Below are 72,089 nucleotides of genomic sequence, written 5' to 3' on the forward strand. Positions count from 1 at the left end.
TTATATTTTGTTGAGGTATGGGTTCTTGGGTATTTGATCTAACCTATGGGTTTATGGTAATTCATTTCAATTTATCTGTTTCTATTATCTCTTGAGGTACTCGTGTTATCCTTTACTCTAATCAAATTTTATTTGCACCACATGTGTAGATAGGAGGATGATAGGATATATTATGCTATTATTTACATATGGTATGTTCTTAAAATTTTCTTATGGGCTAGATGATGCGGTGTGTATCCCATGAGGTATGGTTAGCAGGTAATTTGCAGTTTTTGTCGAATATGCATGTTATTATAAAGATAAATTGAAATACTATTGAGGTAAGGGATATTCCTCAAGGCTATGTGTAAGGCAATAGGATGCCTTGTATAGGCCCTCTATTTTATATAGAAATCACATTTTTACTTTGTGTATCAGTCATTTATAGGGTGGTTGTGTTTTGAGCAGTTTTTTGTTTTCAGTCCTTCATAGGTTGTGGCATGCTTGTAACTTTTTAATGTGCAGTATGTTCCTAGGCTTTTATTACTTGTTAAAGTATTTGTACTATATTTTTGGCCGCCTTGTGTGTGTTCTCGGCCTCGACAGAATTGGTTTTATGTGATAATCATTGTTGAGGGTGGTGTCCTCTCTTGCTTGATATTCATTTATGGATGTCAGTTGACGGGTTGTTAATCCATGTGAAATGTTCAAATCAAGTAAGGTTGCAATGGATATTTTGCATTGCCATTATGGGAAGTTAAGGGCGGTTTTCTCATTTATATTATCTTGTCAAGCAGCTTTTTATGTTTATGTTTATGTGGCTTTTTTGGAGCTCTTCCTCCTACAAATGTCTTCTTCTCTATCTATTGGGGCATACAGAGTGGTTTTAGAAGCCTGAATAGTGGAAGAAGAAAATGAGGACAATTTTGTCAAGCTTGGTAAGGTCTTTAATTTGTTTACTCCTGCGGTGGATTTTGGATTCTATAGGCTTATGGGGTGTCAATGGCTCGAAGTTTGCCCTCAGGTTTCTTATGTTGAGCTTTTCTCTCGCTTTGTTACTATTTGTTATGATGTTTTACTTGATGAGGATTTGGTCCGCCTCTTGGTTTCTACGTTTAATTTTTCGACGGTATGTAATTGGGCCTCGGTTTCTCCTGCATTGGCTGACTGTCATTTTTATATGGGGTCTTTTTACTACGATGGCTCTCTTCCTCGTCACGAGCTTATGGTTAATGGTTGGTCTGGCCAATTATTGCATGAATTATGAATGGGATTGATATGTGATTCCATGGAAGACACTCGAGCCTCCATGGACTTTCTGTTGTATCTGGCTCCTCATCAGTGTGTGGATAAAGCTTGGGTTGTCTTTGAGACATTGCATTTGTTGATCACTCTAGGCTTTTTATTCTCTGCTCCTACTTGTTTGGCTTTTCCTCTAAGGGTTATTCCTCCTTCGGTCTCAGCTCATGAACCTCCGGAGGAGAGCACTAGCTCTTGGTTTTTGGATATCTGACTGCTTTTTGGAGTTGGTGGAATGGTTTTTGTTGTTGCAGATTGGGAGGTTCTTTGGCTTCTATAAGGCTCAGATGGCTATCTATGGCTTTGGCAGGAACTTATACATCTGTAGTATCTCCCTGGTGGTCCTTCATGGCATTTTTGTTCAGCCCTTCATTTGGTGGCAGTCTGGTTTTTTGTAATTGTCCTATGGGACCCTTGTAAAAAATTTAAAGGTAGGGGGTTGGGGGATCTGTCTGGACAGCAACAAATGATGTAAGGGTAGTGCCTAGTTTTATTTTTTTGAAGGCTACAAACGGAGGTTTTCTTGCGGGTTCTTTCCTGCCAGTATGCCTTTTTTGAACCCGATGTAAACATTTTATTAATAATATATAAGTTTAGTGGATTTTCCACTTTTACCAAATAAAAAATAAAAAATTGATTAACTATTTTATAGGGATTTGATTCACACCGTTTGAATTAAATAAAGTAAAAATTTAAATATTTCTATTAAAAAATAAACCGTATCTTTTATAATTATAATTTTGTATCATGTTTTTGAAATTGTTCTATTTTTTATTAAAAAAATCTAATCATTTTAATAAATATAATATAATTTTATAATATTTAATCATAAATTTAGATTATTTTCATTCAATCATTAAAAATATCTATTTTCACTTTATTGTTTATATTATATAATTTTATGATTATTAATAAAAAAAAAAAAAATTATTTTGATAAAAGTGGATTTACCACTAAATTATATTAATATTTTAATCTTTCACATGGTGTCTGGTTCAACAAGCAATGGAGGGAGTGAGCCAGTAAGAAAACCCTCCAGTATTGCTCCAAAAAACTTAAGGCCTACCTACCCATTACAAAGAGGCCTCGTGGGCATAATCCAAAATACCCCTCCCCATATTACATAGCATTTCCATTAGATACAAAAGAAGTTGCCATAAAAGGCATACAAAAAGATATCAGATGCATAATCATCATTTCAGCACACTGTGAAGAACACCGCAATAATGGCATAGAAGAACAACTGCCAATTACAACATCAGAACAACAAAAAATGAAGATCCTCGAACCACCCTTGGCTACACAGAACAATTCTCCAATCTATTTATTAGCATAAAACTCAAAAAAGGAAATGAAACCACTGTAAGAGAGCATGCCATAATGAAAACCGATATCAGATAGAGAATAACCCAAATAAGAAGGAGAGCAGGATGCTGAAATCCTGATGGAATCAACAAGAGGCCGAACCAAAAGAACCAAGCAAATGAAAGAAAAACAAGAAACCACTGCATATACCACAACACCTGCAGATTCCAAGATTCAAAACTCAACCACCACCTTCCAAGCTTCAAGAAAATCATTTGAATAAAGCAGCTTACACTCCCACCCAAAATCCTCATCTTAGAACGTATGAGAATGACAACCCCTGGAAGGATAGAAGCACCAAGAGGAAAGAATGTTAAGATCAAAGATATAACAAACTCATATATATCGCAAACCAAATGAAGGAAGACATCATAACAAATATAACGTGAAGCGATGCTAGAAATCTCACAAAAGTTGAGATAAACAACTCGCACAATCATGATTACCAAAAAAAATAATATAATCTTAAACTAATAATTAATAATTAAATTTAAGATTAATTTTATTATTATAATTATAATTATATAAATTTCTATATCAACAACTATGAACCAAAATACTAAATACTATTATCAATTGATCAATTTCTATATCACTGTGTATTTAAAAAATATTAAATAATATCATTAATTCATCAATATCTATTAAACAGTTATTAAATATTACCATCATTTATCAATTTGTATATCAATATTAATTAAAAAAATACTAAATACTACCATCAAGTTATCAATACCTATTAAAAAATGTAGACACCTAAAATTAACATTTGATTAATTTAAGCCTATCAACATAATTAATTAACTTTATTGTGTTATCCTTATTCCTCTCAGAATCAATTAAATCTAATTTGATTAATCTTGTCACTATAGTCCAATAATTAATTTATCAAGTAAATTAATTTCTCCTATTCTTCTAAAGTCCTCTCAATAATTATTTCTTCTAAAACCCACTCAGTTAATTAATTCTAATTAATTAACCTAGTCATGTGATTCCTACAAATCACTTTTCTTAATCCCACTTGACCTAATTAATCCTCCTTGAATCTCTCATAATCATGATTATCATTATTCTCCAATTTTTTAATTCCCACTCATGTCACATTAAACTTTTAATCTCTCGAAGAAATTCAAATTTCTTTGAATCCCTCAATGCATCCTTATTTTGAAATTTTTAATTCCTCAAGTTTGAAATTCAAATTTCTCCATCCTTTATTCCTCTATTTCCTATCCATATCCATCCACTTAATCCATCTATACTAATAATAACCCCCTCCTATCCAAACAAATCCCTCATCCATCTATCCACTTACCAATCCTTGGTTCTCCCTTGTCATTGGTTCCATTCAATCAAATCCTATCCACCGATCCACCCCATCCAATCCAATTTATAATCCAATCCTACATTATCCAATCATCTCTTCCAATTCAATCATTAATCCCATCCTCAATCCAATCATATTCATTCATCCATCCCCCTTTTCATCCTATCTAATCATTTATCCTCCTTCCAATCCTATCCAATCCATCAAACTGAGCTTTCCCCATCTACCTGAGCTCGCACTAACTTGTGCCAAATCCAAGCACTCATCCATACTACGTTAATCAAATCCAAGCAACAATCCTCTCATCTATAGATCTTGCACATCCAACTTGTCTTTTGTCATTCATCAATCAATCCATCACCTGCCCATCGGGATATATCCTTCCCTAGTCCGGCAGTTTATCCAAATCCATATCCTACTCTTGGCAAGAGAAATCAGTTGGTCATGTGCATGTTGTTTGCATGCTTGAGCTTTTCGCTTTGTTTTCATCTTGTGTCCCAGGACTATACTTGTTCAGGACTGCCTTGATCATCCTATATCTTGGTATGTCTTGGATGGTGTATAATGGGGCATAGTTTTCATGGCATGGTGTGTTCGAAGGTCTTCCTTGTATGAACCGACAACCCTGCATTAGTGTTTATCAACACTTGCATGATTGTGTGCAAGGAATTCCTGTTTGACTGAGCATCAGTCCATGCCTCGGATCTTCATATCATCCTAGTTCTTATAATCAGTGGTGTAGACTATCCATGGCAATATCAAATCTAGGTTTGCTCTCTATACTTGCTCAACAAGAAATCCAATCCATCTATCATTTCTTTGTCTCATTTCATTCACAACACTCCAACTCATCCTACTTCCCTCTTTCATTATCTTCATCCTTTCATCACTTATTCTTCTAATTCCTTTTCGAGAGCACACCTGTGTTCTTCGAACCCGCATGTCCTCTCGAGGGGGCATACCACTGCTTCCTCGTCATCCTTCCCCCTCCTCATTCTTCCTCATCTTATGACTGGGGCATCGTGCTACTAGTCCTTATCCTTTTCTTCCACTATGTTTTATTCTTCTTTGATATCACGTCATTTCACGATGCTATATCAAAGAGGGGCAAAATGTAGACACCTAAAATTAACATTTGATTAATTTAAGCCTATCAACATAATTAATTAACTTAATTGTGTTATCCTTATTCCTCTCAGAATCAATTAAATCTAATTTGATTAATCCTGTCACTATAGTCCAATAGTTAATTTATCAAATAAATTAATTTCTCATATTCTTCTAAAGTCCTCTCAATAATTATTTCCTCTAAAACCCACTCAGTTAATTAATTCTAATTAATTGACCTAGTCATGTGATTCCTACAAATCACTTTTCCTAATCCCACTCAGCCTAATTAATCCTCCTTGAATCTCTCATAATCATGATTATCATCATTCTCCAATTTTTTAATTCCCACTCATGTCACATCAAACTTTGAATCTCTCAAATAAATTCAAATTTCTTTGAATCCCTCAATGCATCCTTATTTTGGAATTTTTAATTCCTCAAGTTTGAAATTCAAATTTCTCTCCCCTTTTTCCAAAGGAATTTTATATTCCTATTTATTTTTCCAAGGAACCCTTGATCCATGCCTTCTATCCAAAATCAATCTCAACCCTTCATAATAAAATCAATCTTGGCCCTCCATTGGCCTTCTCCAATCTATAAATTGGAGCCAATTATCCTCACAAAATCCACTTCTCATGCATTGTTATGATGCCCTTTTCTCCTCTTCTCTCTCTAATCTTCTAATCCAAATCCTCTTATCCATCACTCAAATCCAATCCAATAATCCATTAGTCTTGTTAAGCAAAGGAGAGCATTTCACATCACAAGCAATCAAAGGAGCGCATCAAGTGGAGCATCATCAAAGGGCGCCTTCACTTCATCAAGCTCAATCTGAGGGAGAGGTAAAGATAGCAAGGTAAAAACCATTATTTTCAAATTTTTATGTGGTTTTGTGTATGCTTCATGTTCTTATGCTTTTAGTGTTTGATTTGTATGCTAACCACCACTAATCCACCTTGCTCATTTTTCCCCTCTTCAAAAAATACTAAATATTGTCATTAATTTATCAATTTCTTATCAATACCTATTGAGAAAAATAATTACGCCGAAGGCGTCTCTTTATTTGAGATGCACTAATTGATATGGGAAATCAACTGTTCACATTTATTTCGAGGCCTGCAAGACGATTGAAACGTTTGTAGCCATCGATTCTTTTCATTGATTTTTCACATTTTTTGATTGTTTTTCTCACTTTGTATTTTTTCATGGTTTTTGTCCACCTCTCACAATTATCTAAACATCTATTTGTTTAAATACCTTCACCGGCCACCAGTACATCGTATTACTTTATGCCAAATTTTTAATTTTTTTATACACGCGTTTTCCCTTGACGTGTTGTCATTTTAACCTTGTGAATTGATTGAAATTTCTGCCATAAAGAGATTGGTTTCGGTCCCTTTTTTTTCAAAGAATAGCACAATTAAACTAAATTTTTTTTAAAAAATTACTATGTTGTGTATAAACTATTTTTGAAATTTGTGAATTAAAAAATCAAAGCCAGCACTATAAGAAAAATGAATTTGTATTTGTATGTTTTGCAAGGTAAGCATATATTGTCAATGTTGTTTTCTATAGAAGGACAAAGTCAAAAAAATCATCGAAATTATTGCTAATGTCTTTTTCAGCAGTTTTGTTGCTGATTTGTTTTTTAATACAATTTATATTTGATATAAGATAAAATAATAGTAATATAATATCAAATCATTAATAATTATTATAATATTTAATCTTTTTATCTTATTGTAATAAATTTATATAATAATAGTCTTCAGACATGTAGTGTCACAGTTTAAACACTTTGTTGGTAAAGCGGTCACCAAGGTTAAAAACCCTGCTAGGCCATTGTGCTTGCAGGCCTTGTGTCTTCGTTGGGCCATTGTGCTCATGGGTTTGAACAAGTGAAGTGTGGGGATGAGGTCCCCCTTTTGTGGCCTCACTGGTTCATAGCTCCAAGTCAAAAGTGTTTCAGGTGGAGTCAGAGGGCATGTCATGCCAATGTCACTGGTCACGTTAAAAAATTTACCAAGCATTAAATTAAAAAAAAATCATATAATAATAACAATCATACTAATTATAATATTGTTGTAGTTTATATAAATTACATTTTAAGGATATATAAAAAATTAGAAATATAATAATATAATAATAATGAAATAATATTATAATAAAAATTATAATAGAAGATAATAAAAATAATTAATGTAATATTAGTTACAATATCATAATGATAATATAATAAAAATAACATATTTTTTATTTTTTATTTTTTATTTTGATAAGTTCTACCATTATGGAGGGTAGAGCCCTCTATTAGCTTAAAAAGATTTACATAACAGATAAACCTGGCTGGATTACATAATCTGGATCGGTATACCCCCATCCTCCAAAATCTCCAATGGTCTCTATGTCGAGTCTCCCTGGTCCACCATCTCCTTATCAAAGAACCAAGACAGTGGAGGATCTAAACTTCCCAAGTTGATCTCATAGACTTGGTTGGCTACCATTAGCCAATATGGTTCTGCTGAAAACCCATCTCCAACTTTGAAACCCGCCTCATGCGATCTCCATACTTGCACTATTGGGACAAATAAATTCTTGAAAATGATCCTATCATGTGTGTGATCCCCCCCCGGGGGCTAGCTTCCAATATCCTCACCATCACCTGCATCGTCTACCCATCCTGTATTTTGAAAAGCCTTGGACATTGCTCCTCACAGGTCTCTTCATTATAGGAGCGGCCTATAGTTTCAAACGCCCTTTTAATTACCTCTCAGGGATGCTACTTCCATCTTCTGAATGGGAATCTGCTTGCTTCCTCTAAATACAGGCCCTACCCTATCCCTGAGTGAGGCTCGGCATCCAAAATCACACAACCTGAATTGAGATGTAGGATTTGAATGCTCTCAACCACAATTTAGCTATCATTGGGATCGTCCCCCGACTCCAATCAAATTCATTACAAATCGGTCAAAAAGCCTCGCTCAAAAACCTACCCTCTATCTACATGGCCAGCCCAGAAAGCAACAAAACAGAGGGCACAAATTCTGTGAAACCGACCTCCTAACCTATCCCACTCCTTGATAAATTTGTCTCCCCTTCCTTTATGAAGCAGTCACCAACAGATTTTTTTATTTCATGAAACTTGATTACATCCAACCAGTAACAATCGGGTTACAGCATATCGGCTCAAAGGCTTGGTAGAACATACAGAATGGGTCACAACCGGGACCTTGAATCTTGAGATCTATCTTCTACGCACAATCTAGCTACTTGATTCTATGATTTATTACATCCTAATGTACAATTACAATTATATATACTGATCCAAAGGATCCAGTCCCCAAAAGGGATCAAAACCCGAAGAAAAGGACCTAACGTGTAAAATAAACAAGGTCGGCCTCTGCCAAGAAATTCTTTCGAAAAATCCAAAGGATGAAATGTAGATCGCAGGAAAAGGTCGGCCACATGCCAAAGAACATTGAATCAACGCCTAAAGCTCTGCAAGCTTCAGAAGGGGTTCCAATAGATCACCAAAATAGGTCCAGGCAACCGATAACAAGAACTGTCAACCAGTAATAGGAAACTGTCAAGGAAACCGATAGCGATATCTTGCCGGAAAATGATCCAAATGCGATGCAGTATGGAAGCAAGAAAGATGATCAAGTCTTCAAGTAGAATCCAACTCCACATGATCCAGTGAGCCAAAACCGGGACACACAGAAAGAAAAGTTGAAACTGCAAATAGAAAGGAAAATATTTTTGGTTGATGCAAGATTGCTATGAATCGAGGATGCTCTTGCATCACTTTATGAGAATCTCGCTAAGACCCTGTGGTACATTCTCTAGATCCAACTCTATATCCTTGATATGGCCCTGTACTCCTTCATTGGCCAACCAGTCGGCAGCCCTATTGTTATCCCTATAGGTATGAGTGATCTCGTAATCTGTAAGCATATTGAGCAACTCATATATCCTCGGGATCCACTGTTTGACTCTCCAATTTACAACTTGTCCCTTGGATATTGCATTAATCACAAAAGATGAATCACCTTCTACATCGACAAAGGAGAAACCATTATCCCTACAGAATCAACCCCCTTTTTAATCCCATCAACTCTGCCTCATTGTCGGTTGCAGATCCCATGAATCCATGAGCAACCGCAACACATTTACCAAGCCAATTTTTAATAATGGCCCCAAAACCTACCTCCCCCAAGTTGCCTTTAGCAGCCCCATCAAAGTTCAATTTGAGTCTTCTCGAAGTCGGTTTCTTCCAACACACCACCCTGTGATTTCCTCTTTTGGACTTCACAATATTTGTGTTCGTTGTAAGCCCATCCCATTTCTCCTCCATGGTCTTGTCCCCAATATGTATATTTCAAAACCTTCCTCCTTAGAATTCTACATCGCACCACTTCCACAATGGCCTCTCTCATTTTCCCAATTACCACTTCTAGTTGAGTTGACTCCTCACGAAACACTTTGCCATTTCTTTAATAAGAATAATATTATAATAATAAATTCTAATATTTACGCCAAAGGTGTCTCTCTATTTGAGATGCACTACCTGATATGGGAAATCAACAGTTCACATTTATTTAGAGGCCTGCAAGATGATTGAAATGTCTGTAGCCATCGATTTTTATTCATTTATTTTTCACATTTATCGATTCTTTTTCACTTCATATTTTTTGTCCACCTCTCACAATTATCGAAACATTCGTTTGTTTAAATACCTTCACACCACCAATACATGGTATTACTTTATGCCAAAAAAAAAATTATCTGATCCCGAGATATTGCAGCGCGCATTTTCCCTTGACATATTCTCGCTTTAACTGTGTGAATTGATTGAAACTGCAGCCATAAAGAGATTGGTTTCAGTCCTTTTTTTATTATTATTTTCAATGAATGGCACATTTGAAGCTATTTTTTTTAAAAAAATTACTATGTTGTGTTTAAACTATTTTTGCAATTTGTGAATTAAAAAATCAAAGTCAGTAAGAAAAATGAATTTATATTCGTGTGTTTTGCAAGGTAAGCATATATTATCTATGTCATTTTCTATAGATGGACAAAGTCAAAAAAATCATTGAAATTATTGTTGTTGTCATATTCAACACTTCTGTTGTTGGTTTGTTTTTTAATACAATTTATATTTAATATAATATAAGATAAAATAATAGTAATATAATATCAATTCATTAATAATTATTATAATATTTATCTTGTTATCTTATTGTAATAAATTGATATAATTATAATATTGTTGTAATTTATATAGATTACATTTTAAAGATATATAAAAAATTAGAAATATAATAATATAATAATAATGAAATAATATTATAATAAAAATAATATTAGAAGATAATAAAATAAAAATGTAATATTAGTTACAATATCATAATATCGTAATGATAATATAATAAGAATAATATTATAATAATAAATAATAATATTTATAATATAATACAAATTTATTATAATATCATCATTAATTTTTTAATACGTACAATGTTTGATTTTATTTTAAATTATTTTATTATATTATTCAAATTTTTAGTTTATTATTAACATAATTATTAATTCTATTAAATTTTGAAATTCTCTCATTTTAACCCGATTTCTATCTCTATTATTTCCTCTCCACCCTCTCTCCATCCACATCTTTATTTCTATCTTTCTCTCTATCTGTCACCTATCTCGATCGCCTTATCACTCCCTACATCTCTATCTTCCCCCCTCCATTTTGCCCACATCTCTCTATCTCCTCCTCTTTCTATCCCTATCTCTATCACTCCCTCTTTTTGTATTTCTTGATTTCTCCTCTATCATCTTTAATTCTTTCCTTTACTACCCTTCCCTCCCTCTCTATCTATTTCTATATATATCTCTCTCCCTCTCCCTCTCTAGCTCCATATCTGTATCACTCTCTCACACGCACATACTCTCTCTCTCTCTCTCTCTCTCTCTAGACTTCTAAATCTATATCTCTTTTCCTCTCTATACATGTCCACATTTACTCTTCCATTTCTCACTCTATCTCTATTTCATTATCTCTCCATCTTTCTCCCTCTCTTTCCCTCTATATATCACTTCCTATCTTTGTCTTTATCTTCATATCTCTCACTCTTTTTATATTTATCTCTTACACCTCTATCTATCCCTCTCTTCTTTCGATCTTTGTCTCTCCATCATTATATGATTCTCTCTTCCATCTCTAACTATCCCTCTCCTTTCTCTCTCTTGATCTCTCCCTCTCCTTCTCTCCATATCTCTCTCCTCCATCTCTCTCTCTCTCTCTCTCTCTCTCTCTCTCTCTCTCTCTCTCTCTCTCTCTCTCTCTCTCTCTCTCTCTCACCCAATTCATTTTGTCATCATTTATATTTCTCACGGAATGAACCTCCCTGCATGCAACCCTGAGCATTACAAATTTTAGTGCTTTCATTTATTTATCTACCATTTCAAATTTTTTTAGCAACTTTTCTTGTTTCCTTCTCTTGTAAAAAGAAGTGATTTGGCTTGAGGGATCAATCACATGCAAATCTGTAGAGGCATGCAAGACAATACATTTGATATGGATCCCATCTAGAATAGGTTGAGTCATTGATCTTGGTAGTCAACCAATTCAGTCATGTTTGAATTCTTGTAAGCTGGTATAAAATTGATTTGAAGGTTTCTTCAAAACACACACATTGAACGGTACGTAAATATACCATAACATATAGACTCAGGATCAAGAGGACATTGTTGTATGAGCTATTATCATTTGCATACACATTTGATGTGTTGGTATGTGCCCAAGCTTGTTTGTTCACTCTTAACACATCCAAATTGATTTTGATCTTTAATGGAGCCTAAAGACATTGCCATTGACAAACAACCTATGACAGACATTTCTTCTTCTAACATATACGTTGCTCCTTGAAATAATCTCTATACAAAAACTTTGTTCGATAGTTATTAAAAGACTATAGACCAGTTAGTAGGAAGATTCTCAATTTAAAGGATACAAATGTTGTCTAATCGATTCAAAATAAAAAGTTGTTGAATCTCAATTATTCACAGATTAAAAATCATTGTTTTATATATATATATATATCCAACGTCATATACAACACAAATGTATATAATAAATAGACCCAACAACTCCCCACTTGATCTTGACCTTTCATAACGATTCGACATATCCATTTTAATTTTTTATTGACAAAGGGCAAAGAATAACAGTCCAAAGCAGTAATATCTCCTAGACCGTGCCGTATTTTACATTGTATCGAGTTGTATTGTTTATCACATTTCACATGCATACGCAAATGACAATGCCCGTTACCAAATATGACAAATTGATTCCACTTTTCTTGGAGGACAGTTTTGTCCGATTCCGTGAACGCTGTTCTTGGTATATTTAGGTCAACGATACTAAGTTACCGAATACATTTTTATATACACAAATCTTATCAGGAAAAATGGCGTCCTTTGATAGATCCCGATTTTTTGTCAGATTCCATCAAGAAATCATTTTAGGAAAATGATTTTTATACATAAAATATTTGTAAGGGAAAATGGTCAGCGTCTTTGACAGAGTCCCGGGAGATCTGAAATCTATTTAGGAATATATTTTTGTCCCAATGCTGTATAGATATCTATATATACTAATCTGCTGAGGAATTGATTCCCAAGCAGATCTAAAATCCATTCAATGGAAGGGCAATGGGTGATTTGGCTTTCAGCGCTGGTAAGCAGTGTGCTCGCTTATTTCTTAGTAGATTTAATGGGGAAAAGAAAGAAGAAGAGCAGAGCAAATCTTCCTCCTGGACCTCCTGGCTGGCCCATCGTGGGAAACCTTCTCCAGCTGGGGAAAAAACCCAATGAATCTCTGTGGGCTCTTTCTCAGCAATACGGTCCTCTCATGACTCTCTCTCTCGGCATGAAAACTGCTGTGGTGGTTTCATCCTCTGAAATGGCAAAAGAGGTCCTCAAAATCCACGACCAGAATTTTGCAGGACGGATTATGATAGAAGCAGCAAAGGTGTTTTCTCACCATGAATCTTCAATTGCTTTTGCTCAGTATGGAGATTACTGGCGGAAGTTCAGACGCATTGCCACCACAGAGCTTTTCACTCCCACCAGACTCCAAGCGCTGCAACATCTCAGAAGAGATCAAGTCTCCGAGACGATTCGAATGGTCTTTGAGAAGAAGGGGACGAGTATGAATATTGCAGAGCTGGTGTACTACGAGGGTCTCAATCTCATGAGCAACGCCATTTTCAGTAAGAACTTGTTCGATCCCAAAAATCTAGAGTCTGCAGAATTGAGAAACACTTTTAGTGAAATGGTGAACTTGACCGGAAAACCCAACTTGGCCGACTTTTATCCGTTTCTGAAGTTGGTGGACCCTCAGGGAGTGTGCCGTCGTCTGACAGTCCATCATAAGCGACTACATGAGTACTTAGATGTATTCATACAAGATCGGTTGGAGGCGAGGAGGCAAGGGGTCGGTCTACCCAAGGAAAAGGACTTTCTCGACATTCTGCTCGATCTGACTGCCCATGATTTCACTCTGGTGAATATCAGGGCTTTACTCTTGGTGAGTCTTGTTCAACGCCTATTTTGACTCATTTTTTATTTAATAATATATTTTTATTATTATTGATGAGTCATTTCCTTATGATCATGTAGGAACTCTTGTCTGCTGGTAGTGATACTACTACTACAACAATTGAATGGGTTATGGTGGAACTAATTGCCAATCCTTACGTAATGAAAAAAGCGCAAAAGGAATTAGAAGAGGTAATTGGTTTCAATCGAAAAGTGGAAGAATCTGACATAGATCGTCTACCTTATCTCCATGCTATAGTGAAAGAAGTGTTTCGACTACACCCAGCACTTCCTTTGGCATTGCCCCATAGAGCAGACAACTCATGTGAGGTGGCAGGGTATATGATACCTAAGCATGCCATGGTGATTGTGAATCTGTGGGCAATTGGAAGAGATCCTAAAATTTGGAAAGAACCTTTAAAATTTATGCCAGAGAGGTTTTTTAATGGTGAGAATAGTAAGGTAAAGTATAAGGGACAAAATTTTGAGCTGATACCATTTGGAGCTGGAAGAAGAATATGCTTAGGACTTCCTTTGGCTCATCAAATGGTTCATTTTACTATTGCTTCCTTAATCCATTCCTTCAATTGGATGCTTCCAATAGGGATGAATTATAATAAGATAGACATGAGTGAGACATTTGGAATAGTATTAAAGAAGTCTAAAGAATTGCATGCAATCCCCACACCAAGATTACCAAATCATCTATACTAAAATAATATGTTAGTTCAATAAGGGTCAAAGAGGTTTACGATGAGTTTTTGGCTATGTAAATACCATTTACTAGCTCTTTTACCAAGTTTGATGTAAGTTTATGTTAACTGATATTATGAATCATTAAATAAATATTATGAAAGTGTTTAATGTCTCATGCTTATGTGCCTTGTATGCCTATTTGAATTTCTATTGGTACTAACATTATACTTATCGATGGTGTGTTTATTATCATTAATATAATTCATGCATTTAAATTTTTTTTTTGAAATTATTGTGTTCGGTTGTGTATTATGGGATGTATACATAATGACTTCTATTTTTAAACTATAATAGTGTTTTGGCTTCACTATTCACTATATTTGTTATGTGTCATTATGATGATGGTATTTTGTTCAACATTATGATTGGTGAACTTATTGATTTATGCATCTATGATATCTAAATCATGTTAACTTTAGATTATTTCAATTGAAGCAATTAATTGATAGTGTTTTATTGACATTACATCATGTTGGATTTTTATATTGTGCTTTAACTTAGTAATGTTTGGGTTCATTTATGGCCTAGGAGTTGAGTTCTTAACAGGAGAATCCTTGTTGAAGATACATAAAGAGTCTTGATTGTATATTAATCATATATTATAAATCATATGTTTGTACACTTCACAAGATACAATGTAGGTATGATCTACTATAAGATTATATTTTAATGTCCATTTAGTTCGTAGTAACCCGTTATACTTAACCCAAGAAAATTTTGACCATTTTTTTTTTTTTATAAATTTAATCATTTGTGTTTGATTCAATTGCATACTCTGGGCATCTATCCATTTGGATTAGGCATTCATCCATCCGGGATGAGCATCTAACCATACAGGTTAGGCATCTGTCCATACGGGACATGAGGTTTCATCTATCCAATACGGGATAGGCATCTACCCAAACAGGGTAGGCATCTATCCAACTTGGGATAGGAGGTGCTCTGGCCAAAGACTTAGACTCATCGGGACCATTCGGATCCTAAGTCACTCACTAAGAATTACACTCCTTTAATAGGTGTGCCCCGAGGTCACCGTCCTTAGGAGCAAGTAAAATAATATATTGCAAGCTTGAATTCCACCTTGAAATTTGGCCTAAAGCCTCGGGAAGTCAAGCGAATCCATACGGGATTCCTTTCGAGTATGCGTTGAATTACTTTTTATTTTATTACACTTATCTTTCAATTAGGATTCTTCGCAATCCATCTTCTTACCAAATCCTAGACCCCATCCCCAAACGCCTGAGTACTAGGAACAACTCTGTCCCTAGACTGCCTACATACCCGTTTTGGCACGGGTTCAAGGCGTATAGTATGTAGTTTTGTTTCTAATCTATGGTTTAATGTAAATTGTTTGGTGGGTACGCAACCCTTTCTAGGGTCAATGTCCCAGACAGTTTCTCTGTGGTTGCTACCCATGATGGTAGCATTTAAGCAAAGGCTCAAGGTGGCTTAATGCTTGTGGCCTAAAGCCACTAGGTCCTAATACCTATCATAAGCGTCACCTGACTCAATTGTCAATCGTCAACAACTCTTTGAGATTAAGCCAAGTTTATAAAAGTATTTCACTCAATCAACCATAAAGGGGTTTACTATGGTTTAACTAGCAGATGTAAATCATTTAAAGATTATCTTATTAGATTATCGATCCAAGGGGGATTACCCGCCCCTTGGATTTTAACTTCCAAGTGTCCCTTATTACTCCTCGACGATTTATAGGGATGATGCCAAAGATGTCATTAATGTAGCTTTATTAGGCGTTAGGTGCAGTAGTTCAACACGACGGCATTACCCATAAGCGTGACCTAGAGACACCATATATACCGAATGTTGCTAAGTTTTTTTGTTTCCAACTCCTCTTGTTTAGATTTTTTTTTTTAAGAGGTCCAACTATTATACTTTGGAAGATTAAAATAAACATCACTCTAGAATAATTTAAAGTTGAGACTATTTTGCAAGAATTAAATAATTAAAAGAAAATAACTCATGAGTTTAATTCTACATATAAAGGAAAGAGATTTACTTAAACGTAACAACTTAATACTACTAGGTGGTTGATATTCAAAAGAGAGAGTTATCATCTAGTTCTCGTAAATTGTAATAACACAACTAGTGAGGTAATAATGGCTCTAATTTGTAATTGTATGAAGCGATTAAATGTATAAAAGGTGTACATTGTCTAGCAACTAACAAAAAAATTGCCTCCATCAAGAATTACACTTCGTGTTAGCAAATCGAATATTATAATAATCAATACAATTTATATTCAAGTTCAACTACCTATACAAATCAAAGTTTTTTTTTTCTTTTTTAAATGTTAAAATTATAATCAATTAATTCCAATTAACTTTGATAATTTACTAATGCATTAAAATAATTACCATATGATTAGCTTGTAAACATGTAAAACTAATTTACTAATGTTAATTCCAATTAAGTTTGAAAATTTAATAGTACATAAAAATAAATACCATAATTAACATGTAAAAATAACCCACTTAGTTTATGTATTACTAATTAAATTTATTATTATTATTATTATTCTTTGTAAAAATTTATGGTACCACTTATAACCATAACTTATATTGTTTACTTTAACCTTCTAATCAGTTAATGTAAATCAAATTACATTATTAAAATTATATCAATATGAAAATCGAATTTATAATGGCAAAACGATTTGAAAATTAGTATTACAAATGCAGGAAAAATGAATTTCATAGTTATAAATATAAATGTCAAAGCAAATATTCAAACACCAAAATAGTCAGTTACTTTATTAAACCGCATGGCGAGGTAATTAGAAAATGAGTGGGGAGTGGGAAGTGGGCCCACGACCCCCCCACCTCCTCTCCCCCCCCAACTTCCCACATAAAAAGGCTTTCCAGTATAAAAGGATTCTTTTAAAATGGAAACAACGCGCCCTTTCTTTCCTTTTTTTTTTGAAAAGAAACATTTATATCAATGAATAACTCCCAATTAAAATTTATAATGTATTTCAATATATGATATTATTAACATATTCCTATTTTTTATATATATATATATATGATCTGATTTTATTTATTTATTTATTTTGATAAAAATGGACAAGCCACTAAACTTATTTATTATTCATAAATATGTTTACATCGGGTTCAAAAGAGGCATACCGACAGGAAAGAACCCGCAAGAAAACCTTTGGTTGTAGCCTTAAAAAAAAAACTAAACACTACCCTTACATCATTTGTTACATATCCAATATGATCCCCCAAACCCCTACATATGAAATTATACAAGGGTCCCATAGGACTTTTACAAAAAAACCAGTCTGCTGCCAAATAAAGGGCTGAATAACAAAATTCCATCAATATATCATGAAGGACCACCAAGGAGACAAGAAACAATAGTAATGTAGGAACTTCTACCAATTGAAACCAAAGAGAGCCTCCTTGGAAGATATGATACTGCCAGAAAACTCCAGCATAACAGCAGCCAAAAAAACCTTTGAATCTGCATCCAAAAACCATACCACCAACTCCAAGATAAAAACAATCAGATATGCAAAAACCAAGAACTAGTGCTCTCCTCTAGAGGATCATGGGCTGAATTGGGAGGAGGAATAACCCTCAATGGAAGTGCCAAACAAGCAAGAGCGGTGAACAAAAAGCCCAAAGAAAGCAACGAGTGCAAGGCCTCAAAAACCACCCAAGCTTTATCCACATACTGATTAGGAACCAGATACAACAAAAAATCCATAGAAGCCCGTGTATCTTCCATGGTGTCACAAATCAACCCCATTCTTAATTCATACAATAATTGACCAAACCAACCATTAACCATGAGCTCATGGCAAGGAAGAAACCCACCATAATAAAAAGACCCCACATCAAAATGATAATCAGCCAATGCAGAAGAAACCATATCCCAATTACATACTGTCGAAAAAATGAACGTGGAAACCAAGAGGCAGACCAAATCATCGTCAAGTAAAATATCATAACAGATTGTAACAAACCAAGACAAAAGCTTAGCATAAGAAATATGAGGCCAAATTTCCAGCCAACGGCACCTCAGAAGTTTGCGGAATTCAAAAGCCACCGCAGAGAAAACAAATTAAAGACCTTACCAAGCTTGTCACCATTATCCACGTTCTCATCCTCCGATACCCCAACTTCGAGCACCACTCTGTATATACTAGAGGCCATGGAAGATGACATTTGCAGAAAGAAGAAACTCCAGAAAAAACCACATAACCATAAAACCCAAAATGTTGCTTTTCTCATAATAAAACAAGATAACACATGAAAGTATTAATGAAAAACCCACCATCAACTTACCATAATAATAAGAACAGATATGCAAAATATCCATTGCAAACTTCCATGATTTGAACATTTCACAGGGGTTAACAACCCTGAAAACTGACAAACATAAATGAAAATCAAGAAGGAGAGGACACCACCACCAAAACAAATGATCACCGCATAATACCAAATCTGTCATGGCCGAAAACTCACACAGTGCGAACATTGATGCAGTACCAATCCTCAACAAATAATAATAACCCAAGATCGTACCGCACATTAAAAAGTAACACACATACCACAAACCTATGAAGGACCGAAAATAAAAGACATTCAAACTCACAAGCCACCACCCTTGAATATATCATGATCAACCATGTCCTCACCCTATAAATGGCATTATATATGACAGATACAGAAGTATGGTTTCTACATCAGATATAAGGCACATACAAAGTCATCCATAAAGTGAAAAAGAAGATGAACCTGACCAATCAAGGAGGGTGGGCAACCAATCAGCCAAAAAGAAAAGAACTTTGAACACCTTCCCAAACTATCGAAGGAATTTCAGATGAATTAACCAACCAGAAATGAGCTTTACTTTCAATGGCAAGATTTGCCAGGAAATCAGTCACTCTGTTAATTTCCCTATAGCAATGACATATTAGGAAAGAATCAAAAGCATCTAATTTCTATAAAATTTGATCCAGCAAATACTGCAACTTCCAACAATTAGATTTCTTCTTCATAACACTCTGAATAATAACCATTGAATCACCTTCAATTACTGTGTTCTTGATCTTTAGAGAAATTGTCATATCCAACCCTAAAGACAAAGCTTGAAACTCAGCAAAATTGTTAGTGATATAACCAAGATCATGGCATTTAGCAAGAATGAGATGCGCATTATGATCAAAGATAGCCATCCCCACCCCTGCCTTCCCAGGGTTTCCCTGGGAGGCACCATCAAAATTAAGTTTAAAGTGACCCCAAGGCGAAGGTTTCCATTTGGTCAATGCCCGCTTCGCAAGAGAATTATAACTCTTGGAGATTGAGCCATGAGAAGGTAAAGTCGAGAGGGCTCCCCAAACCCTGGTAATCCTACTATCCCAATGCAAGAAAGAAGATTGACTTCCCAAGTTCTTATAGATATAAGACAAAGCAACCTCCGAAATCGAGGCTTCTATTTTATGCAAAACCTCTGATACTAAGGAAGTAACCTTCTTAAAAATCATTTTATTCTGTTCCAGCCAAATATTCCAAATGATAATAGATTGAGAGATAACCCAAAGACATGCACAAAAAGAAGAAGAAAACATGAGAGGGTGGGAATGAAAATGAGAGGCAAGGTCCTTGCCTATAACATCAGATAAGCCCAATTTACTAAGCAGCCAATTCCAACAATCATAAGCAAAATCACAATGGAGAAACAGATGTGAGGAGGACTCCAGGTTCTTATTACAAAGAACACAAGGAAAAGCCACAGTAATGCCTAATCTATCCAACGGCATGCCTATAAGAACTCTATCCTAGACAGCCAACCAAGCAAAAAAACCAGCCTTGGGTAAACAAGTTGAATGCCAGAACAACTTATAGGGCCAATAAGAGCCAAAAGTTGTAGATAAAAGGGAAATATATCCTCCCTTAATAGAATATTTACCAGAAGCATTCCCAGTCCAAATAAATTCATCTTCAGAGTGCGAGAAAGTAATAAATGTTTCACTCAAAATCTTAACAAACTCTTCTTTCAAATGCAAATCCACATCAAGGAAGTCAATCGACTTCCATTTAACTAACTTCAAAGGACCATCCTGAACAATATCAAAATAATCTGCCACAAACACACCCCAAAGAGAGGTGATGAGACCAATCAAGGGAGACCAATCCCTAATACTAATCAAAGAACAATGTTTGTTCCATGATTCATCCCAGGGTATAGCTTTCCTTCCATTATGAACAACCCATGAGAGGCAGGGGATAATAACTGATCTACATTTGCATAAGAAATTCCAAATGACCGAACCAGAAGGTAAATTAGAGAATTTGAAAATACTCTCTTTGGGACCATTATTTAGATATTTGGCAAACATAATCTAATCCCAAAAAGAGGTAGGCTTCTCATACAATCTCCAAACCAATTTGGCCCCTAAGGCTAAATTTTGGGTCTCCAAATTATGAACCCCGATCCCCCTTGAAACCTATGGCAAGCAATTTTTCTCCCAAGCAACCAAAGGCAACCTCTTCTTGCCATCTTTATTATTATAGCAAAGAAAACATCAAAGAGTATCTTGCAAATTTACAACAACAGACTTGGGAGACTCTAAAACCGACATTAAATAAATTGGAATAGAACTCATAACAGATTTAATAAGTGTCAGTTTTCCAGCTGAAGTCAACCATTTGTGATTCCAAGAATGAATTCTTTTTGAAATGGCCGAAGTTACCTTATCCCAAAATCCAAGCCTATCTTGCTTAACAAAAAAGGGAATCCCAAGATAGGAACAGGGCAAGTTACCAATCTGAAAACCCCAGAAGGAATGCAACCTCTGCCGCACCAACAGTGATGTATTAAGAAAGAAGATTTTAGACTTATCAATATTGACTTTTTAACCTGAAAACAAGGCATATTCTTGAATAACACTTGAGATAATCTTAGCCTCTGACAGAGAATAATGCCCAAACAACAGGGTATCATTAGCAAAGAGGCAATGAGAGATAGCTTGAGGAAAATTCAAAAACCTAATACATCACCAAGAGCCCTGTGATCTAGCAGCCCTGATAGCCCAACTAAAGGATTCAACAAGCAGAATAAACAAAAAAGGAGAAAGGGGATCTCCTTGCCTCAAACCTCTGGAAGAGGAGAAGAAACCACAGGGAGAACCATTGAGGATTACTGAAAATCTAGCAGAAGACATACAAGAGCGAATCCATTTTACCCAAGCGTACGAAAAACCCAAACTCAACAACACTTTACACAAAGCATGTCATTCTACTCTATCACAAGCCTTCATCATATCAAGCTTAAGAATCATAGTCAAAGACCTCTGGGAGGAGATAGAATGCAACAACTGATGCGCTACAATAGCTCCTTCCGCAGTTTCCCTCCCTAGAACAAAACCCCCTTGCTCCAAGGAAATAAGCTATCTCTCCTTCGAATATCATTTGGAACATATGGTTAGAAAGAAACAATAGGATTTTAAGAAAGTTATCAGCTTCGCTCTCTGACATTTTAGTCAAGATAGAGGCTTCTATCTCAAAGGTGGATTTGTCATACATTCATAAGAATTTGGAAAATTTGACATCCTTCTCTCATTGGGATGGCAGGATTACAAGGACATGGAAATCTCTCTCTGCCATCCCTTCTCATGGGTCTATTGAAAAAGGTCTGGTTACTAGTAATAAGAGACGTGCTGCTAGATGGGATCCTCCTCCTTTGGGCCATTTCAAGCTTGATTTTGATGGTGCTTCTAGGGGTAACCCGGGATTGGCTGGGGCTGGTATGGCTATTTTTTACTGTTTTAATAGTTGCGCAATGTCATGCCCTTGGTTCCTAGTCAAACAATTTTGCTGAATGCCAAGCTTTGTCACTTGGGATTGATTTGGCTATTTCTTTAGGGATTAAAAATCTATTGATTCAGGGGGATTCGATGGTCATCATTCAGAGTGTTATGAGTTGTAAGAGTAATTGTTGGCACTTGAAGTACATTTTAGATCATATTTTGGAGAAATTATCCTTCTTTGATACATTCTCATTATCTCATTGTTTTAGAGAGTTGAATAGGCTGGCAGATTTTCTGGCTAACATGGCAATTGACACCGGTGCTCAACTTAAGATTGTGGAGGTAAGTGATATTCCTCAAGACATTTTTCTTAGGTATTTGATCTAATCCTAAGGTTTTAAGGTGATTGTTTTGGGCTACTTCTTTCCATTATCTCTTGAGGTATTCATATTATCCTCTACTCTGATCAGATTGTATTTGTACCACATGTGTAGATAGGAGGATGATAGGCTCTATTATGTTTCTGTTTACATATGGTGTATTCTTACAATTCTACATTTGGGCTAGATGTTGATGTTTATATCTCATGAGGTGTGGTTAGCAGGTAAACTACAGTTTGCAAATCATTCTAAAGATCAATTTATATTTTGTTGAGGTATGGGTTCTTGGGTATTTGATCTAACCTATGGGTTTATGGTAATTCATTTCAATTTATCTGTTTCTATTATCTCTTGAGGTACTCGTGTTATCCTTTACTCTAATCAAATTTTATTTGCACCACATGTGTAGATAGGAGGATGATAGGATATATTATGCTATTATTTACATATGGTATGTTCTTAAAATTTTCTTATGGGCTAGATGATGCGGTGTGTATCCCATGAGGTATGGTTAGCAGGTAATTTGCAGTTTTTGTCGAATATGCATGTTATTATAAAGATAAATTGAAATACTATTGAGGTAAGGGATATTCCTCAAGGCTATGTGTAAGGCAATAGGATGCCTTGTATAGGCCCTCTATTTTATATAGAAAGCACATTTTTACTTTGTGTATCAGTCATTTATAGGGTGGTTGTGTTTTGAGCAGTTTTTTGTTTTCAGTCCTTCATAGGTTGTGGCATGCTTGTAACTTTTTAATGTGCAGTATGTTCCTAGGCTTTTATTACTTGTTAAAGTATTTGTACTATATTTTTGGCCGCCTTGTGTGTGTTCTCGGCCTCGACAGAATTGGTTTTATGTGATAATCATTGTTGAGGGTGGTGTCCTCTCTTGCTTGATATTCATTTATGGATGTCAGTTGACGGGTTGTTAATCCATGTGAAATGTTCAAATCAAGTAAGGTTGCAATGGATATTTTGCATTGCCATTATGGGAAGTTAAGGGCGGTTTTCTCATTTATATTATCTTGTCAAGCAGCTTTTTATGTTTATGTTTATGTGGCTTTTTTGGAGCTCTTCCTCCTACAAATGTCTTCTTCTCTATCTATTGGGGCATACGGAGTGGTTTTAGAAGCCTGAATAGTGGAAGAAGAAAATGAGGACAATTTTGTCAAGCTTGGTAAGGTCTTTAATTTGTTTACTCCTGCGGTGGATTTTGGATTCTATAGGCTTATGGGGTGTCAATGGCTCGAAGTTTGCCCTCAGGTTTCTTATGTTGAGCTTTTCTCTCGCTTTGTTACTATTTGTTATGATGTTTTACTTGATGAGGATTTGGTCCGCCTCTTGGTTTCTACGTTTATTTTTTCGACGGTATGTAATTGGGCCTCGGTTTCTCCTGCATTGGCTGATTGTCATTTTGATATGGAGTCTTTTTACTACGATGGCTCTCTTCCTCGTCACGAGCTTATGGTTAATGGTTGGTCTGGCCAATTATTGCATGAATTATGAATGGGATTGATATGTGATTCCATGGAAGACACTCGAGCCTCCATGGACTTTCTGTTGTATCTGGCTCCTCATCAGTGTGTGGATAAAGCTTGGGTTGTCTTTGAGACATTGCATTTGTTGATCACTCTAGGCTTTTTATTCTCTGCTCCTACTTGTTTGGCTTTTCCTCTAAGGGTTATTCCTCCTTCGGTCTCAGCTCATGAACCTCCGGAGGAGAGCACTAGCTCTTGGTTTTTGGATATCTGACTGCTTTTTGGAGTTGGTGGAATGGTTTTTGTTGTTGCAGATTGGGAGGTTCTTTGGCTTCTATTAGGCTCAGATGGCTATCTATGGCTTTGGCAGGAACTTATACATCTGTAGTATCTCCCTGGTGGTCCTTCATGGCATTTTTGTTCAGCCCTTCATTTGGTGGCAGTCTGGTTTTTTGTAATTGTCCTATGGGACCCTTGTAAAAAATTTAAAGGTAGGGGGTTGGGGGATCTGTCTGGACAGCAACAAATGATGTAAGGGTAGTGCCTAGTTTTATTTTTTTGAAGGCTACAAACGGAGGTTTTCTTGCGGGTTCTTTCCTGCCAGTATGCCTTTTTTGAACCCGATGTAAACATTTTATTAATAATATATAAGTTTAGTGGATTTTCCACTTTTACCAAATAAAAAATAAAAAATTGATTAACTATTTTATAGGGATTTGATTCACACCGTTTGAATTAAATAAAGTAAAAATTTAAATATTTCTATTAAAAAATAAACCGTATCTTTTATAATTATAATTTTGTATCATGTTTTTGAAATTGTTCTATTTTTTATTAAAAAAATCTAATCATTTTAATAAATATAATATAATTTTATAATATTTAATCATAAATTTAGATTATTTTCATTCAATCATTAAAAATATCTATTTTCACTTTATTGTTTATATTATATAATTTTATGATTATTAATTAAAAAAAAAAAAAAATTATTTTGATAAAAGTGGATTTACCACTAAATTATATTAATATTTTAATCTTTTACATGGTGTCTGGTTCAACAAGCAATGGAGGGAGTGAGCCAGTAAGAAAACCCTCCAGTATTGCTCCAAAAAACTTAAGGCCTACCTACCCATTACAAAGAGGCCTCATGGGCATAATCCAAAATACCCCTCCCCATATTACATAGCATTTCCATTAGATACAAAAGAAGTTGCGATAAAAGGCATACAAAAAGATATCAGATGCATAATCATCATTTCAGCACACTGTGAAGAACACCGCAATAATGGCATAGAAGAACAACTGCCAATTACAACATCAGAACAACAAAAAATGAAGATCCTCGAACCACCCTTGGCTACACAGAACAATTCTCCAATCTATTTATTAGCATAAAACTCAAAAAAGGAAATGAAACCACTGTAAGAGAGCATGCCATAATGAAAACCGATATCAGATAGAGAATAACCCAAATAAGAAGGAGAGCAGGATGCTGAAATCCTGATGGAATCAACAAGAGGCCGAACCAAAAGAACCAAGCAAATGAAAGAAAAACAAGAAACCACTGCATATACCACAACACCTGCAGATTCCAAGATTCAAAACTCAACCACCACCTTCCAAGCTTCAAGAAAATCATTTGAATAAAGCAGCTTACACTCCCACCCAAAATCCTCATCTTAGAACGTATGAGAATGACAACCCCTGGAAGGATAGAAGCACCAAGAGGAAAGAATGTTAAGATCAAAGATATAACAAACTCATATATATCGCAAACCAAATGAAGGAAGACATCATAACAAATATAACGTGAAGCGATGCTAGAAATCTCACAAAAGTTGAGATAAACAACTCGCACAATCATGATTACCAAAAAAAAATAATATAATCTTAAACTAATAATTAATAATTAAATTTAAGATTAATTTTATTATTATAATTATAATTATATAAATTTCTATATCAACAACTATGAACCAAAATACTAAATACTATTATCAATTGATCAATTTCTATATCACTGTGTATTTAAAAAATATTAAATAATATCATTAATTCATCAATATCTATTAAACAGTTATTAAATATTACCATCATTTATCAATTTGTATATCAATATTAATTAAAAAAATACTAAATACTACCATCAAGTTATCAATACCTATTAAAAAATGTAGACACCTAAAATTAACATTTGATTAATTTAAGCCTATCAACATAATTAATTAACTTTATTGTGTTATCCTTATTCCTCTCAGAATCAATTAAATCTAATTTGATTAATCTTGTCACTATAGTCCAATAATTAATTTATCAAGTAAATTAATTTCTCCTATTCTTCTAAAGTCCTCTCAATAATTATTTCTTCTAAAACCCACTCAGTTAATTAATTCTAATTAATTAACCTAGTCATGTGATTCCTACAAATCACTTTTCTTAATCCCACTTGACCTAATTAATCCTCCTTGAATCTCTCATAATCATGATTATCATTATTCTCCAATTTTTTAATTCCCACTCATGTCACATTAAACTTTTAATCTCTCGAAGAAATTCAAATTTCTTTGAATCCCTCAATGCATCCTTATTTTGAAATTTTTAATTCCTCAAGTTTGAAATTCAAATTTCTCCATCCTTTATTCCTCTATTTCCTATCCATATCCATCCACTTAATCCATCTATACTAATAATAACCCCCTCCTATCCAAACAAATCCCTCATCCATCTATCCACTTACCAATCCTTGGTTCTCCCTTGTCATTGGTTCCATTCAATCAAATCCTATCCACCGATCCACCCCATCCAATCCAATTTATAATCCAATCCTACATTATACAATCATCTCTTCCAATTCAATCATTAATCCCATCCTCAATCCAATCATATTCATTCATCCATCCCCCTTTTCATCCTATCTAATCATTTATCCTCCTTCCAATCCTATCCAATCCATCAAACTGAGCTTTCCCCATCTACCTGAGCTCGCACTAACTTGTGCCAAATCCAAGCACTCATCCATACTACGTTAATCAAATCCAAGCAACAATCCTCTCATCTATAGATCTTGCACATCCAACTTGTCTTTTGTCATTCATCAATCAATCCATCACCTGCCCATCGGGATATATCCTTCCCTAGTCCGGCAGTTTATCCAAATCCATATCCTACTCTTGGCAAGAGAAATCAGTTGGTCATGTGCATGTTGTTTGCATGCTTGAGCTTTTCGCTTTGTTTTCATCTTGTGTCTCAGGACTATACTTGTTCAGGACTGCCTTGATCATCCTATATCTTGGTATGTCTTGGATGGTGTATAATGGGGCATAGTTTTCATGGCATGGTGTGTTCGAAGGTCTTCCTTGTATGAACCGACAACCCTGCATTAGTGTTTATCAACACTTGCATGATTGTGTGCAAGGAATTCCTGTTTGACTGAGCATCAGTCCATGCCTCGGATCTTCATATCATCCTAGTTCTTATAATCAGTGGTGTAGACTATCCATGGCAATATCAAATCTAGGTTTGCTCTCTATACTTGCTCAACAAGAAATCCAATCCATCTATCATTTCTTTGTCTCATTTCATTCACAACACTCCAACTCATCCTACTTCCCTCTTTCATTATCTTCATCCTTTCATCACTTATTCTTCTAATTCCTTTTCGAGAGCACACCTGTGTTCTTCGAACCCGCATGTCCTCTCGAGGGGGCATACCACTGCTTCCTCGTCATCCTTCCCCCTCCTCATTCTTCCTCATCTTATGACTGGGGCATCGTGCTACTAGTCCTTATCCTTTTCTTCCACTATGTTTTATTCTTCTTTGATATCACGTCATTTCACGATGCTATATCAAAGAGGGGCAAAATGTAGACACCTAAAATTAACATTTGATTAATTTAAGCCTATCAACATAATTAATTAACTTAATTGTGTTATCCTTATTCCTCTCAGAATCAATTAAATCTAATTTGATTAATCCTGTCACTATAGTCCAATAGTTAATTTATCAAATAAATTAATTTCTCATATTCTTCTAAAGTCCTCTCAATAATTATTTCCTCTAAAACCCACTCAGTTAATTAATTCTAATTAATTGACCTAGTCATGTGATTCCTACAAATCACTTTTCCTAATCCCACTCAGCCTAATTAATCCTCCTTGAATCTCCCATAATCATGATTATCATCATTCTCCAATTTTTTAATTCCCACTCATGTCACATCAAACTTTGAATCTCTCAAATAAATTCAAATTTCTTTGAATCCCTCAATGCATCCTTATTTTGGAATTTTTAATTCCTCAAGTTTGAAATTCAAATTTCTCTCCCCTTTTTCCAAAGGAATTTTATATTCCTATTTATTTTTCCAAGGCACCCTTGATCCATGCCTTCTATCCAAAATCAATCTCAACCCTTCATAATAAAATCAATCTTGGCCCTCCATTGGCCTTCTCCAATCTATAAATTGGAGCCAATTATCCTCACAAAATCCACTTCTCATGCATTGTTATGATGCCCTTTTCTCCTCTTCTCTCTCTAATCTTCTAATCCAAATCCTCTTATCCATCACTCAAATCCAATCCAATAATCCATTAGTCTTGTTAAGCAAAGGAGAGCATTTCACATCACAAGCAATCAAAGGAGCACATCAAGTGGAGCATCATCAAAGGGCGCCTTCACTTCATCAAGCTCAATCTGAGGGAGAGGTAAAGATAGCAAGGTAAAAAGCATTATTTTCAAATTTTTATGTGGTTTTATGTATGCTTCATGTTCTTATGCTTTTAGTGTTTGATTTGTATGCTAACCACCACTAATCCACCTTGCTCATTTTTCCCCTCTTCAAAAAATACTAAATATTGTCATTAATTTATCAATTTCTTATCAATACCTATTGAGAAAAATAATTACGCCGAAGGCGTCTCTTTATTTGAGATGCACTAATTGATATGGGAAATCAACTGTTCACATTTATTTAGAGGCCTGCAAGACGATTGAAACGTTTGTAGCCATCGATTCTTTTCATTGATTTTTCACATTTTTTGATTGTTTTTCTCACTTTGTATTTTTTCATGGTTTTTGTCCACCTCTCACAATTATCTAAACATCTATTTGTTTAAATACCTTCACCGGCCACCAGTACATCGTATTACTTTATGCCAAATTTTTAATTTTTTTATACACGCGTTTTCCCTTGACGTGTTGTCATTTTAACCTTGTGAATTGATTGAAATTTCTGCCATAAAGAGATTGGTTTCGGTCCCTTTTTTTTCAAAGAATAGCACAATTAAAGTAAATTTTTTAAAAAAAATTACTATGTTGTGTATAAACTATTTTTGGAATTTGTGAATTAAAAAATCAAAGCCAGCACTATAAGAAAAATGAACTTGTATTTGTATGTTTTGCAAGGTAAGCATATATTGTCAATGTTGTTTTCTATAGAAGGACAAAGTCAAAAAAATCATCGAAATTATTGCTAATGTCTTTTTCAGCAGTTTTGTTGCTGATTTGTTTTTTAATACAATTTATATTTGATATAAGATAAAATAATAGTAATATAATATCAAATCATTAATAATTATTATAATATTTAATCTTTTTATCTTATTGTAATAAATTTATATAATAATAGTCTTCAGACATGTAGTGTCACAGTTTAAACACTTTGTTGGTAAAGCGGTCACCAAGGTTAAAAACCCTGCTAGGCCATTGTGCTTGCAGGCCTTGTGTCTTCGTTGGGCCATTGTGCTCATGGGTTTGAACAAGTGAAGTGTGGGGATGAGGTCCCCCTTTTGTGGCCTCACCGGTTCATAGCTCCAAGTCAAAAGTGTTTCAGGTGGAGTCAGAGGGCATGTCATGCCAATGTCACTGGTCACGTTAAAAAATTTACCAAGCATTAAATTAAAAAAAAATCATATAATAATAACAATCATACTAATTATAATATTGTTGTAGTTTATATAAATTACATTTTAAGGATATATAAAAAATTAGAAATATAATAATATAATAATAATGAAATAATATTATAATAAAAATTATAATAGAAGATAATAAAAATAATTAATGTAATATTAGTTACAATATCATAATGATAATATAATAAAAATAATATATTTTTTATTTTGATAAGTTCTACCATTATGGAGGGTAGAGCCCTCTATTAGCTTAAAAAGATTTACATAACAGATAAACCTGGCTGGATTACATAATCTGGATCGGTATACCCCCATCCTCCAAAATCTCCAATGGTCTCTATGTCGAGTCTCCCTGGTCCACCATCTCCTTATCAAAGAACCAAGACAGTGGAGGATCTAAACTTCCCAAGTTGATCTCATAGACTTGGTTGGCTACCATTAGCCAATATGGTTCTGCTGAAAACCCATCTCCAACTTTGAAACCCGCCTCATGCGATCTCCATACTTGCACTATTGGGACAAATAAATTCTTGAAAATGATCCTATCATGTGTGTGATCCCCCCCCGGGGGCTAGCTTCCAATATCCTCACCATCACCTGCATCGTCTACCCATCCTGTATTTTGAAAAGCCTTGGACATTGCTCCTCACAGGTCTCTTCATTATAGGAGCGGCCTATAGTTTCAAACGCCCTTTTAATTACCTCTCAGGGATGCTACTTCCATCTTCTGAATGGGAATCTGCTTGCTTCCTCTAAATACAGGCCCTACCCTATCCCTGAGTGAGGCTCGGCATCCAAAATCACACAACCTGAATTGAGATGTAGGATTTGAATGCTCTCAACCACAATTTAGCTATCATTGGGATCGTCCCCCGACTCCAATCAATTTCTTTACAAATCGGTCAAAAAGCCTCGCTCAAAAACCTACCCTCTATCTACATCGCCAGCCCAGAAAGCGACAAAACAGAGGGCACAAATTCTGTGAAACCGACCTCCTAACCTATCCCACTCCTTGATAAATTTGTCTCCCCTTCCTTTATGAAGCAGTCACCAACAGATTTTTTTATTTCATGAAACTTGATTACATCCAACCAGTAACAATCGGGTTACAGCATATCGGCTCAAAGGCTTGGTAGAACATACAGAATGGGTCACAACTGGGACCTTGAATCTTGAGATCTATCTTCTACGCACAATCTAGCTACTTGATTCTATGATTTATTACATCCTAATGTACAATTACAATTATATATACTGATCCAAAGGATCCAGTCCCCAAAAGGGATCAAAACCCGAAGAAAAGGACCTAACGTGTAAAATAAACAAGGTCGGCCTCTGCCAAGAAATTCTTTCGAAAAATCCAAAGGATGAAATGTAGATCGCAGGAAAAGGTCGGCCACATGCCAAAGAACATCGAATCAACGCCTAAAGCTCTGCAAGCTTCAGAAGGGGTTCCAATAGATCACCAAAATAGGTCCAGGCAACCGATAACAAGAACTGTCAACCAGTAATAGGAAACTGTCAAGGAAACCGATAGCGATATCTTGCCGGAAAATGATCCAAATGCGATGCAGTATGGAAGCAAGAAAGATGATCAAGTCTTCAAGTAGAATCCAACTCCACATGATCCAGTGAGCCAAAACCGGGACACACAGAAAGAAAAGTTGAAACTGCAAATAGAAAGGAAAATATTTTTGGTTGATGCAAGATTGCTATGAATCGAGGATGCTCTTGCATCACTTTATGAGAATCTCGCTAAGACCCTGTGGTACATTCTCTAGATCCAACTCTATATCCTTGATATGGCCCTGTACTCCTTCATTGGCCAACCAGTCGGCAGCCCTATTGTTATCCCTATAGGTATGAGTGATCTCGTAATCTGTAAGCATATTGAGCAACTCATATATCCTCGGGATCCACTGTTTGACTCTCCAATTTACAACTTGTCCCTTGGATATTGCATTAATCACAAAAGATGAATCACCTTCTACATCGACAAAGGAGAAACCATTATCCCTACAGAATCAACCCCCTTTTTAATCCCATCAACTCTGCCTCATTGTCGGTTGCAGATCCCATGAATCCATGAGCAACCGCAACACATTTACCAAGCCAATTTTTAATAATGGCCCCAAAACCTACCTCCCCCAAGTTGCCTTTAGCAGCCCCATCAAAGTTCAATTTGAGTCTTCTCGAAGTCGGTTTCTTCCAACACACCACCCTGTGATTTCCTCTTTTGGACTTCACAATATTTGTGTTCGTTGTAAGCCCATCCCATTTCTCCTCCATGGTCTTGTCCCCAATATGTATATTTCAAAACCTTCCTCCTTAGAATTCTACATCGCACCACTTCCACAATGGCCTCTCTCATTTTCCCAATTACCACTTCTAGTTGAGTTGACTCCTCACGAAACACTTTGCCATTTCTTTAATAAGAATAATATTATAATAATAAATTCTAATATTTACGCCAAAGGTGTCTCTCTATTTGAGATGCACTACTTGATATGGGAAATCAACAGTTCACATTTATTTAGAGGCCTGCAAGATGATTGAAATGTCTGTAGCCATCGATTTTTATTCATTTATTTTTCACATTTATCGATTCTTTTTCACTTCATATTTTTTGTCCACCTCTCACAATTATCGAAACATTCGTTTGTTTAAATACCTTCACACCACCAATACATGGTATTACTTTATGCCAAAAAAAAAATTATCTGATCCCGAGATATTGCAGCGCGCATTTTCCCTTGACATATTCTCGCTTTAACTGTGTGAATTGATTGAAACTGCAGCCATAAAGAGATTGGTTTCAGTCCTTTTTTTATTATTATTTTCAATGAATGGCACATTTGAAGCTATTTTTTTAAAAAAAATTACTATGTTGTGTTTAAACTATTTTTGCAATTTGTGAATTAAAAAATCAAAGTCAGTAAGAAAAATGAATTTATATTCGTGTGTTTTGCAAGGTAAGCATATATTATCTATGTCATTTTCTATAGATGGACAAAGTCAAAAAAATCATTGAAATTATTGTTGTTGTCATATTCAACACTTCTGTTGTTGGTTTGTTTTTTAATACAATTTATATTTAATATAATATAAGATAAAATAATAGTAATATAATATCAATTCATTAATAATTATTATAATATTTATCTTGTTATCTTATTGTAATAAATTGATATAATTATAATATTGTTGTAATTTATATAGATTACATTTTAAAGATATATAAAAAATTAGAAATATAATAATATAATAATAATGAAATAATATTATAATAAAAATAATATTAGAAGATAATAAAATAAAAATGTAATATTAGTTACAATATCATAATATCGTAATGATAATATAATAAGAATAATATTATAATAATAAATAATAATATTTATAATATAATACAAATTTATTATAATATCATCATTAATTTTTTAATACGTACAATGTTTGATTTTATTTTAAATTATTTTATTATATTATTCAAATTTTTAGTTTATTATTAACATAATTATTAATTCTATTAAATTTTGAAATTCTCTCATTTTAACCCGATTTCTATCTCTATTATTTCCTCTCCACCCTCTCTCCATCCACATCTTTATTTCTATCTTTCTCTCTATCTGTCACCTATCTCGATCGCCTTATCACTCCCTACATCTCTATCTTCCCCCCTCCATTTTGCCCACATCTCTCTATCTCCTCCTCTTTCTATCCCTATCTCTATCACTCCCTCTTTTTGTATTTCTTGATTTCTCCTCTATCATCTTTAATTCTTTCCTTTACTACCCTTCCCTCCCTCTCTATCTATTTCTATATATATCTCTCTCCCTCTCCCTCTCTAGCTCCATATCTGTATCACTCTCTCACACGCACATACTCTCTCTCTCTCTCTCTCTCTCTAGACTTCTAAATCTATATCTCTTTTCCTCTCTATACATGTCCACATTTACTCTTCCATTTCTCACTCTATCTCTATTTCATTATCTCTCCATCTTTCTCCCTCTCTTTCCCTCTATATATCACTTCCTATCTTTGTCTTTATCTTCATATCTCTCACTCTTTTTATATTTATCTCTTACACCTCTATCTATCCCTCTCTTCTTTCGATCTTTGTCTCTCCATCATTATATGATTCTCTCTTCCATCTCTAACTATCCCTCTCCTTTCTCTCTCTTGATCTCTCCCTCTCCTTCTCTCCATATCTCTCTCCTCCATCTCTCTCTCTCTCTCTCTCTCTCTCTCTCTCTCTCTCTCTCTCTCTCTCTCTCTCTCTCTCTCTCTCTCTCTCTCTCTCACCCAATTCATTTTGTCATCATTTATATTTCTCACGGAATGAACCTCCCTGCATGCAACCCTGAGCATTACAAATTTTAGTGCTTTCATTTATTTATCTACCATTTCAAATTTTTTTAGCAACTTTTCTTGTTTCCTTCTCTTGTAAAAAGAAGTGATTTGGCTTGAGGGATCAATCACATGCAAATCTGTAGAGGCATGCAAGACAATACATTTGATATGGATCCCATCTAGAATAGGTTGAGTCATTGATCTTGGTAGTCAACCAATTCAGTCATGTTTGAATTCTTGTAAGCTGGTATAAAATTGATTTGAAGGTTTCTTCAAAACACACACATTGAACGGTACGTAAATATACCATAACATATAGACTCAGGATCAAGAGGACATTGTTGTATGAGCTATTATCATTTGCATACACATTTGATGTGTTGGTATGTGCCCAAGCTTGTTTGTTCACTCTTAACACATCCAAATTGATTTTGATCTTTAATGGAGCCTAAAGACATTGCCATTGACAAACAACCTATGACAGACATTTCTTCTTCTAACATATACGTTGCTCCTTGAAATAATCTCTATACAAAAACTTTGTTCGATAGTTATTAAAAGACTATAGACCAGTTAGTAGGAAGATTCTCAATTTAAAGGATACAAATGTTGTCTAATCGATTCAAAATAAAAAGTTGTTGAATCTCAATTATTCACAGATTAAAAATCATTGTTTTATATATATATATATATCCAACGTCATATACAACACAAATGTATATAATAAATAGACCCAACAACTCCCCACTTGATCTTGACCTTTCATAACGATTCGACATATCCATTTTAATTTTTTATTGACAAAGGGCAAAGAATAACAGTCCAAAGCAGTAATATCTCCTAGACCGTGCCGTATTTTACATTGTATCGAGTTGTATTGTTTATCACATTTCACATGCATACACAAATGACAATGCCCGTTACCAAATATGACAAATTGATTCCACTTTTCTTGGAGGACAGTTTTGTCCGATTCCGTGAACGCTGTTCTTGGTATATTTAGGTCAACGATACTAAGTTACCGAATACATTTTTATATACACAAATCTTATCAGGAAAAATGGCGTCCTTTGATAGATCCCGATTTTTTGTCAGATTCCATCAAGAAATCATTTTAGGAAAATGATTTTTATACATAAAATATTTGTAAGGGAAAATGGTCAGCGTCTTTGACAGAGTCCCGGGAGATCTGAAATCTATTTAGGAATATATTTTTGTCCCAATGCTGTATAGATATCTATATATACTAATCTGCTGAGGAATTGATTCCCAAGCAGATCTAAAATCCATTCAATGGAAGGGCAATGGGTGATTTGGCTTTCAGCGCTGGTAAGCAGTGTGCTCGCTTATTTCTTAGTAGATTTAATGGGGAAAAGAAAGAAGAAGAGCAGAGCAAATCTTCCTCCTGGACCTCCTGGCTGGCCCATCGTGGGAAACCTTCTCCAGCTGGGGAAAAAACCCAATGAATCTCTGTGGGCTCTTTCTCAGAAATACGGTCCTCTCATGACTCTCTCTCTCGGCATGAAAACTGCTGTGGTGGTTTCATCCTCTGAAATGGCAAAAGAGGTCCTCAAAATCCACGACCAGAATTTTGCAGGACGGATTATGATAGAAGCAGCAAAGGTGTTTTCTCACCATGAATCTTCAATTGCTTTTGCTCAGTATGGAGATTACTGGCGGAAGTTCAGACGCATTGCCACCACAGAGCTTTTCACTCCCACCAGACTCCAAGCGCTGCAACATCTCAGAAGAGATCAAGTCTCCGAGACGATTCGAATGGTCTTTGAGAAGAAGGGGACGAGTATGAATATTGCAGAGCTGGTGTACTACGAGGGTCTCAATCTCATGAGCAACGCCATTTTCAGTAAGAACTTGTTCGATCCCAAAAATCTAGAGTCTGCAGAATTGAGAAACACTTTTAGTGAAATGGTGAACTTGACCGGAAAACCCAACTTGGCCGACTTTTATCCGTTTCTGAAGTTGGTGGACCCTCAGGGAGTGTGCCGTCGTCTGACAGTCCATCATAAGCGACTACATGAGTACTTAGATGTATTCATACAAGATCGGTTGGAGGCGAGGAGGCAAGGGGTCGGTCTACCCAAGGAAAAGGACTTTCTCGACATTCTGCTCGATCTGACTGCCCATGATTTCACTCTGGTGAATATCAGGGCTTTACTCTTGGTGAGTCTTGTTCAACGCCTATTTTGACTCATTTTTTATTTAATAATATATTTTTATTATTATTGATGAGTCATTTCCTTATGATCATGTAGGAACTCTTGTCTGCTGGTAGTGATACTACTACTACAACAATTGAATGGGTTATGGTGGAACTAATTGCCAATCCTTACGTAATGAAAAAAGCGCAAAAGGAATTAGAAGAGGTAATTGGTCTCAATCGAAAAGTGGAAGAATCTGACATAGATCGTCTACCTTATCTCCATGCTATAGTGAAAGAAGTGTTTCGACTACACCCAGCACTTCCTTTGGCATTGCCCCATAGAGCAGACAACTCATGTGAGGTGGCAGGGTATATGATACCTAAGCATGCCATGGTGATTGTGAATCTGTGGGCAATTGGAAGAGATCCTAAAATTTGGAAAGAACCTTTAAAATTTATGCCAGAGAGGTTTTTTAATGGTGAGAATAGTAAGGTAAAGTATATGGGACAAAATTTTGAGCTGATACCATTTGGAGCTGGAAGAAGAATATGCTTAGGACTTCCTTTGGCTCATCAAATGGTTCATTTTACTATTGCTTCCTTAATCCATTCCTTCAATTGGATGCTTCCAATAGGGATGAATTATAATAAGATAGACATGAGTGAGACATTTGGAATAGTATTAAAGAAGTCTAAAGAATTGCATGCAATCCCCACACCAAGATTACCAAATCATCTATACTAAAATAATATGTTAGTTCAATAAGGGTCAAAGAGGTTTACGATGAGTTTTTGGCTATGTAAATACCATTTACTAGCTCTTTTACCAAGTTTGATGTAAGTTTATGTTAACTGATATTATGAATCATTAAATAAATATTATGAAAGTGTTTAATGTCTCATGCTTATGTGCCTTGTATGCCTATTTGAATTTCTATTGGTACTAACATTATACTTATCGATGGTGTGTTTATTATCATTAATATAATTCATGCATTTAAATTTTTTTTTTGAAATTATTGTGTTCGGTTGTGTATTATGGGATGTATACATAATGACTTCTATTTTTAAACTATAATAGTGTTTTGGCTTCACTATTCACTATATTTGTTATGTGTCATTATGATGATGGTATTTTGTTCAACATTATGATTGGTGAACTTATTGATTTATGCATCTATGATATCTAAATCATGTTAACTTTAGATTATTTCAATTGAAGCAATTAATTGATAGTGTTTTATTGACATTACATCATGTTGGATTTTTATATTGTGCTTTAACTTAGTAATGTTTGGGTTCATTTATGGCCTAGGAGTTGAGTTCTTAACAGGAGAATCCTTGTTGAAGATACATAAAGAGTCTTGATTGTATATTAATCATATATTATAAATCATATGTTTGTACACTTCACAAGATACAATGTAGGTATGATCTACTATAAGATTATATTTTAATGTCCATTTAGTTCGTAGTAACCCGTTATACTTAACCCAAGAAAATTTTGACCATTTTTTTTTTTTTATAAATTTAATCATTTGTGTTTGATTCAATTGCATACTCTGGGCATCTATCCATTTGGATTAGGCATTCATCCATCCGGGATGAGCATCTAACCATACAGGTTAGGCATCTATCCATACGGGACATGAGGTTTCATCTATCCAATACGGGATAGGCATCTACCCAAACAGGGTAGGCATCTATCCAACTTGGGATAGGAGGTGCTCTGGCCAAAGACTTAGACTCATCGGGACCATTCGGATCCTAAGTCACTCACTAAGAATTACACTCCTTTAATAGGTGTGCCCCGAGGTCACCGTCCTTAGGAGCAAGTAAAATAATATATTGCAAGCTTGAATTCCACCTTGAAATTTGGCCTAAAGCCTCGGGAAGTCAAGCGAATCCATACGGGATTCCTTTCGAGTATGCGTTGAATTACTTTTTATTTTATTACACTTATCTTTCAATTAGGATTCTTCGCAATCCATCTTCTTACCAAATCCTAGACCCCATCCCCAAACGCCTGAGTACTAGGAACAACTCTGTCCCTAGACTGCCTACATACCCGTTTTGGCACGGGTTCAAGGCGTATAGTATGTAGTTTTGTTTCTAATCTATGGTTTAATGTAAATTGTTTGGTGGGTACGCAACCCTTTCTAGGGTCAATGTCCCAGACAGTTTCTCTGTGGTTGCTACCCATGATGGTAGCATTTAAGCAAAGGCTCAAGGTGGCTTAATGCTTGTGGCCTAAAGCCACTAGGTCCTAATACCTATCATAAGCGTCACCTGACTCAATTGTCAATCGTCAACAACTCTTTGAGATTAAGCCAAGTTTATAAAAGTATTTCACTCAATCAACCATAAAGGGGTTTACTATGGTTTAACTAGCAGATGTAAATCATTTAAAGATTATCTTATTAGATTATCGATCCAAGGGGGATTACCCGCCCCTTGGATTTTAACTTCCAAGTGTCCCTTATTACTCCTCGACGATTTATAGGGATGATGCCAAAGATGTCATTAATGTAGCTTTATTAGGCGTTAGGTGCAGTAGTTCAACACGACGGCATTACCCATAAGCGTGACCTAGAGACACCATATATACCGAATGTTGCTAAGTTTTTTTGTTTCCAACTCCTCTTGTTTAGATTTTTTTTTTTAAGAGGTCCAACTATTATACTTTGGAAGATTAAAATAAACATCACTCTAGAATAATTTAAAGTTGAGACTATTTTGCAAGAATTAAATAATTAAAAGAAAATAACTCATGAGTTTAATTCTACATATAAAGGAAAGAGATTTACTTAAACGTAACAACTTAATACTACTAGGTGGTTAATATTCAAAAGAGAGAGTTATCATCTAGTTCTCGTAAATTGTAATAACACAACTAGTGAGGTAATAATGGCTCTAATTTGTAATTGTATGAAGCGATTAAATGTATAAAAGGTGTACATTGTCTAGCAACTAACAAAAAAATTCCCTCCATCAAGAATTACACTTCGTGTTAGCAAATCGAATATTATAATAATCAATACAATTTATATTCAAGTTCAACTACCTATACAAATCAAAGTTTTTTTTTTCTTTTTTAAATGTTAAAATTATAATCAATTAATTCCAATTAACTTTGATAATTTACTAATGCATTAAAATAATTACCATATGATTAGCTTGTAAACATGTAAAACTAATTTACTAATGTTAATTCCAATTAAGATTGAAAATTTAATAGTACATAAAAATAAATACCATAATTAACATGTAAAAATAACCCACTTAGATTATGTATTACTAATTAAATTTATTATTATTATTATTAGTCTTTGTAAAAATTTATGGTACCACTTATAACCATAACTTATATTGTTTACTTTAACCTTCTAATCAGTTAATGTAAATCAAATTACATTATTAAAATTATATCAATATGAAAATCGAATTTATAATGGCAAAACGATTTGAAAATTAGTATTACAAATGCAGGAAAAATGAATTTCATAGTTATAAATATAAATGTCAAAGCAAATATTCAAACACCAAAATAGTCAGTTACTTTATTAAACCGCATGGCGAGGTAATTAGAAAATGAGTGGGGAGTGGGAAGTGGGCCCACGACCCCCCCACCCCCTCTCCCCCCCCAACTTCCCACATAAAAAGGCTTTCCAGTATAAAAGGATTCTTTTAAAATGGAAACAACGCGCCCTTTCTTTCCTTTTTTTTTTGAAAAGAAACATTTATATCAATGAATAACTCCCAATTAAAATTTATAATGTATTTCAATATATGATATTATTAACATATTCCTATTTTATATATATATATATATGATCTGATTTTTTTTATTTATTTTTTTTGATAAAAATGGACAAGCCACTAAACTTATTTATTATTCATAAATATGTTTACATCGGGTTCAAAAGAGGCATACCGACAGGAAAGAACCCGCAAGAAAACCTTTGGTTGTAGCCTTCAAAAAAAAACTAAACACTACCCTTACATCATTTGTTACATATCCAATATGATCCCCCAAACCCCTACATATGAAATTATACAAGGGTCCCATAGGACTTTTACAAAAAAACCAGTCTGCTGCCAAATAAAGGGCTGAATAACAAAATTCCATCAATATATCATGAAGGACCACCAAGGAGACAAGAAACAATAGTAATGTAGGAACTTCTACCAATTGAAACTAAAGAGAGCCTCCTTGGAAGATATGATACTGCCAAAAAACTCCAGCATAACAGCAGCCAAAAAAACCTTTGAATCTGCATCCAAAAACCATACCACCAACTCCAAGATAAAAACAATCAGATATGCAAAAACCAAGAACTAGTGCTCTCCTCTAGAGGATCATGGGCTGAATTGGGAGGAGGAATAACCCTCAATGGAAGTGCCAAACAAGCAAGAGCGGTGAACAAAAAGCCCAAAGAAAGCAACGAGTGCAAGGCCTCAAAAACCACCCAAGCTTTATCCACATACTGATTAGGAACCAGATACAACAAAAAATCCATAGAAGCCCGTGTATCTTCCATGGTGTCACAAATCAACCCCATTCTTAATTCATACAATAATTGACCAAACCAACCATTAACCATGAGCTCCATGCGAGGAAGAAACCCACCATAATAAAAAGACCCCACATCAAAAAGATAATCAGCCAATGCAGAAGAAACCATATCCCAATTACATACTGTCGAAAAAATGAACGTGGAAACCAAGAGGCAGACCAAATCATCGTCAAGTAAAATATCATAACAGATTGTAACAAACCAAGACAAAAGCTTAGCATAAGAAATATGAGGCCAAATTTCCAGCCAACGGCACCTCAGAAGTTTGCGGAATTCAAAAGCCACCGCAGAGAAAACAAATTAAAGACCTTACCAAGCTTGTCACCATTATCCACGTTCTCATCCTCCGATACCCCAACTTCGAGCACCACTCTGTATATAATAGAGGCCATGGAAGATGACATTTGCAGAAAGAAGAAACTCCAGAAAAAACCACATAACCATAAAACCCAAAATGTTGCTTTTCTCATAATAAAACAAGATAACACATGAAAGTATTAATGAAAAACCCACCATCAACTTACCATAATAATAAGAACAGATATGCAAAATATCCATTGCAAACTTCCATGATTTGAACATTTCACAGGGGTTAACAACCCTGAAAACTGACAAACATAAATGAAAATCAAGAAGGAGAGGACACCACCACCAAAACAAATGATCACCGCATAATACCAAATCTGTCATGGCCGAAAACTCACACAGTGCGAACATTGATGCAGTACCAATCCTCAACAAATAATAATAACCCAAGATCGTACCGCACATTAGAAAGTAACACACATACCACAAACCTATGAAGGACCGAAAATAAAAGACATTCAAACTCACAAGCCACCACCCTTGAATATATCATGATCAACCATGTCCTCACCCTATAAATGGCATTATATATGACAGATACAGAAGTATGGTTTCTACATCAGATATAAGGCACATACAAAGTCATCCATAAAGTGAAAAAGAAGATGAACCTGACCAATCAAGGAGGGTGGGCAACCAATCAGCCAAAAAGAAAAGAACTTTGAACACCTTCCCAAACTATCGAAGGAATTTCAGATGAATTAACCAACCAGAAATGAGCTTTACTTTCAATGGCAAGATTTGCCAGGAAATCAGTCACTCTGTTAATTTCCCTATAGCAATGACATATTAGGAAAGAATCAAAAGCATCTAATTTCTATAAAATTTGATCCAGCAAATACTGCAACTTCCAACAATTAGATTTCTTCTTCATAACACTTTGAATAATAACCATTGAATCACCTTCAATTACTGTGTTCTTGATCTTTAGAGAAATTGTCATATCCAACCCTAAAGACAAAGCTTGAAACTCAGCAAAATTGTTAGTGATATAACCAAGATCATGGCATTTAGCAAGAATGAGATGCGCATTATGATCAAAGATAGCCATCCCCACCCCTGCCTTCCCAGGGTTTCCCTGGGAGGCACCATCAAAATTAAGTTTAAAGTGACCCCAAGGCGAAGGTTTCCATTTGGTCAGTGCCCGCTTCGCAAGAGAATTATAACTCTTGGAGATTGAGCCATGAGAAGGTAAAGTCGAGAGGGCTCCCCAAACCCTGGTAATCCTACTATCCCAATGCAAGAAAGAAGATTGACTTCCCAAGTTCTTATAGATATAAGACAAAGCAACCTCCGAAATCGAGGCTTCTATTTTATGCAAAACCTCTGATACTAAGGAAGTAACCTTCTTAAAAATCATTTTATTCTGTTCCAGCCAAATATTCCAAATGATAATAGATTGAGAGATAACCCAAAGACATGCACAAAAAGAAGAAGAAAACATGAGAGGGTGGGAATGAAAATGAGAGGCAAGGTCCTTGCCTATAACATCAGATAAGCCCAATTTACTAAGCAGCCAATTCCAACAATCATAAGCAAAATCACAATGGAGAAACAGATGTGAGGAGGACTCCAGGTTCTTATTACAAAGAACACAAGGAAAAGCCACAGTAATGCCTAATCTATCCAACGGCATGCCTATAAGAACTCTATCCTAGACAGCCAACCAAGCAAAAAAACCAGCCTTGGGTAAACAAGTTGAATGCCAGAACAACTTATAGGGCCAATAAGAGCCAAAAGTTGTAGATAAAAGGGAAATATATCCTCCCTTAATAGAATATTTACCAGAAGCATTCCCAGTCCAAATAAATTCATCTTCAGAGTGCGAGAAAGTAATAAATGTTTCACTCAAAATCTTAACAAACTCTTCTTTCAAATGCAAATCCACATCAAGGAAGTCAATCGACTTCCATTTAACTAACTTCAAAGGACCATCCTGAACAATATCAAAATAATCTGCCACAAACACACCCCAAAGAGAGGTGATGAGACCAATCAAGGGAGACCAATCCCTAATACTAATCAAAGAACAATGTTTGTTCCATGATTCATCCCAGGGTATAGCTTTCCTTCCATTATGAACAACCCATGAGAGGCAGGGGATAATAACTGATCTACATTTGCATAAGAAATTCCAAATGACCGAACCAGAAGGTAAATTAGAGAATTTGAAAATACTCTCTTTGGGACCATTATTTAGATATTTGGCAAACATAATCTAATCCCAAAAAGAGGTAGGCTTCTCATACAATCTCCAAACCAATTTGGCCCCTAAGGCTAAATTTTGGGTCTCCAAATTATGAACCCCGATCCCCCTTGAAACCTATGGCAAGCAATTTTTCTCCCAAGCAACCAAAGGCAACCTCTTCTTGCCATCTTTATTATTATAGCAAAGAAAACATCAAAGAGTATCTTGCAAATTTACAACAACAGACTTGGGAGACTCTAAAACCGACATTAAATAAATTGGAATAGAACTCATAACAGATTTAATAAGTGTCAGTTTTCCAGCTGAAGTCAACCATTTGTGATTCCAAGAATGAATTCTTTTTGAAATGGCCGAAGTTACCTTATCCCAAAATCCAAGCCTATCTTGCTTAACAAAAAAGGGAATCCCAAGATAGGAACAGGGCAAGTTACCAATCTGAAAACCCCAGAAGGAATGCAACCTCTGCCGCACCAACAGTGATGTATTAAGAAAGAAGATTTTAGACTTATCAATATTGACTTTTTAACCTGAAAACAAGGCATATTCTTGAATAACACTTGAGATAATCTTAGCCTCTGACAGAGAATAATGCCCAAACAACAGGGTATCATTAGCAAAGAGGCAATGAGAGATAGCTTGAGGAAAATTCAAAACCCTAATACATCACCAAGAGCCCTGTGATCTAGCAGCCCTGATAGCCCAACTAAAGGATTCAACAAGAAGAATAAACAAAAAAGGAGAAAGGGGATCTCCTTGCCTCAAACCTCTGGAAGAGGAGAAGAAACCACAGGGAGAACCATTGAGGATTACTGAAAATCTAGCAGAAGACATACAAGAGCGAATCCATTTTACCCAAGCGTACGAAAAACCCAAACTCAACAACACTTTACACAAAGCATGTCATTCTACTCTATCACAAGCCTTCATCATATCAAGCTTAAGAATCATAGTCAAAGACCTCTGGGAGGAGATAGAATGCAACAACTGATGCGCTACAATAGCTCCTTCCGCAGTTTCCCTCCCTAGAACAAAACCCCCTTGCTCCAAGGAAATAAGCTATCTCTCCTTCGAATATCATTTGGAACATATGGTTAGAAAGAAACAATAGGATTTTAAGAAAGTTATCAGCTTCGCTCTCTGACATTTTAGTCAAGATAGAGGCTTCTATCTCAAAGGTGGATTTGTCATACATTCATAAGAATTTGGAAAATTTGACATCCTTCTCTCATTGGGATGGCAGGATTACAAGGACATGGAAATCTCTCTCTGCCATCCCTTCTCATGGGTCTGTTGAAAAAGGTCTGGTTACTAGTAATAAGAGACGTGCTGCTAGATGGGATCCTCCTCCTTTGGGCCATTTCAAGCTTGATTTTGATGGTGCTTCTAGGGGTAACCCGGGATTGGCTGGGGCTGGTATGGCTATTTTTTACTGTTTTAATAGTTGCGCAATGTCATGCCCTTGGTTCCTAGTCAAACAATTTTGCTGAATGCCAAGCTTTGTCAGTTGGGATTGATTTGGCTATTTCTTTAGGGATTAAAAATCTATTGATTCAGGGGGATTCGATGGTCATCATTCAGAGTGTTATGAGTTGTAAGAGTAATTGTTGGCACTTGAAGTACATTTTAGATCATATTTTGGAGAAATTATCCTTCTTTGATACATTCTCATTATCTCATTGTTTTAGAGAGTTGAATAGGCTGGCAGATTTTCTGGCTAACATGGCAATTGACACCGGTGCTCAACTTAAGATTGTGGAGGTAAGTGATATTCCTCAAGACATTTTTCTTAGGTATTTGATCTAATCCTAAGGTTTTAAGGTGATTGTTTTGGGCTACTTCTTTCCATTATCTCTTGAGGTATTCATATTATCCTCTACTCTGATCAGATTGTATTTGTACCACATGTGTAGATAGGAGGATGATAGGCTCTATTATGTTTCTGTTTACATATGGTGTATTCTTACAATTCTACATTTGGGCTAGATGTTGATGTTTATATCTCATGAGGTGTGGTTAGCAGGTAAACTACAGTTTGCAAATCATTCTAAAGATCAATTTATATTTTGTTGAGGTATGGGTTCTTGGGTATTTGATCTAACCTATGGGTTTATGGTAATTCATTTCAATTTATCTGTTTCTATTATCTCTTGAGGTACTCGTGTTATCCTTTACTCTAATCAAATTTTATTTGCACCACATGTGTAGATAGGAGGATGATAGGATATATTATGCTATTATTTACATATGGTATGTTCTTAAAATTTTCTTATGGGCTAGATGATGCGGTGTGTATCCCATGAGGTATGGTTAGCAGGTAATTTGCAGTTTTTGTCGAATATGCATGTTATTATAAAGATAAATTGAAATACTATTGAGGTAAGGGATATTCCTCAAGGCTATGTGTAAGGCAATAGGATGCCTTGTATAGGCCCTCTATTTTATATAGAAAGCACATTTTTACTTTGTGTATCAGTCATTTATAGGGTGGTTGTGTTTTGAGCAGTTTTTTGTTTTCAGTCCTTCATAGGTTGTGGCATGCTTGTAACTTTTTAATGTGCAGTATGTTCCTAGGCTTTTATTACTTGTTAAAGTATTTGTACTATATTTTTGGCTGCCTTGTGTGTGTTCTCGGCCTCGACAGAATTGGTTTTATGTGATAATCATTGTTGAGGGTGGTGTCCTCTCTTGCTTGATATTCATTTATGGATGTCAGTTGACGGGTTGTTAATCCATGTGAAATGTTCAAATCAAGTAAGGTTGCAATGGATATTTTGCATTTCCATTATGGGAAGTTAAGGGCGGTTTTCTCATTTATATTATCTTGTCAAGCAGCTTTTTATGTTTATGTTTATGTGGCTTTTTTGGAGCTCTTCCTCCTACAAATGTCTTCTTCTCTATCTATTGGGGCATACAGAGTGGTTTTAGAAGCCTGAATAGTGGAAGAAGAAAATGAGGACAATTTTGTCAAGCTTGGTAAGGTCTTTAATTTGTTTACTCCTGCGGTGGATTTTGGATTCTATAGGCTTATGGGGTGTCAATGGCTCGAAGTTTGCCCTCAGGTTTCTTATGTTGAGCTTTTCTCTCGCTTTGTTACTATTTGTTATGATGTTTTACTTGATGAGGATTTGGTCCGCCTCTTGGTTTCTACGTTTATTTTTTCGACGGTATGTAATTGGGCCTCGGTTTCTCCTGCATTGGCTGATTGTCATTTTGATATGGGGTCTTTTTACTACGATGGCTCTCTTCCTCGTCACGAGCTTATGGTTAATGGTTGGTCTGGCCAATTATTGCATGAATTATGAATGGGATTGATATGTGATTCCATGGAAGACACTCGAGCCTCCATGGACTTTCTGTTGTATCTGGCTCCTCATCAGTGTGTGGATAAAGCTTGGGTTGTCTTTGAGACATTGCATTTGTTGATCACTCTAGGCTTTTTATTCTCTGCTCCTACTTGTTTGGCTTTTCCTCTAAGGGTTATTCCTCCTTCGGTCTCAGCTCATGAACCTCCGGAGGAGAGCACTAGCTCTTGGTTTTTGGATATCTGACTGCTTTTTGGAGTTGGTGGAATGGTTTTTGTTGTTGCAGATTGGGAGGTTCTTTGGCTTCTATTAGGCTCAGATGGCTATCTATGGCTTTGGCAGGAACTTATACATCTGTAGTATCTCCCTGGTGGTCCTTCATGGCATTTTTGTTCAGCCCTTCATTTGGTGGCAGTCTGGTTTTTTGTAATTGTCCTATGGGACCCTTGTAAAAAATTTAAAGGTAGGGGGTTGGGGGATCTGTCTGGACAGCAACAAATGATGTAAGGGTAGTGCCTAGTTTTATTTTTTTGAAGGCTACAAACGGAGGTTTTCTTGCGGGTTCTTTCCTGCCAGTATGCCTTTTTTGAACCCGATGTAAACATTTTATTAATAATATATAAGTTTAGTGGATTTTCCACTTTTACCAAATAAAAAATAAAAAATTGATTAACTATTTTATAGGGATTTGATTCACACCGTTTGAATTAAATAAAGTAAAAATTTAAATATTTCTATTAAAAAATAAACCGTATCTTTTATAATTATAATTTTGTATCATGTTTTTGAAATTGTTCTATTTTTTATTAAAAAAATCTAATCATTTTAATAAATATAATATAATTTTATAATATTTAATCATAAATTTAGATTATTTTCATTCAATCATTAAAAATATCTATTTTCACTTTATTGTTTATATTATATAATTTTATGATTATTAATTAAAAAAAAAAAAAAATTATTTTGATAAAAGTGGATTTACCACTAAATTATATTAATATTTTAATCTTTTACATGGTGTCTGGTTCAACAAGCAATGGAGGGAGTGAGCCAGTAAGAAAACCCTCCAGTATTGCTCCAAAAAACTTAAGGCCTACCTACCCATTACAAAGAGGCCTCATGGGCATAATCCAAAATACCCCTCCCCATATTACATAGCATTTCCATTAGATACAAAAGAAGTTGCGATAAAAGGCATACAAAAAGATATCAGATGCATAATCATCATTTCAGCACACTGTGAAGAACACCGCAATAATGGCATAGAAGAACAACTGCCAATTACAACATCAGAACAACAAAAAATGAAGATCCTCGAACCACCCTTGGCTACACAGAACAATTCTCCAATCTATTTATTAGCATAAAACTCAAAAAAGGAAATGAAACCACTATAAGAGAGCATGCCATAATGAAAACCGATATCAGATAGAGAATAACCCAAATAAGAAGGAGAGCAGGATGCTGAAATCCTGATGGAATCAACAAGAGGCCGAACCAAAAGAACCAAGCAAATGAAAGAAAAACAAGAAACCACTGCATATACCACAACACCTGCAGATTCCAAGATTCAAAACTCAACCACCACCTTCCAAGCTTCAAGAAAATCATTTGAATAAAGCAGCTTACACTCCCACCCAAAATCCTCATCTTAGAACGTATGAGAATGACAACCCCTGGAAGGATAGAAGCACCAAGAGGAAAGAATGTTAAGATCAAAGATATAACAAACTCATATATATCGCAAACCAAATGAAGGAAGACATCATAACAAATATAACGTGAAGCGATGCTAGAAATCTCACAAAAGTTGAGATAAACAACTCGCACAATCATGATTACCAAAAAAAAATAATATAATCTTAAACTAATAATTAATAATTAAATTTAAGATTAATTTTATTATTATAATTATAATTATATAAATTTCTATATCAACAACTATGAACCAAAATACTAAATACTATTATCAATTGATCAATTTCTATATCACTGTGTATTTAAAAAATATTAAATAATATCATTAATTCATCAATATCTATTAAACAGTTATTAAATATTACCATCATTTATCAATTTGTATATCAATATTAATTAAAAAAATACTAAATACTACCATCAAGTTATCAATACCTATTAAAAAATGTAGACACCTAAAATTAACATTTGATTAATTTAAGCCTATCAACATAATTAATTAACTTTATTGTGTTATCCTTATTCCTCTCAGAATCAATTAAATCTAATTTGATTAATCTTGTCACTATAGTCCAATAATTAATTTATCAAGTAAATTAATTTCTCCTATTCTTCTAAAGTCCTCTCAATAATTATTTCTTCTAAAACCCACTCAGTTAATTAATTCTAATTAATTAACCTAGTCATGTGATTCCTACAAATCACTTTTCTTAATCCCACTTGACCTAATTAATCCTCCTTGAATCTCTCATAATCATGATTATCATTATTCTCCAATTTTTTAATTCCCACTCATGTCACATTAAACTTTTAATCTCTCGAAGAAATTCAAATTTCTTTGAATCCCTCAATGCATCCTTATTTTGAAATTTTTAATTCCTCAAGTTTGAAATTCAAATTTCTCCATCCTTTATTCCTCTATTTCCTATCCATATCCATCCACTTAATCCATCTATACTAATAATAACCCCCTCCTATCCAAACAAATCCCTCATCCATCTATCCACTTACCAATCCTTGGTTCTCCCTTGTCATTGGTTCCATTCAATCAAATCCTATCCACCGATCCACCCCATCCAATCCAATTTATAATCCAATCCTACATTATACAATCATCTCTTCCAATTCAATCATTAATCCCATCCTCAATCCAATCATATTCATTCATCCATCCCCCTTTTCATCCTATCTAATCATTTATCCTCCTTCCAATCCTATCCAATCCATCAAACTGAGCTTTCCCCATCTACCTGAGCTCGCACTAACTTGTGCCAAATCCAAGCACTCATCCATACTACGTTAATCAAATCCAAGCAACAATCCTCTCATCTATAGATCTTGCACATCCAACTTGTCTTTTGTCATTCATCAATCAATCCATCACCTGCCCATCGGGATATATCCTTCCCTAGTCCGGCAGTTTATCCAAATCCATATCCTACTCTTGGCAAGAGAAATCAGTTGGTCATGTGCATGTTGTTTGCATGCTTGAGCTTTTCGCTTTGTTTTCATCTTGTGTCCCAGGACTATACTTGTTCAGGACTGCCTTGATCATCCTATATCTTGGTATGTCTTGGATGGTGTATAATGGGGCATAGTTTTCATGGCATGGTGTGTTCGAAGGTCTTCCTTGTATGAACCGACAACCCTGCATTAGTGTTTATCAACACTTGCATGATTGTGTGCAAGGAATTCCTGTTTGACTGAGCATCAGTCCATGCCTCGGATCTTCATATCATCCTAGTTCTTATAATCAGTGGTGTAGACTATCCATGGCAATATCAAATCTAGGTTTGCTCTCTATACTTGCTCAACAAGAAATCCAATCCATCTATCATTTCTTTGTCTCATTTCATTCACAACACTCCAACTCATCCTACTTCCCTCTTTCATTATCTTCATCCTTTCATCACTTATTCTTCTAATTCCTTTTCGAGAGCACACCTGTGTTCTTCGAACCCGCATGTCCTCTCGAGGGGGCATACCACTGCTTCCTCGTCATCCTTCCCCCTCCTCATTCTTCCTCATCTTATGACTGGGGCATCGTGCTACTAGTCCTTATCCTTTTCTTCCACTATGTTTTATTCTTCTTTGATATCACGTCATTTCACGATGCTATATCAAAGAGGGGCAAAATGTAGACACCTAAAATTAACATTTGATTAATTTAAGCCTATCAACATAATTAATTAACTTAATTGTGTTATCCTTATTCCTCTCAGAATCAATTAAATCTAATTTGATTAATCCTGTCACTATAGTCCAATAGTTAATTTATCAAATAAATTAATTTCTCATATTCTTCTAAAGTCCTCTCAATAATTATTTCCTCTAAAACCCACTCAGTTAATTAATTCTAATTAATTGACCTAGTCATGTGATTCCTACAAATCACTTTTCCTAATCCCACTCAGCCTAATTAATCCTCCTTGAATCTCCCATAATCATGATTATCATCATTCTCCAATTTTTTAATTCCCACTCATGTCACATCAAACTTTGAATCTCTCAAATAAATTCAAATTTCTTTGAATCCCTCAATGCATCCTTATTTTGGAATTTTTAATTCCTCAAGTTTGAAATTCAAATTTCTCTCCCCTTTTTCCAAAGGAATTTTATATTCCTATTTATTTTTCCAAGGCACCCTTGATCCATGCCTTCTATCCAAAATCAATCTCAACCCTTCATAATAAAATCAATCTTGGCCCTCCATTGGCCTTCTCCAATCTATAAATTGGAGCCAATTATCCTCACAAAATCCACTTCTCATGCATTGTTATGATGCCCTTTTCTCCTCTTCTCTCTCTAATCTTCTAATCCAAATCCTCTTATCCATCACTCAAATCCAATCCAATAATCCATTAGTCTTGTTAAGCAAAGGAGAGCATTTCACATCACAAGCAATCAAAGGAGCACATCAAGTGGAGCATCATCAAAGGGCGCCTTCACTTCATCAAGCTCAATCTGAGGGAGAGGTAAAGATAGCAAGGTAAAAAGCATTATTTTCAAATTTTTATGTGGTTTTATGTATGCTTCATGTTCTTATGCTTTTAGTGTTTGATTTGTATGCTAACCACCACTAATCCACCTTGCTCATTTTTCCCCTCTTCAAAAAATACTAAATATTGTCATTAATTTATCAATTTCTTATCAATACCTATTGAGAAAAATAATTACGCCGAAGGCGTCTCTTTATTTGAGATGCACTAATTGATATGGGAAATCAATTGTTCACATTTATTTAGAGGCCTGCAAGACGATTGAAACGTTTGTAGCCATCGATTCTTTTCATTGATTTTTCACATTTTTTGATTGTTTTTCTCACTTTGTATTTTTTCATGGTTTTTGTCCACCTCTCACAATTATCTAAACATCTATTTGTTTAAATACCTTCACCGGCCACCAGTACATCGTATTACTTTATGCCAAATTTTTAATTTTTTTATACACGCGTTTTCCCTTGACGTGTTGTCATTTTAACCTTGTGAATTGATTGAAATTTCTGCCATAAAGAGATTGGTTTCGGTCCCTTTTTTTTCAAAGAATAGCACAATTAAAGTAAATTTTTTAAAAAAAATTACTATGTTGTGTATAAACTATTTTTGGAATTTGTGAATTAAAAAATCAAAGCCAGCACTATAAGAAAAATGAATTTGTATTTGTATGTTTTGCAAGGTAAGCATATATTGTCAATGTTGTTTTCTATAGAAGGACAAAGTCAAAAAAATCATCGAAATTATTGCTAATGTCTTTTTCAGCAGTTTTGTTGCTGATTTGTTTTTTAATACAATTTATATTTGATATAAGATAAAATAATAGTAATATAATATCAAATCATTAATAATTATTATAATATTTAATCTTTTTATCTTATTGTAATAAATTTATATAATAATAGTCTTCAGACATGTAGTGTCACAGTTTAAACACTTTGTTGGTAAAGCGGTCACCAAGGTTAAAAACCCTGCTAGGCCATTGTGCTTGCAGGCCTTGTGTCTTCGTTGGGCCATTGTGCTCATGGGTTTGAACAAGTGAAGTGTGGGGATGAGGTCCCCCTTTTGTGGCCTCACCGGTTCATAGCTCCAAGTCAAAAGTGTTTCAGGTGGAGTCAGAGGGCATGTCATGCCAATGTCACTGGTCACGTTAAAAAATTTACCAAGCATTAAATTAAAAAAAAATCATATAATAATAACAATCATACTAATTATAATATTGTTGTAGTTTATATAAATTACATTTTAAGGATATATAAAAAATTAGAAATATAATAATATAATAATAATGAAATAATATTATAATAAAAATTATAATAGAAGATAATAAAAATAATTAATGTAATATTAGTTACAATATCATAATGATAATATAATAAAAATAATATATTTTTTATTTTGATAAGTTCTACCATTATGGAGGGTAGAGCCCTCTATTAGCTTAAAAAGATTTACATAACAGATAAACCTGGCTGGATTACATAATCTGGATCGGTATACCCCCATCCTCCAAAATCTCCAATGGTCTCTATGTCGAGTCTCCCTGGTCCACCATCTCCTTATCAAAGAACCAAGACAGTGGAGGATCTAAACTTCCCAAGTTGATCTCATAGACTTGGTTGGCTACCATTAGCCAATATGGTTCTGCTGAAAACCCATCTCCAACTTTGAAACCCGCCTCATGCGATCTCCATACTTGCACTATTGGGACAAATAAATTCTTGAAAATGATCCTATCATGTGTGTGATCCCCCCCCAGGGGCTAGCTTCCAATATCCTCACCATCACCTGCATCATCTACCCATCCTGTATTTTGAAAAGCCTTGGACATTGCTCCTCACAGGTCTCTTCATTATAGGAGCGGCCTATAGTTTCAAACGCCCTTTTAATTACCTCTCAGGGATGCTACTTCCATCTTCTGAATGGGAATCTGCTTGCTTCCTCTAAATACAGGCCCTACCCTATCCCTGAGTGAGGCTCGGCATCCAAAATCACACAACCTGAATTGAGATGTAGGATTTGAATGCTCTCAACCACAATTTAGCTATCATTGGGATCGTCCCCCGACTCCAATCAATTTCATTACAAATCGGTCAAAAAGCCTCGCTCAAAAACCTACCCTCTATCTACATCGCCAGCCCAGAAAGCGACAAAACAGAGGGCACAAATTCTGTGAAACCGACCTCCTAACCTATCCCACTCCTTGATAAATTTGTCTCCCCTTCCTTTATGAAGCAGTCACCAACAGATTTTTTTATTTCATGAAACTTGATTACATCCAACCAGTAACAATCGGGTTACAGCATATCGGCTCAAAGGCTTGGTAGAACATACAGAATGGGTCACAACCGGGACCTTGAATCTTGAGATCTATCTTCTACGCACAATCTAGCTACTTGATTCTATGATTTATTACATCCTAATGTACAATTACAATTATATATACTGATCCAAAGGATCCAGTCCCCAAAAGGGATCAAAACCCGAAGAAAAGGACCTAACGTGTAAAATAAACAAGGTCGGCCTCTGCCAAGAAATTCTTTCGAAAAATCCAAAGGATGAAATGTAGATCGCAGGAAAAGGTCGGCCACATGCCAAAGAACATCGAATCAACGCCTAAAGCTCTACAAGCTTCAGAAGGGGTTCCAATAGATCACCAAAATAGGTCCAGGCAACCGATAACAAGAACTGTCAACCAGTAATAGGAAACTGTCAAGGAAACCGATAGCGATATCTTGCCGGAAAATGATCCAAATGCGATGCAGTATGGAAGCAAGAAAGATGATCAAGTCTTCAAGTAGAATCCAACTCCACATGATCCAGTGAGCCAAAACCGGGACACACAGAAAGAAAAGTTGAAACTGCAAATAGAAAGGAAAATATTTTTGGTTGATGCAAGATTGCTATGAATCGAGGATGCTCTTGCATCACTTTATGAGAATCTCGCTAAGACCCTGTGGTACATTCTCTAGATCCAACTCTATATCCTTGATATGGCCCTGTACTCCTTCATTGGCCAACCAGTCGGCAGCCCTATTGTTATCCCTATAGGTATGAGTGATCTCGTAATCTGTAAGCATATTGAGCAACTCATATATCCTCGGGATCCACTGTTTGACTCTCCAATTTACAACTTGTCCCTTGGATATTGCATTAATCACAAAAGATGAATCACCTTCTACATCGACAAAGGAGAAACCATTATCCCTACAGAATCAACCCCCTTTTTAATCCCATCAACTCTGCCTCATTGTCGGTTGCAGATCCCATGAATCCATGAGCAACCGCAACACATTTACCAAGCCAATTTTTAATAATGGCCCCAAAACCTACCTCCCCCAAGTTGCCTTTAGCAGCCCCATCAAAGTTCAATTTGAGTCTTCTCGAAGTCGGTTTCTTCCAACACACCACCCTGTGATTTCCTCTTTTGGACTTCACAATATTTGTGTTCGTTGTAAGCCCATCCCATTTCTCCTCCATGGTCTTGTCCCCAATATGTATATTTCAAAACCTTCCTCCTTAGAATTCTACATCGCACCACTTCCACAATGGCCTCTCTCATTTTCCCAATTACCACTTCTAGTTGAGTTGACTCCTCACGAAACACTTTGCCATTTCTTTAATAAGAATAATATTATAATAATAAATTCTAATATTTACGCCAAAGGTGTCTCTTTATTTGAGATGCACTACCTGATATGGGAAATCAACAGTTCACATTTATTTAGAGGCCTGCAAGATGATTGAAATGTCTGTAGCCATCGATTTTTATTCATTTATTTTTCACATTTATCGATTCTTTTTCACTTCACATTTTTTGTCCACCTCTCACAATTATCGAAACATTTGTTTGTTTAAATACCTTCACACCACCAATACATGGTATTACTTTATGCCAAAAAAAAAATTATCTGATCCCGAGATATTGCAGCGCGCATTTTCCCTTGACATATTCTCGCTTTAACTGTGTGAATTGATTGAAACTGCAGCCATAAAGAGATTGGTTTCAGTCCTTTTTTTATTATTATTTTCAATGAATGGCACATTTGAAGCTATTTTTTTTTAAAAAATTACTATGTTGTGTTTAAACTATTTTTGCAATTTGTGAATTAAAAAATCAAAGTCAGTAAGAAAAATGAATTTATATTCGTGTGTTTTGCAAGGTAAGCATATATTATCTATGTCATTTTCTATAGATGGACAAAGTCAAAAAAATCATTGAAATTATTGTTGTTGTCATATTCAACACTTCTGTTGTTGGTTTGTTTTTTAATACAATTTATATTTAATATAATATAAGATAAAATAATAGTAATATAATATCAATTCATTAATAATTATTATAATATTTATCTTGTTATCTTATTGTAATAAATTGATATAATTATAATATTGTTGTAATTTATATAGATTACATTTTAAAGATATATAAAAAATTAGAAATATAATAATATAATAATAATGAAATAATATTATAATAAAAATAATATTAGAAGATAATAAAATAAAAATGTAATATTAGTTACAATATCATAATATCGTAATGATAATATAATAAGAATAATATTATAATAATAAATAATAATATTTATAATATAATACAAATTTATTATAATATCATCATTAATTTTTTAATACGTACAATGTTTGATTTTATTTTAAATTATTTTATTATATTATTCAAATTTTTAGTTTATTATTAACATAATTATTAATTCTATTAAATTTTGAAATTCTCTCATTTTAACCCGATTTCTATCTCTATTATTTCCTCTCCACCCTCTCTCCATCCACATCTTTATTTCTATCTTTCTCTCTATCTGTCACCTATCTCGATCGCCTTATCACTCCCTACATCTCTATCTTCCCCCCTCCATTTTGCCCACATCTCTCTATCTCCTCCTCTTTCTATCCCTATCTCTATCACTCCCTCTTTTTGTATTTCTTGATTTCTCCTCTATCATCTTTAATTCTTTCCTTTACTACCCTTCCCTCCCTCTCTATCTATTTCTATATATATCTCTCTCCCTCTCCCTCTCTAGCTCCATATCTGTATCACTCTCTCACACGCACATACTCTCTCTCTCTCTCTCTCTCTCTAGACTTCTAAATCTATATCTCTTTTCCTCTCTATACATGTCCACATTTACTCTTCCATTTCTCACTCTATCTCTATTTCATTATCTCTCCATCTTTCTCCCTCTCTTTCCCTCTATATATCACTTCCTATCTTTGTCTTTATCTTCATATCTCTCACTCTTTTTATATTTATCTCTTACACCTCTATCTATCCCTCTCTTCTTTCGATCTTTGTCTCTCCATCATTATATGATTCTCTCTTCCATCTCTAACTATCCCTCTCCTTTCTCTCTCTTGATCTCTCCCTCTCCTTCTCTCCATATCTCTCTCCTCCATCTCTCTCTCTCTCTCTCTCTCTCTCTCTCTCTCTCTCTCTCTCTCTCTCTCTCTCTCTCTCTCTCTCTCTCTCTCTCTCTCTCTCTCACCCAATTCATTTTGTCATCATTTATATTTCTCACGGAATGAACCTCCCTGCATGCAACCCTGAGCATTACAAATTTTAGTGCTTTCATTTATTTATCTACCATTTCAAATTTTTTTAGCAACTTTTCTTGTTTCCTTCTCTTGTAAAAAGAAGTGATTTGGCTTGAGGGATCAATCACATGCAAATCTGTAGAGGCATGCAAGACAATACATTTGATATGGATCCCATCTAGAATAGGTTGAGTCATTGATCTTGGTAGTCAACCAATTCAGTCATGTTTGAATTCTTGTAAGCTGGTATAAAATTGATTTGAAGGTTTCTTCAAAACACACACATTGAACGGTACGTAAATATACCATAACATATAGACTCAGGATCAAGAGGACATTGTTGTATGAGCTATTATCATTTGCATACACATTTGATGTGTTGGTATGTGCCCAAGCTTGTTTGTTCACTCTTAACACATCCAAATTGATTTTGATCTTTAATGGAGCCTAAAGACATTGCCATTGACAAACAACCTATGACAGACATTTCTTCTTCTAACATATACGTTGCTCCTTGAAATAATCTCTATACAAAAAATTTGTTCGATAGTTATTAAAAGACTATAGACCAGTTAGTAGGAAGATTCTCAATTTAAAGGATACAAATGTTGTCTAATCGATTCAAAATAAAAAGTTGTTGAATCTCAATTATTCACAGATTAAAAATCATTGTTTTATATATATATATATATCCAACGTCATATACAACACAAATGTATATAATAAATAGACCCAACAACTCCCCACTTGATCTTGACCTTTCATAACGATTCGACATATCCATTTTAATTTTTTATTGACAAAGGGCAAAGAATAACAGTCCAAAGCAGTAATATCTCCTAGACCGTGCCGTATTTTACATTGTATCGAGTTGTATTGTTTATCACATTTCACATGCATACACAAATGACAATGCCCGTTACCAAATATGACAAATTGATTCCACTTTTCTTGGAGGACAGTTTTGTCCGATTCCGTGAACGCTGTTCTTGGTATATTTAGGTCAACGATACTAAGTTACCGAATACATTTTTATATACACAAATCTTATCAGGAAAAATGGCGTCCTTTGATAGATCCCGATTTTTTGTCAGATTCCATCAAGAAATCATTTTAGGAAAATGATTTTTATACATAAAATATTTGTAAGGGAAAATGGTCAGCGTCTTTGACAGAGTCCCGGGAGATCTGAAATCTATTTAGGAATATATTTTTGTCCCAATGCTGTATAGATATCTATATATACTAATCTGCTGAGGAATTGATTCCCAAGCAGATCTAAAATCCATTCAATGGAAGGGCAATGGGTGATTTGGCTTTCAGCGCTGGTAAGCAGTGTGCTCGCTTATTTCTTAGTAGATTTAATGGGGAAAAGAAAGAAGAAGAGCAGAGCAAATCTTCCTCCTGGACCTCCTGGCTGGCCCATCGTGGGAAACCTTCTCCAGCTGGGGAAAAAACCCAATGAATCTCTGTGGGCTCTTTCTCAGCAATACGGTCCTCTCATGACTCTCTCTCTCGGCATGAAAACTGCTGTGGTGGTTTCATCCTCTGAAATGGCAAAAGAGGTCCTCAAAATCCACGACCAGAATTTTGCAGGACGGATTATGATAGAAGCAGCAAAGGTGTTTTCTCACCATGAATCTTCAATTGCTTTTGCTCAGTATGGAGATTACTGGCGGAAGTTCAGACGCATTGCCACCACAGAGCTTTTCACTCCCACCAGACTCCAAGCGCTGCAACATCTCAGAAGAGATCAAGTCTCCGAGACGATTCGAATGGTCTTTGAGAAGAAGGGGACGAGTATGAATATTGCAGAGCTGGTGTACTACGAGGGTCTCAATCTCATGAGCAACGCCATTTTCAGTAAGAACTTGTTCGATCCCAAAAATCTAGAGTCTGCAGAATTGAGAAACACTTTTAGTGAAATGGTGAACTTGACCGGAAAACCCAACTTGGCCGACTTTTATCCGTTTCTGAAGTTGGTGGACCCTCAGGGAGTGTGCCGTCGTCTGACAGTCCATCATAAGCGACTACATGAGTACTTAGATGTATTCATACAAGATCGGTTGGAGGCGAGGAGGCAAGGGGTCGGTCTACCCAAGGAAAAGGACTTTCTCGACATTCTGCTCGATCTGACTGCCCATGATTTCACTCTGGTGAATATCAGGGCTTTACTCTTGGTGAGTCTTGTTCAACGCCTATTTTGACTCATTTTTTATTTAATAATATATTTTTATTATTATTGATGAGTCATTTCCTTATGATCATGTAGGAACTCTTGTCTGCTGGTAGTGATACTACTACTACAACAATTGAATGGGTTATGGTGGAACTAATTGCCAATCCTTACGTAATGAAAAAAGCGCAAAAGGAATTAGAAGAGGTAATTGGTCTCAATCGAAAAGTGGAAGAATCTGACATAGATCGTCTACCTTATCTCCATGCTATAGTGAAAGAAGTGTTTCGACTACACCCAGCACTTCCTTTGGCATTGCCCCATAGAGCAGACAACTCATGTGAGGTGGCAGGGTATATGATACCTAAGCATGCCATGGTGATTGTGAATCTGTGGGCAATTGGAAGAGATCCTAAAATTTGGAAAGAACCTTTAAAATTTATGCCAGAGAGGTTTTTTAATGGTGAGAATAGTAAGGTAAAGTATAAGGGACAAAATTTTGAGCTGATACCATTTGGAGCTGGAAGAAGAATATGCTTAGGACTTCCTTTGGCTCATCAAATGGTTCATTTTACTATTGCTTCCTTAATCCATTCCTTCAATTGGATGCTTCCAATAGGGATGAATTATAATAAGATAGACATGAGTGAGACATTTGGAATAGTATTAAAGAAGTCTAAAGAATTGCATGCAATCCCCACACCAAGATTACCAAATCATCTATACTAAAATAATATGTTAGTTCAATAAGGGTCAAAGAGGTTTACGATGAGTTTTTGGCTATGTAAATACCATTTACTAGCTCTTTTACCAAGTTTGATGTAAGTTTATGTTAACTGATATTATGAATCATTAAATAAATATTATGAAAGTGTTTAATGTCTCATGCTTATGTGCCTTGTATGCCTATTTGAATTTCTATTGGTACTAACATTATACTTATCGATGGTGTGTTTATTATCATTAATATAATTCATGCATTTAAATTTTTTTTTTGAAATTATTGTGTTCGGTTGTGTATTATGGGATGTATACATAATGACTTCTATTTTTAAACTATAATAGTGTTTTGGCTTCACTATTCACTATATTTGTTATGTGTCATTATGATGATGGTATTTTGTTCAACATTATGATTGGTGAACTTATTGATTTATGCATCTATGATATCTAAATCATGTTAACTTTAGATTATTTCAATTGAAGCAATTAATTGATAGTGTTTTATTGGCATTACATCATGTTGGATTTTTATATTGTGCTTTAACTTAGTAATGTTTGGGTTCATTTATGGCCTAGGAGTTGAGTTCTTAACAGGAGAATCCTTGTTGAAGATACATAAAGAGTCTTGATTGTATATTAATCATATATTATAAATCATATGTTTGTACACTTCACAAGATACAATGTAGGTATGATCTACTATAAGATTATATTTTAATGTCCATTTAGTTCGTAGTAACCCGTTATACTTAACCCAAGAAAATTTTGACCATTTTTTTTTTTTTATAAATTTAATCATTTGTGTTTGATTCAATTGCATACTCTGGGCATCTATCCATTTGGATTAGGCATTCATCCATCCGGGATGAGCATCTAACCATACAGGTTAGGCATCTGTCCATACGGGACATGAGGTTTCATCTATCCAATACGGGATAGGCATCTACCCAAACAGGGTAGGCATCTATCCAACTTGGGATAGGAGGTGCTCTGGCCAAAGACTTAGACTCATCGGGACCATTCGGATCCTAAGTCACTCACTAAGAATTACACTCCTTTAATAGGTGTGCCCCGAGGTCACCGTCCTTAGGAGCAAGTAAAATAATATATTGCAAGCTTGAATTCCACCTTGAAATTTGGCCTAAAGCCTCGGGAAGTCAAGCGAATCCATACGGGATTCCTTTCGAGTATGCGTTGAATTACTTTTTATTTTATTACACTTATCTTTCAATTAGGATTCTTCGCAATCCATCTTCTTACCAAATCCTAGACCCCATCCCCAAACGCCTGAGTACTAGGAACAACTCTGTCCCTAGACTGCCTACATACCCGTTTTGGCACGGATTCAAGGCGTATAGTATGTAGTTTTGTTTCTAATCTATGGTTTAATGTAAATTGTTTGGTGGGTACGCAACCCTTTCTAGGGTCAATGTCCCAGACAGTTTCTCTGTGGTTGCTACCCATGATGGTAGCATTTAAGCAAAGGCTCAAGGTGGCTTAATGCTTGTGGCCTAAAGCCACTAGGTCCTAATACCTATCATAAGCGTCACCTGACTCAATTGTCAATCGTCAACAACTCTTTGAGATTAAGCCAAGTTTATAAAAGTATTTCACTCAATCAACCATAAAGGGGTTTACTATGGTTTAACTAGCAGATGTAAATCATTTAAAGATTATCTTATTAGATTATCGATCCAAGGGGGATTACCCGCCCCTTGGATTTTAACTTCCAAGTGTCCCTTATTACTCCTCGACGATTTATAGGGATGATGCCAAAGATGTCATTAATGTAGCTTTATTAGGCGTTAGGTGCAGTAGTTCAACACGACGGCATTACCCATAAGCGTGACCTAGAGACACCATATATACCGAATGTTGCTAAGTTTTTTTGTTTCCAACTCCTCTTGTTTAGATTTTTTTTTTTAAGAGGTCCAACTATTATACTTTGGAAGATTAAAATAAACATCACTCTAGAATAATTTAAAGTTGAGACTATTTTGCAAGAATTAAATAATTAAAAGAAAATAACTCATGAGTTTAATTCTACATATAAAGGAAAGAGATTTACTTAAACGTAACAACTTAATACTACTAGGTGGTTAATATTCAAAAGAGAGAGTTATCATCTAGTTCTCGTAAATTGTAATAACACAACTAGTGAGGTAATAATGGCTCTAATTTGTAATTGTATGAAGCGATTAAATGTATAAAAGGTGTACATTGTCTAGCAACTAACAAAAAAATTCCCTCCATCAAGAATTACACTTCGTGTTAGCAAATCGAATATTATAATAATCAATACAATTTATATTCAAGTTCAACTACCTATACAAATCAAAGTTTTTTTTTTCTTTTTTAAATGTTAAAATTATAATCAATTAATTCCAATTAACTTTGATAATTTACTAATGCATTAAAATAATTACCATATGATTAGCTTGTAAACATGTAAAACTAATTTACTAATGTTAATTCCAATTAAGATTGAAAATTTAATAGTACATAAAAATAAATACCATAATTAACATGTAAAAATAACCCACTTAGATTATGTATTACTAATTAAATTTATTATTATTATTATTAGTCTTTGTAAAAATTTATGGTACCACTTATAACCATAACTTATATTGTTTACTTTAACCTTCTAATCAGTTAATGTAAATCAAATTACATTATTAAAATTATATCAATATGAAAATCGAATTTATAATGGCAAAACGATTTGAAAATTAGTATTACAAATGCAGGAAAAATGAATTTCATAGTTATAAATATAAATGTCAAAGCAAATATTCAAACACCAAAATAGTCAGTTACTTTATTAAACCGCATGGCGAGGTAATTAGAAAATGAGTGGGGAGTGGGAAGTGGGCCCACGACCCCCCCACCCCCTCTCCCCCCCCAACTTCCCACATAAAAAGGCTTTCCAGTATAAAAGGATTCTTTTAAAATGGAAACAACGCGCCCTTTCTTTCCTTTTTTTTTTGAAAAGAAACATTTATATCAATGAATAACTCCCAATTAAAATTTATAATGTATTTCAATATATGATATTATTAACATATTCCTATTTTATATATATATATATATGATCTGATTTTTTTTATTTATTTTTTTTGATAAAAATGGACAAGCCACTAAACTTATTTATTATTCATAAATATGTTTACATCGGGTTCAAAAGAGGCATACCGACAGGAAAGAACCCGCAAGAAAACCTTTGGTTGTAGCCTTCAAAAAAAAACTAAACACTACCCTTACATCATTTGTTACATATCCAATATGATCCCCCAAACCCCTACATATGAAATTATACAAGGGTCCCATAGGACTTTTACAAAAAAACCAGTCTGCTGCCAAATAAAGGGCTGAATAACAAAATTCCATCAATATATCATGAAGGACCACCAAGGAGACAAGAAACAATAGTAATGTAGGAACTTCTACCAATTGAAACTAAAGAGAGCCTCCTTGGAAGATATGATACTGCCAAAAAACTCCAGCATAACAGCAGCCAAAAAAACCTTTGAATCTGCATCCAAAAACCATACCACCAACTCCAAGATAAAAACAATCAGATATGCAAAAACCAAGAACTAGTGCTCTCCTCTAGAGGATCATGGGCTGAATTGGGAGGAGGAATAACCCTCAATGGAAGTGCCAAACAAGCAAGAGCGGTGAACAAAAAGCCCAAAGAAAGCAACGAGTGCAAGGCCTCAAAAACCACCCAAGCTTTATCCACATACTGATTAGGAACCAGATACAACAAAAAATCCATAGAAGCCCGTGTATCTTCCATGGTGTCACAAATCAACCCCATTCTTAATTCATACAATAATTGACCAAACCAACCATTAACCATGAGCTCCATGCGAGGAAGAAACCCACCATAATAAAAAGACCCCACATCAAAAAGATAATCAGCCAATGCAGAAGAAACCATATCCCAATTACATACTGTCGAAAAAATGAACGTGGAAACCAAGAGGCAGACCAAATCATCGTCAAGTAAAATATCATAACAGATTGTAACAAACCAAGACAAAAGCTTAGCATAAGAAATATGAGGCCAAATTTCCAGCCAACGGCACCTCAGAAGTTTGCGGAATTCAAAAGCCACCGCAGAGAAAACAAATTAAAGACCTTACCAAGCTTGTCACCATTATCCACGTTCTCATCCTCCGATACCCCAACTTCGAGCACCACTCTGTATATAATAGAGGCCATGGAAGATGACATTTGCAGAAAGAAGAAACTCCAGAAAAAACCACATAACCATAAAACCCAAAATGTTGCTTTTCTCATAATAAAACAAGATAACACATGAAAGTATTAATGAAAAACCCACCATCAACTTACCATAATAATAAGAACAGATATGCAAAATATCCATTGCAAACTTCCATGATTTGAACATTTCACAGGGGTTAACAACCCTGAAAACTGACAAACATAAATGAAAATCAAGAAGGAGAGGACACCACCACCAAAACAAATGATCACCGCATAATACCAAATCTGTCATGGCCGAAAACTCACACAGTGCGAACATTGATGCAGTACCAATCCTCAACAAATAATAATAACCCAAGATCGTACCGCACATTAGAAAGTAACACACATACCACAAACCTATGAAGGACCGAAAATAAAAGACATTCAAACTCACAAGCCACCACCCTTGAATATATCATGATCAACCATGTCCTCACCCTATAAATGGCATTATATATGACAGATACAGAAGTATGGTTTCTACATCAGATATAAGGCACATACAAAGTCATCCATAAAGTGAAAAAGAAGATGAACCTGACCAATCAAGGAGGGTGGGCAACCAATCAGCCAAAAAGAAAAGAACTTTGAACACCTTCCCAAACTATCGAAGGAATTTCAGATGAATTAACCAACCAGAAATGAGCTTTACTTTCAATGGCAAGATTTGCCAGGAAATCAGTCACTCTGTTAATTTCCCTATAGCAATGACATATTAGGAAAGAATCAAAAGCATCTAATTTCTATAAAATTTGATCCAGCAAATACTGCAACTTCCAACAATTAGATTTCTTCTTCATAACACTTTGAATAATAACCATTGAATCACCTTCAATTACTGTGTTCTTGATCTTTAGAGAAATTGTCATATCCAACCCTAAAGACAAAGCTTGAAACTCAGCAAAATTGTTAGTGATATAACCAAGATCATGGCATTTAGCAAGAATGAGATGCGCATTATGATCAAAGATAGCCATCCCCACCCCTGCCTTCCCAGGGTTTCCCTGGGAGGCACCATCAAAATTAAGTTTAAAGTGACCCCAAGGCGAAGGTTTCCATTTGGTCAGTGCCCGCTTCGCAAGAGAATTATAACTCTTGGAGATTGAGCCATGAGAAGGTAAAGTCGAGAGGGCTCCCCAAACCCTGGTAATCCTACTATCCCAATGCAAGAAAGAAGATTGACTTCCCAAGTTCTTATAGATATAAGACAAAGCAACCTCCGAAATCGAGGCTTCTATTTTATGCAAAACCTCTGATACTAAGGAAGTAACCTTCTTAAAAATCATTTTATTCTGTTCCAGCCAAATATTCCAAATGATAATAGATTGAGAGATAACCCAAAGACATGCACAAAAAGAAGAAGAAAACATGAGAGGGTGGGAATGAAAATGAGAGGCAAGGTCCTTGCCTATAACATCAGATAAGCCCAATTTACTAAGCAGCCAATTCCAACAATCATAAGCAAAATCACAATGGAGAAACAGATGTGAGGAGGACTCCAGGTTCTTATTACAAAGAACACAAGGAAAAGCCACAGTAATGCCTAATCTATCCAACGGCATGCCTATAAGAACTCTATCCTAGACAGCCAACCAAGCAAAAAAACCAGCCTTGGGTAAACAAGTTGAATGCCAGAACAACTTATAGGGCCAATAAGAGCCAAAAGTTGTAGATAAAAGGGAAATATATCCTCCCTTAATAGAATATTTACCAGAAGCATTCCCAGTCCAAATAAATTCATCTTCAGAGTGCGAGAAAGTAATAAATGTTTCACTCAAAATCTTAACAAACTCTTCTTTCAAATGCAAATCCACATCAAGGAAGTCAATCGACTTCCATTTAACTAACTTCAAAGGACCATCCTGAACAATATCAAAATAATCTGCCACAAACACACCCCAAAGAGAGGTGATGAGACCAATCAAGGGAGACCAATCCCTAATACTAATCAAAGAACAATGTTTGTTCCATGATTCATCCCAGGGTATAGCTTTCCTTCCATTATGAACAACCCATGAGAGGCAGGGGATAATAACTGATCTACATTTGCATAAGAAATTCCAAATGACCGAACCAGAAGGTAAATTAGAGAATTTGAAAATACTCTCTTTGGGACCATTATTTAGATATTTGGCAAACATAATCTAATCCCAAAAAGAGGTAGGCTTCTCATACAATCTCCAAACCAATTTGGCCCCTAAGGCTAAATTTTGGGTCTCCAAATTATGAACCCCGATCCCCCTTGAAACCTATGGCAAGCAATTTTTCTCCCAAGCAACCAAAGGCAACCTCTTCTTGCCATCTTTATTATTATAGCAAAGAAAACATCAAAGAGTATCTTGCAAATTTACAACAACAGACTTGGGAGACTCTAAAACCGACATTAAATAAATTGGAATAGAACTCATAACAGATTTAATAAGTGTCAGTTTTCCAGCTGAAGTCAACCATTTGTGATTCCAAGAATGAATTCTTTTTGAAATGGCCGAAGTTACCTTATCCCAAAATCCAAGCCTATCTTGCTTAACAAAAAAGGGAATCCCAAGATAGGAACAGGGCAAGTTACCAATCTGAAAACCCCAGAAGGAATGCAACCTCTGCCGCACCAACAGTGATGTATTAAGAAAGAAGATTTTAGACTTATCAATATTGACTTTTTAACCTGAAAACAAGGCATATTCTTGAATAACACTTGAGATAATCTTAGCCTCTGACAGAGAATAATGCCCAAACAACAGGGTATCATTAGCAAAGAGGCAATGAGAGATAGCTTGAGGAAAATTCAAAACCCTAATACATCACCAAGAGCCCTGTGATCTAGCAGCCCTGATAGCCCAACTAAAGGATTCAACAAGCAGAATAAACAAAAAAGGAGAAAGGGGATCTCCTTGCCTCAAACCTCTGGAAGAGGAGAAGAAACCACAGGGAGAACCATTGAGGATTACTGAAAATCTAGCAGAAGACATACAAGAGCGAATCCATTTTACCCAAGCGTACGAAAAACCCAAACTCAACAACACTTTACACAAAGCATGTCATTCTACTCTATCACAAGCCTTCATCATATCAAGCTTAAGAATCATAGTCAAAGACCTCTGGGAGGAGATAGAATGCAACAACTGATGCGCTACAATAGCTCCTTCCGCAGTTTCCCTCCCTAGAACAAAACCCCCTTGCTCCAAGGAAATAAGCTATCTCTCCTTCGAATATCATTTGGAACATATGGTTAGAAAGAAACAATAGGATTTTAAGAAAGTTATCAGCTTCGCTCTCTGACATTTTAGTCAAGATAGAGGCTTCTATCTCAAAGGTGGATTTGTCATACATTCATAAGAATTTGGAAAATTTGACATCCTTCTCTCATTGGGATGGCAGGATTACAAGGACATGGAAATCTCTCTCTGCCATCCCTTCTCATGGGTCTGTTGAAAAAGGTCTGGTTACTAGTAATAAGAGACGTGCTGCTAGATGGGATCCTCCTCCTTTGGGCCATTTCAAGCTTGATTTTGATGGTGCTTCTAGGGGTAACCCGGGATTGGCTGGGGCTGGTATGGCTATTTTTTACTGTTTTAATAGTTGCGCAATGTCATGCCCTTGGTTCCTAGTCAAACAATTTTGCTGAATGCCAAGCTTTGTCACTTGGGATTGATTTGGCTATTTCTTTAGGGATTAAAAATCTATTGATTCAGGGGGATTCGATGGTCATCATTCAGAGTGTTATGAGTTGTAAGAGTAATTGTTGGCACTTGAAGTACATTTTAGATCATATTTTGGAGAAATTATCCTTCTTTGATACATTCTCATTATCTCATTGTTTTAGAGAGTTGAATAGGCTGGCAGATTTTCTGGCTAACATGGCAATTGACACCGGTGCTCAACTTAAGATTGTGGAGGTAAGTGATATTCCTCAAGACATTTTTCTTAGGTATTTGATCTAATCCTAAGGTTTTAAGGTGATTGTTTTGGGCTACTTCTTTCCATTATCTCTTGAGGTATTCATATTATCCTCTACTCTGATCAGATTGTATTTGTACCACATGTGTAGATAGGAGGATGATAGGCTCTATTATGTTTCTGTTTACATATGGTGTATTCTTACAATTCTACATTTGGGCTAGATGTTGATGTTTATATCTCATGAGGTGTGGTTAGCAGGTAAACTACAGTTTGCAAATCATTCTAAAGATCAATTTATATTTTGTTGAGGTATGGGTTCTTGGGTATTTGATCTAACCTATGGGTTTATGGTAATTCATTTCAATTTATCTGTTTCTATTATCTCTTGAGGTACTCGTGTTATCCTTTACTCTAATCAAATTTTATTTGCACCACATGTGTAGATAGGAGGATGATAGGATATATTATGCTATTATTTACATATGGTATGTTCTTAAAATTTTCTTATGGGCTAGATGATGCGGTGTGTATCCCATGAGGTATGGTTAGCAGGTAATTTGCAGTTTTTGTCGAATATGCATGTTATTATAAAGATAAATTGAAATACTATTGAGGTAAGGGATATTCCTCAAGGCTATGTGTAAGGCAATAGGATTCCTTGTATAGGCCCTCTATTTTATATAGAAAGCACATTTTTACTTTGTGTATCAGTCATTTATAGGGTGGTTGTGTTTTGAGCAGTTTTTTGTTTTCAGTCCTTCATAGGTTGTGGCATGCTTGTAACTTTTTAATGTGCAGTATGTTCCTAGGCTTTTATTACTTGTTAAAGTATTTGTACTATATTTTTGGCCGCCTTGTGTGTGTTCTCGGCCTCGACAGAATTGGTTTTATGTGATAATCATTGTTGAGGGTGGTGTCCTCTCTTGCTTGATATTCATTTATGGATGTCAGTTGACGGGTTGTTAATCCATGTGAAATGTTCAAATCAAGTAAGGTTGCAATGGATATTTTGCATTGCCATTATGGGAAGTTAAGGGCGGTTTTCTCATTTATATTATCTTGTCAAGCAGCTTTTTATGTTTATGTTTATGTGGCTTTTTTGGAGCTCTTCCTCCTACAAATGTCTTCTTCTCTATCTATTGGGGCATACAGAGTGGTTTTAGAAGCCTGAATAGTGGAAGAAGAAAATGAGGACAATTTTGTCAAGCTTGGTAAGGTCTTTAATTTGTTTACTCCTGCGGTGGATTTTGGATTCTATAGGCTTATGGGGTGTCAATGGCTCGAAGTTTGCCCTCAGGTTTCTTATGTTGAGCTTTTCTCTCGCTTTGTTACTATTTGTTATGATGTTTTACTTGATGAGGATTTGGTCCGCCTCTTGGTTTCTACGTTTATTTTTTCGACGGTATGTAATTGGGCCTCGGTTTCTCCTGCATTGGCTGATTGTCATTTTGATATGGGGTCTTTTTACTACGATGGCTCTCTTCCTCGTCACGAGCTTATGGTTAATGGTTGGTCTGGCCAATTATTGCATGAATTATGAATGGGATTGATATGTGATTCCATGGAAGACACTCGAGCCTCCATGGACTTTCTGTTGTATCTGGCTCCTCATCAGTGTGTGGATAAAGCTTGGGTTGTCTTTGAGACATTGCATTTGTTGATCACTCTAGGCTTTTTATTCTCTGCTCCTACTTGTTTGGCTTTTCCTCTAAGGGTTATTCCTCCTTCGGTCTCAGCTCATGAACCTCCGGAGGAGAGCACTAGCTCTTGGTTTTTGGATATCTGACTGCTTTTTGGAGTTGGTGGAATGGTTTTTGTTGTTGCAGATTGGGAGGTTCTTTGGCTTCTATTAGGCTCAGATGGCTATCTATGGCTTTGGCAGGAACTTATACATCTGTAGTATCTCCCTGGTGGTCCTTCATGGCATTTTTGTTCAGCCCTTCATTTGGTGGCAGTCTGGTTTTTTGTAATTGTCCTATGGGACCCTTGTAAAAAATTTAAAGGTAGGGGGTTGGGGGATCTGTCTGGACAGCAACAAATGATGTAAGGGTAGTGCCTAGTTTTATTTTTTTGAAGGCTACAAACGGAGGTTTTCTTGCGGGTTCTTTCCTGCCAGTATGCCTTTTTTGAACCCGATGTAAACATTTTATTAATAATATATAAGTTTAGTGGATTTTCCACTTTTACCAAATAAAAAATAAAAAATTGATTAACTATTTTATAGGGATTTGATTCACACCGTTTGAATTAAATAAAGTAAAAATTTAAATATTTCTATTAAAAAATAAACCGTATCTTTTATAATTATAATTTTGTATCATGTTTTTGAAATTGTTCTATTTTTTATTAAAAAAATCTAATCATTTTAATAAATATAATATAATTTTATAATATTTAATCATAAATTTAGATTATTTTCATTCAATCATTAAAAATATCTATTTTCACTTTATTGTTTATATTATATAATTTTATGATTATTAATTAAAAAAAAAAAAAAATTATTTTGATAAAAGTGGATTTACCACTAAATTATATTAATATTTTAATCTTTTACATGGTGTCTGGTTCAACAAGCAATGGAGGGAGTGAGCCAGTAAGAAAACCCTCCAGTATTGCTCCAAAAAACTTAAGGCCTACCTACCCATTACAAAGAGGCCTCATGGGCATAATCCAAAATACCCCTCCCCATATTACATAGCATTTCCATTAGATACAAAAGAAGTTGCGATAAAAGGCATACAAAAAGATATCAGGTGCATAATCATCATTTCAGCACACTGTGAAGAACACCGCAATAATGGCATAGAAGAACAACTGCCAATTACAACATCAGAACAACAAAAAATGAAGATCCTCGAACCACCCTTGGCTACACAGAACAATTCTCCAATCTATTTATTAGCATAAAACTCAAAAAAGGAAATGAAACCACTGTAAGAGAGCATGCCATAATGAAAACCGATATCAGATAGAGAATAACCCAAATAAGAAGGAGAGCAGGATGCTGAAATCCTGATGGAATCAACAAGAGGCCGAACCAAAAGAACCAAGCAAATGAAAGAAAAACAAGAAACCACTGCATATACCATAACACCTGCAGATTCCAAGATTCAAAACTCAACCACCACCTTCCAAGCTTCAAGAAAATCATTTGAATAAAGCAGCTTACACTCCCACCCAAAATCCTCATCTTAGAACGTATGAGAATGACAACCCCTGGAAGGATAGAAGCACCAAGAGGAAAGAATGTTAAGATCAAAGATATAACAAACTCATATATATCGCAAACCAAATGAAGGAAGACATCATAACAAATATAACGTGAAGCGATGCTAGAAATCTCACAAAAGTTGAGATAAACAACTCGCACAATCATGATTACCAAAAAAAATAATATAATCTTAAACTAATAATTAATAATTAAATTTAAGATTAATTTTATTATTATAATTATAATTATATAAATTTCTATATCAACAACTATGAACCAAAATACTAAATACTATTATCAATTGATCAATTTCTATATCACTGTGTATTTAAAAAATATTAAATAATATCATTAATTCATCAATATCTATTAAACAGTTATTAAATATTACCATCATTTATCAATTTGTATATCAATATTAATTAAAAAAATACTAAATACTACCATCAAGTTATCAATACCTATTAAAAAATGTAGACACCTAAAATTAACATTTGATTAATTTAAGCCTATCAACATAATTAATTAACTTTATTGTGTTATCCTTATTCCTCTCAGAATCAATTAAATCTAATTTGATTAATCTTGTCACTAT

General features: G+C 35.1%; 4 protein-coding genes across 4 annotated transcripts; 3 read left to right on the top strand and 1 right to left on the bottom strand.

Moving 5' to 3' along the window:
* The first annotated feature begins 12,827 nt into the window (after nt 1-12,827).
* On the top strand, nt 12,828-14,411 carry LOC131856011 (iridoid oxidase-like). Its single transcript, XM_059207068.1, has 2 exons — nt 12,828-13,670; nt 13,763-14,411. The coding sequence occupies exons 1-2, from the start codon at nt 12,855-12,857 to the stop codon at nt 14,393-14,395; spliced, it is 1,449 nt and encodes a 482-aa protein (XP_059063051.1). The 5' UTR covers nt 12,828-12,854; the 3' UTR covers nt 14,396-14,411.
* Nucleotides 14,412-19,412: 5,001 nt separating this feature from the next.
* Nucleotides 19,413-20,231, bottom strand: LOC131876743 (uncharacterized). The gene has a single exon (XM_059222215.1). It carries the CDS (start codon nt 20,229-20,231, stop codon nt 19,413-19,415), a length of 819 nt encoding a protein of 272 aa, XP_059078198.1.
* A 15,406-nt stretch (nt 20,232-35,637) lies between these two features.
* LOC131037754 (geraniol 8-hydroxylase-like) lies at nt 35,638-37,250 on the top strand. Its single transcript, XM_057969950.2, has 2 exons — nt 35,638-36,525; nt 36,618-37,250. Exons 1-2 carry the CDS (start codon nt 35,638-35,640, stop codon nt 37,248-37,250), a joined length of 1,521 nt encoding a protein of 506 aa, XP_057825933.2.
* A 21,248-nt stretch (nt 37,251-58,498) lies between these two features.
* LOC131876744 (geraniol 8-hydroxylase-like) lies at nt 58,499-60,111 on the top strand. The gene is made up of 2 exons (XM_059222216.1): nt 58,499-59,386; nt 59,479-60,111. The coding sequence occupies exons 1-2, from the start codon at nt 58,499-58,501 to the stop codon at nt 60,109-60,111; spliced, it is 1,521 nt and encodes a 506-aa protein (XP_059078199.1).
* Nucleotides 60,112-72,089: the final 11,978 nt, after the last annotated feature.

Source organism: Cryptomeria japonica, chromosome 6 (assembly GCF_030272615.1).
Source record: "Cryptomeria japonica chromosome 6, Sugi_1.0, whole genome shotgun sequence".
Classification (NCBI taxonomy): Eukaryota; Viridiplantae; Streptophyta; class Pinopsida; order Cupressales; family Cupressaceae; genus Cryptomeria; species Cryptomeria japonica.

Bases quoted from the DNA above. Each gene is read 5' to 3' on its own strand.
- LOC131876743 (XM_059222215.1), bottom strand. From the start codon at position 20,231: ATGCCGTTGGATAGATTAGGCATTACTGTGGCTTTTCCTTGTGTTCTT.
- LOC131856011 (XM_059207068.1), top strand. From the start codon at position 12,855: ATGGGGAAAAGAAAGAAGAAGAGCAGAGCAAATCTTCCTCCTGGACCT. The intron at 13,671-13,762 runs GTGAGTCTTGTT...ATGATCATGTAG, and splicing joins ATATCAGGGCTTTACTCTTG to GAACTCTTGTCTGCTGGTAG.
- LOC131037754 (XM_057969950.2), top strand. From the start codon at position 35,638: ATGGAAGGGCAATGGGTGATTTGGCTTTCAGCGCTGGTAAGCAGTGTG. The intron at 36,526-36,617 runs GTGAGTCTTGTT...ATGATCATGTAG, and splicing joins ATATCAGGGCTTTACTCTTG to GAACTCTTGTCTGCTGGTAG.
- LOC131876744 (XM_059222216.1), top strand. From the start codon at position 58,499: ATGGAAGGGCAATGGGTGATTTGGCTTTCAGCGCTGGTAAGCAGTGTG. The intron at 59,387-59,478 runs GTGAGTCTTGTT...ATGATCATGTAG, and splicing joins ATATCAGGGCTTTACTCTTG to GAACTCTTGTCTGCTGGTAG.